Consider the following 72089-nt stretch of genomic DNA (forward strand, 5'->3'; position numbering starts at 1 on the left):
TATGGGCACCTTTGTGAGCCTCACAGGCAGCTCAATTACCTCAGCAGGTTGCAAGTTCCTGCTAAAATGAAGCTTTTATCATTATAAAATACTCCCCTAGCTGGGTGTCATGGCTCATGCCTGTAATCCCAGAAGCCTGGCAGGAGAATCTATCAAATTCAAAGCCAACTCAGCAATAGTGACATGCTGAACAACTCAGCGAGACCCTGTCTCTAAATAAAATACAAAATAGGGCTAGGGATGTGGCTCAGTGGTCCAGTGCCCCTGAGTTCAATCCCTGGTACCAAAACAAATAAAATAAAATACTCCCCTAACCCTAGAAAGTGTCTCTTATCTGACCCCCTACTATCTGTTCTGAATACACCCATCTGGTTTTCTGGTTTTTTGTGTTTTTGGTAGCAGGGATTGAATCCAGGTGCACTCAACCACTGAGCCACATCCCCAGCCCTTTCTATTTTGTATTTTGAGACAGGGTCTCACTAACTTACTTAGGGCCTCACTAAACACTGAGTCTGGCTTTGAACATTGTGATCCTCCTGCCTCATCCTTCCTAGCCACTGGGATTGCAGGTAGGCACCACCTACCTGCTTCTTTTTGCTTCCTACTTGCATGATGTCTTTTCTCATCCTTTTCCCTTCAATTTTTTTTTTTTTTTTTTTTTGTATTTAAACTGTGTTAAGTCTCAGATCACTCAGTTTTGTTCTGTATCCAGGTTGACCATATTTTCTTTAAAATGGAATGTTTAGTTCACATACACTTGATGTACATACTGATGCATCTGGGTTTAAATCAAACTTCTAAATGTTTCCTGTTTGCTCCCATTGGTTCTGCGTCCCTTTTACTCCTTACTTGCCTTCTTTTGGATTACTTTGCTATTTTATATTCCTCTATTATCTTGTTAGTTTTATATACTTTTAAGGAAATACCACAGAAACTGAAACATGCCCCCTTACTTTACTGCTATTTTAGTGTCTTCACCATTTTCTAGACAATTCAAGGGTCTCAGAATACTTTGATTCTGAATTCTATCTTGTCTTACAAAAATTTTGTTCAGCTTCTCAACCACTGACCTTGAATTAGCAAGTGACTTGAGGGGGCAAAAATGGTACCAAATGTAGGTCTCAACTCTGGAATATGGGCTCTTGCTTTCTGAACAGCCCTTCAGTGCCTTAATAGATATGTATATCCTGGCTTTTCCAATTTTCTCAGCAGAAGGGTTGGTGCAAGACAAGCTCTTCACTCTGCTCAAAATCGAGGTCTCTACAAGCCTTGTGTTTGAGTTACTTTTTAAAGAGTTCAAGGTCTGGAGTAGAACAGACATGGATTCAAATCTGTTATGTACTGTGTGACTTTGGTAAGCTATGTAAATCTTAGTGTTCTCATTTGGAAAACGGAAGTGACAATGGTACCTACCTTGGGACTTTTTAAATTGCAGGTATAGTGCTTAGCACAGAGCAGGACTAGAGCCAATGTTCAAATATCAGTAACAGTTTGAGCATTCGAGTTATTCATCTTTATTATTATGTAGCTGGAAAGGATGGCACAATAGCAGCCTCTCCCCTATACTTCCTCCTTGAGGTGGTAATTGGTAAAGACCCCACATGGATCACAACTTTCCCATTTGCTCATCCTGTGGCTTTAAGATCCTGGGGTACAATGGCTTGCCACCCCACATAGCAGTGTATGCAGGCACTGGTGTGCTTATTTTGGAAAGTATATCAGTTGGGGAAAGACAGAATTTAGCAGTAGGATCAGGAAGTAAGCTTTGACAATATTACTCATAAAACTGATCCCCTAGACTGGGGGCCTCCAGGGTGTACCCCCCAAGTATAGAGAACAGCTACAACCACTGGGGTTTGCTCTGGAAGAGGAGACAAAGCTTCTGTGTCCCATTCATTTCAGTGCTGAGGCCTCATGGTGCTTGGGCTTCCCATTTACTAAGCATCCTGGCCAGTAAAGAAGCCCGAGGACTCTGAAACAGGGAAACTGAGTAGTTATTCTGGGCTCTCTCTATAAGAAATACTTTTTGTCAAGTACTCCACAGTATGCCATCAAGAAGCATTACCATTGATTTCTCTTTGGTTTTAAATGTTTTAATGCTTTTTAAATGTCTGAACACTGAAACATCCCAAGTGTTTCAATGATTCATAAATTCATTAATGTGTGGCACATAAGATCCAATAAACATGCTTTCTACTCACTGTGCAGTCGGTTTCTTTGACTTTCCCAGGCTGCAGTTCAAGCATGTGATGCTGGCATTACCACCCACAAAAGGGAGCCAGTTGGCCACACCAGGCCTCCCTAACAACTTTGTAGTTGAGAAAACTACATGCCAGAGCCTGGACCAGTTTTGCAGGTCCAGTACCATCATTCCATATACAACAGACCTAAGGCTCAGACTTAGAACAAAAAGCTGATATATGAATCACCACACTGCAAGGCAAAACTGCCAGTGGGACTGAAAAACTGAGGCTGCAAACATGGACTTTTCTCTCACTAATTTGAAAAGCCGAATTTCAGTAAGTGATGATGGAAAAGAGCCAAAAAAACCAGATAGAATCCTGATGGGTTGTAGCATTGAATGTCACCAAACTACACTGCAGATGTCCAACTCTCCAGCCCATTGCAAAATCACTTTTACTTTACCCACCTCTCATTGCAGAAAGCCTAGTTCTTACTGGGATGTGTAAGTGAGAAGTCTTTATGTAAGGACTTGTAAATATGCAATTATTTACGTGTTCCAGAATCATGCATCCCAGTAGTCACCAGTCACCACTTGGCCTAAGATCAGCGGGCTTCTGTGCTGCTCTCTTGTCATCTGGAAATCATCTCTACGCTACCACAGCTACTCTGACACCATCTGGCCCCAGTATGGACAGAGCCCCTCCTTTAATCAGCTGACACTGGACTATAGTTTTTGATGAGGATTTATTGAGAGTGAGGTTAATATAAGAAAATTAAAAATGTATGAAAAGTAACTGAAAGTTAGAACCCCTGGCCACACTCCTTCACAGGGTATCTATGACTAGAAACTTCCTCCTTAACCCCCAGCCTGAGGTTGCAGTGCAGGGACCTGCTCATTTCTTCCAGAGGGGTGTCCCCCACAATGCTGGTCCCCCCCATGAGTTCCACAGCTCCAATTCCCCTCTCTCTAGTTCCCAACAGAAGAAACTGAACTCTGCATCTTCTCTCCCTACCCTGTCCCTGCCATCTGACCCATGGAGCATTATGTGAGCATTAACAGTTTACTTAACTCCCAGGTTAAAATTCAGACCCTCTTTCTGGATGCAAGGATTGCATCTGCTCTGAAAAGCCATCCCTAATCACAAACCCAAACAACATTCAAATGTACTCTTCTGCTGAACCCCTGCCAGTTCTAATTTTTTCCAATAACAACACACACACACACACACAAAGCAATGAAATCTTGAAAGCCAAATCTCACACGCAGGATATCTTTTCAAACTTTTGCTGATCGAAAAGGTAAGCACTCATTCAGTGTTGAGTTAAATACCAGGCACTCTTCTAGGACTGGGGATATAACAAATGGGCACAAATACTCCCCAAACTCAAAGGTCTTATATGTTGTGGTGGCCAAATAGAGAAACAAATGTAAACTACAACATCGTTAAATGCAAAGAAAACTGTTCTCCCAGGGAAAAGCTTCCCTAAGGGAACTGGCAATTGTGCTGATGTCCAATGAATGATTAGTATTAATGAGACAAAGAAGGGACAGACTATGTTCTGAGTAAAATGAACAGTCCTGGAAGGGGAGAATGCTGAATGGAAGACCAGTCTAACTAAAACAGAAATTAAGAGGGAGCTCAGATTTAAAGGCGGCAAGGGCCACCAGACCTTTCAGGATTTTGTAAATCATGTTAGTCTTATCTTTATTCTAAGAACAACAGCATGACAATGAATGATTCTGCACACATTTTGAAAATTTGACACTTGCAGGAAAGGTCATACGCTACTTTACATTCCCCTATAGCTTCAATACCAAGTATCACCTTACCAATTTGATAGTAACTTCTAAATACTACAGTACTTTGCTCCATCCCCTGACCCAAGTGTTTATTACCCACTTCTTAATTGGGTGTTTTTTGTTTGTTTTTTTTTTAACTGGAACTCAATTTTTTTTCACCAGACCGGAGACATCATTTATTATCTTTTCAATTTTTTTTTTCCTATTTGCCTTTAAATTATAAATCCTAAATATTACATACACAGCAATCTTTTACGAATTCTGCCATAAAGGTATTTTCTTACCCCAATATTATGTAAGTATTTTTTTATATTTTCTATTCGTATTTCCATGGTTTGATTTTCAGTCATGATGTTTTCTTTGACATATACAGATAGAAGCCAAATTTTACTTTTCAAAAGGTAAACCCCTTGAAATGTTACCTTTATCACTGTAAGTACACAACTTACAGAATAATTCATATTTTCTTAATCTTCCACTGTTCTGCTACCTAACCATACATTCCAATGCCAGTACTACAGTACTACCCTTCATAATTTTACAATGCATTTCATGTGACATAAAGTTCTCCGATCCACATTTGTTTGATTTTAACTGGCTATCCTATAAAAACCTTGCTGCTTTCTTATGAAATAGTACATTGGCTTTTACAGGGATTTTTAAATAAACTACCAAGGCTCCAGAATACCTAAGAATTAGGAAATATCCATCAGAAAGGAGAAGAGGCAAACGTGACAAAGACTTCAGCAGCCCTTCTAAACAACAACTGAAGTTTTACATAGATTTGTGCATGTAAATAGGTTAGTTACTAAAAGTTTGAACAAATATCCCATAAGACTGTTTACCATAATTCATAATTGACTTTTTATTTAAAAAATTACAGGGAGCAATTTCTGGCATTTTTTTTATAAAAGTACTGCCTGTATCAAACATTTTATATCACTGTTAATTCCACTGAAGAGCTGCCTTTTTTTTCTTTTTAAAGTACTAATTCCAACAGATGGGATACATGCCCTTAAAATAGAAAGTTTCCATCATTTATTCAAATGTCAAAATTAAGATTACTGACAAGTTTATTGCTTTATGGCTGGGCAAGATGCTACTAGCACATTTTAGGTAAATAATATTCTTTATTAAAAACTATGAGGTCATTCTGTTTAAAACTTTCAGGATAATTCACAGAAAATAGATATATTTATTCAAATTACACACTGAAGGGCTGGGTTACTAGCTATAGACATTTATAGGTGAAGCAGCTCTTTAAAGAAATATGCCCAAGTAAGTCTGTCTTGATACACTACACATAATTGAAATGAAAAAAAAAAAAAAATACCTGGAAGACCAATATTGTTATGCTATGTTTGTTAGGATCTTAAAAAAAAAAAAAAAAAAAAAATCACACATTTAGTAGTCCATTTGTGCTTAAAATATTCATATGCATGAGGAGCTTAAAGAAAAGAACACCTCTGTACATGATGATCAAAAGAAAGTTATAAATTTTTTTTGAAATTGCACTGTTATTTAAACCACTTTCCTAAAGTCAGACCCTCCTTTGCTGCAGGCACAGTTTTTCAGGTCTAATTTGCAACCTGGGGAGGCCCCTCTGGTATTAGTGACGTAAAGAAGGTGGTGATAAAAGACCACGCTGAGGCCATTAATCCAGGCCTTTGAATTGCACTGGCATCTTCACCTCCATCTTCTCCACTCTCATCTTCAAGCCCATCATCCATAAGGCGCTCCTTTTAAACGAAACAAGAAACATACTCCTGAGTGATCTGAACCACTAATATCAACTCACAAATGAAAGAGAGAGTTACGTTCTTTTTGAAAAACAAGATTATGTGCATTTAACCAAAAATGGTAAATACATGGTCATTAGAAATCTTTGGGAAGTCCCAAACTGATAAATTTGAACTTATATACACTTGAATTTGGAGATCAAGTTTATAGGGGGCAACCGCTACAACAAATTCTTATCAAGTGCATAATTTTTTTTAGGCTATTTTCAGGAAGAATGTTAGTCCTTCCTACTTATTTTCAATATATGACTAATTCAATATTGTATTCTAAGTTCTCCCCAATAAAACCACAATTTATATGTTTGCTTTTCTTCATGTGCCATTCCACAAATATTTACAGAACAGTCAAGACTCTTTCAGCATGTTGATCCCACACAGTGCTAAGCAAATATCTGTATTTAAAGTCTGCCAAAACCTCAATAACATACCATTTCTTCAAGTTCTAAGTTGTTTGCATTTTGCCCATCATTGTTAACATCAACATTGTTGGGAGCCTGTTGCTGACCTCCTTCTTGCCTAAAAGGAAACCATCCAGCTTGGTGTCTGTTCAATATAATACAGAAAAGAGAAAATAAGTTGAAACTGTTTTTATTTGTAACATTATAAAATATTAATGTCCTACAAAAGAAAAATGATTCAAACAAATAAAAAAAACAAATTCCTCACTTCAGGCCAGGAACTACCCTTCTCAAAGCAATGACAGCACAACAAAACTCAATTCAAATCTAAAAGTCTACCATGGGCTTAAATGGCTCTATGTGAAATACTAAGAGAGATCAGGAGTCACAAACCTTTTTTGGCATTTTTCAAAATGAAATATAACCAGATATTTGTTTGCTCCTTGTAGAGGAGAGACAAGGATAAGAGACAAGGAAAAGAGTCTACTTATCAAAACATCTGACCTGTATTTATAGGACCTCCTACTGGTAACTAAATTAAAAAGAACATGTTTATGCAGGAATACATCATACATTTCTTCAAGTTCTAAATAATTAAAAAGCCATGTCTCATTGAATTCACAATTTTTATAAAACACAATAAACAAAAACTGATTCTAAAATTCTGATATTCTTACTCAACATAGCCTATCCCTGCTTTTGGTATAAAAATACGCCAGATATCTGAAGCCCAATATTCATAACCCTTCGCTCAACATTCAACCCTTCTGACATACCCTGTGTCAGATTACACACTGAACCATTTTAGAAATTAGTTAGAAGAACCCACAAAAAATTCATGAACATCACTCACAAATAAACCAGTAGCATGGCTCCCATTACCATGATAAACCGACTAAAAGAAGAATAGAAGTAAACAATGCTAAGGAGAATTGCAGCTCGTGAGAATGTGTACATCCAGTCTAGCCAGTCACGATTGAAGTCTTCTTCGTTTAGCACTGGACCTCCCTGTGCATTCATTTGAACATTCTCATTCATGGGTCGATTTTCTTGGGCCACAAGGTTTGGGGCTGGTGGGGGTTCTTCTCCAGGAACATGTGCCAAATTAAGAGGCTGTGGTACAGCAGGCTGGGCTGGGTTAGCAGTTGACGTGGCCTGAGCTGAAACTGCAGCTTGACTAAAACATTCACCAGGGGAAAAAAAAAAAAAAGAATTCTTTAAATGAACAAAAGCTTTACCATACTATACTTTTCTTAAGACTTCCTAAGGAATTAGATATTCTTCATGAACCTAATGAACATCACAACTCCTGCCCCACATTTTTTAGGCAAGTACAAATTCCAGTAGAAAAGCAGAGCCAAGATTGATGGCATGTGCAGCTCAGGAAAGGATTTTCTCTCAGTCTGGTAGTCAAAGATGACAAGGGAGAGGTAGAAGAAATAAGAATAGCCACATTCACCACTCTTCTCTCTCTTTCACTAAATTACCTTATAAACTAATGATAAGTTATCTCTTCATTTAGATCTGCTGCCATTCAGTGAAACTCTCTTAAGTCTTCTCTTCTTGAATTTATAAAAATGTTTTACTGGAGAAAGCATCTGAGTACTGGTAAATGTAATCAGGGGATAGAGAGAGGAGTCAAGGCTAGGTTTACCTAATGCGAACTGGAGGTGAACCTTTTTTTTTCCTTTAGCCAGATAATTTAAAATAAAGTACCTGCTGAGATGTTTGTGAATTCCTTCTCATAATAATTTTGAACAACTGATTAAATACATAAGCAGATAAACCCCAAATCAACTTACTTAGTATAAAATAGAAAATAAAGCAAGTAACAGTGAATAACTGAAAAAATGAACTCGCATAGATTAACTTACTATTGCATATAATACTGATGAGCATACATCTGTTGCCACCACAGCATCTGCAACGGGCTGAAGGCGGGATACACTGGGATTCCAGGTGCAACAGCTTGCCCAGGAAACTGGTTATCTATGTTTCTGCAACAAAGAAGTGAAGAAATAGTCTTTTAATGCTTCAAAAGTTAAAAAAAAAAAAAAAAAAAAAAAAAAACTTCTCTCAATTTTTATTTCCAAATTCAAGCCAACCATTAACAAAAATGTTTTTAAATAATACTTGAGGGCTGGGGAAATAGCTCAGCTGGTAGAGTGCTTACCTCGCAAGCACAAGGCCCTGAGTTCGATCCCCAGTACCACAAAAAAATAATAATAATAATAATAATACTGGAAAGAAAAATACTTATTTTCAACATTCTTCAAATAAGGCCATGCAAATAAGGCCCAAGTACATAGACAAAGCAACTCATTCACAATATGTGTAGCAAACCTGAATATTTGTTATCTTCTCATTTCAGCATGTAAGGTCAAAAAATACTTTCACTTTAAAAACATTCTCCTTAAGAACCAAATCCCTAAACATAAACTTCATGACAAAATATTTTGAGGAATGGGGAAACCAGCCAAATATTTCCTATTAGTTTAAAATATTAAAAATATCAGCTAATTAGTTGCAAAATAAAAATGAACATTACAAAAATCTGTGAAATATTTTTAAAAAGCCAAGAGTAGCCTATTTGTTATGCATAGATATAAAGATGTGTGTATGTGTGTGTGTGTACATACATATCTCTATATATCTATATATATTGGGGTGTTCCTGGGGATTGAACCCAGGGGTGGGTGCTCAACCACTGAGCCACATACCCACCCACTCCTCTTTATTTTTTATTTTGAGACAGAGTCTAAGTTGCTTAGGGCTTCACTAAGTTGCTTAGGCTAACCTCAAACTTGCAGTCCACCTGCCTAAGCCTCCTGAGTCACTGGGATTATAGGTATGTACCACCACACCTGGCTATGTATATAGTTTTCAAGCTTAAAATTCTACAAACTCAGTAAGCTTGTGGAAGGCCACATTTAATTTAATTATGCCTCAGTTTCTCCATTTCTAAAATGGAGCTTAATAACAGAATCTTCCATAGAGGGTTGTTATCCTACATTCCACAAATGTTAGACAGTTTGTTTTTATTCCTCATATTCCCTAACTCACAGCATGACTCTAAAATGTGTAACATGAGATCTGTAGAAATTTGAATATATCTAGACAACTATGGGGATACACATATAAGTAAATGCAGAATTTGTGAATTTGCTCTCTTTTATATTACTTGAATTTTATCTTGGGCTGATATTAGTTTGGTCTCCCCAGAGTGAGATGAGTAACTAATGATAATTGTATCCTCTAAAAACCATTTATACATACAATTGTAATAGTTGATTATAAAGATCTAATTTAGAAGAGCTGGGGTTGAGGGCTAAAACTTACCAAGAGGCTGTACTTTAGGAAACCTGGTGCTAAATAAGACACAAATATTCATTTCCATATTCTTCAATGTTCCCTATGTATTACCGGAACTTTCCTTATCCTTGAAGGAGTAATGGGAGCCAATAGGAATCTTTCATCTCCTGATTACAGCTTTCCCCCTACTTCCTAAGCTTTCCTGAATACTCAATTAAGATGGAAAAGCAGAGAAGCCTCAGTTGCTCCCAGCAATTGACAAGTCCTGTATAAGAAGGGGAAAAAATAACCTCAACACAACTCTTCCCTTAAAATGATGTGAATTGTTGATCAAACCTAAAGAGAAAGCCAGGGAAAAGAAATATTATAAAAAATTTCTACAAAGATCTCAGCATTTATAACAGGGAGCTGATGCATCTCTGAAAACTACCTAAAGCCAGTATTGCCAGTAAGATGGTTCCAAAAGGAAAAACCACTCTCTCCTCCTGAAAATACAGTGCTACCAATCTCTACTATAAATAAGAAACACAACCTCAAACAAATCTGTTACTTGAACTTGAAAAACAGGAAGGTTAGCCTGTTCATTGTTTTTCACTCAAAAATTTTTCTATAGCTTCCCACCTCATCCTATTGCAGTCCAGAACATAAGGCAATTATTGAACATATGTTGCCAAAATAAATGAACTCCCATAGACAATTGATATGCTTCCTTCCTTTTACTCCAGTAAGTTAAAAACTACCAGCTGGGCATGGTGGGGCAGGCCTATAATCCCAGAAACTGAGGAGGTTGAGGTAAGAGGATCCCAAGTTCCAGGCCAGCCTCAGCAACTAAACAAGGCCCTAAGCTGCTTAGTGAGGTCCTGTCTCAAAATACAAAATAAAAAAGGCTAAGGATGTGGTTCAGTGACAAAGAACCTTTGGGTTCAAGCCCAGTACCAAAAAAAAAAAAAAAAAAAAAAAAAAAAAGCCAATGAACTATAGAACTGCTAAAATATCTTCAGGCTCAAGCCGGCATACTATAGTTTTCAACTGTGTTTATTAACCTTCAGACAAGCTGATATACACTTAGCACTTTCCATAAAACAAGAAATAAATGATTTTATATTAAATTACAAGTTATTCTTAAAATATGTAAAAAGAGAAATCAATGAAACATTATTTAAAAATGTAGTATATCTTCGAGGATGCATCATTAAACAACAGGAAAGAGAATAATCTGGTGCTAGAAAAGGTGATTACCAAGTTGGTGGTAGGGAAAGGGTAATTTAAATGTTTCACTTTTTTCCATATATTCAGATAAATTTCAAGTAGATTAAAATAATCTAGTAAAATAAAGTAATAAAGAGTTGAACCATAGTTAATCTAAAAGAAAACCAGAATTATTTACCAAAACTCTGGAGGAAGAAGGACTTTCCTAACTTAAAAGTATCAGGAACAAACGACACCCCAAAAAAAAACAAAACAATATATTTGACATAAAAATTTAGAGATAAAACTTTGCAATAGTATTTAGCATCATTTCTAAATACATAATTCAAAAACAATCAGAACAACAAATGCTAATTAAAACAAAGATAGTTTTTTGATTATTTGCAAAGATAAAAAAGACTAAACAAAAACATCTACTATTAGAATACGGTAGAAGTAAAATCCAACTCAGTGCTAGTGACAGTAAAAACTGGAATAAGACTTTTAAAAACAATTTTACAAAAGTAAGGACCTATAAAAATGTTCTCTTATATGCAATTGTCCAAGTAATTCTGTTTTTGAAAATTAGTTTACTCTAAAAGACAGAAGGGCCTGGAACAGCATTTTTCAAGCTCTGAAAGAAAATGGATGTCAACCAAGAATCTTATACCCAGAAAATCAGTTTACAGAAATATGAAATATGGAAAAAATTCACACCTCTGCCCTTTGAGTCTTTGTACATACTAACTCTCAGGACCCACTAATGAAACTACCCCCAGCCCTAATAAAGTTTTCTATGGTATTGTGATTAAGTTTTTGAAGTTCACATCTATCAAATCTGTTATAGAGAACAGTAAAGTATTTACAGAAGAAATGATATGTCCAGGTTTTGCTTTAACTCTGACCCAAGAACAAAAAAAAATGATGTACCTTGCAGAAATAGAGCAAGAAATTATGAAATTCATCTGAAAGAATAAAAAACCCAGAATAGCTAAAGCAATCCTCAGTAGAAAGAGCGAAGCAGGGGGTATCGCAATACCAGATCTTCAACTCTACTACAAAGCAATAGTAACAAAAACAGCATGGTATTGGTACCAAAATAGACAGGTAGATCAATGGTAAAGAATAGAGGACATGGACACAAACCCAAATAAATACAATTTTCTCATACTAGACAAAGGGGCCAAAAATATGCAATGGAGAAAAGATAGCCTCTTCAACAAATGGTGCTGGGAAAACTGGAAAACCATATGCAACAGAATGAAATTAAACCCTTATCTCTCACCCTGCACAAAACTGAACTCAAAATGGATCAAGGACCTCGGAATCAGACCAGAGACCCTGCATCTTATAGAAGAAAAAGTAGGTCCAAACCTTCAACTTGTTGGCTTAGGATCAGACTTCCTTAACAGGACTCCCATAGCACAAGAAATAAAAGCAAGAATAAACAACTGGGATAGATTCAAACTAAAAAGCTTTCTCTCAGCAAAGGAAACTCTCAGTAATGTGAAGAGAGAGCCTACAGAGTGGGAGAATATCTTTGCCAATCATACTTCAGATAGAGCGCTAATTTCCACAATCTATAAAGAACTCAAAAAACTCTACACCAAGAATACAAATAATCCAATCAACAAATGGGCTAAGGAAATGAACAGACACTTCACAGAAGAAGATGTACAAGCAATCAACAGATATATGAAAAAATGTTCAACATCTCTAGTAATAAGAGAAATACAAATCAAAACTACCCTAAGATTTCATCTCACCCCAATTAGAATGGCAATTATCAAGAACACAAGAAACAATAGGTGTTGGCGAGGATGTGGTGAAAAAGGAACACTCATACATTGCTGGTGGGGTTGCAAATTAGTGCAGCCACTCTGGAAAGCAGTGTGGAGACTCCTCAGAAAGCTCGGAATGGAACCACCATTTGACCCAGCTATCCCACTCCTTGGCCTATTACCAAAGGACTTAAAATCAGCATACTACAGAGATACAGCCACATCAATGTTCACTGCTGCTCAATTCACCATAGCCAGATTGTGGAACCAACCTAGATGCCCTTCAGTTGATGAATGGATAAAGAAACTGTGGCATATATATACAATGGAATATTACTCCGCAATGAAGAATGATAAAATTATGGCATTTGTAGGCAAATGGATGAAACTGGAGAATATCATGCTAAGTGAGATAAGCCAATCTCAAAAAACTAAAGAACGAATGATCTCGCTGATAAGCGGATGAGGACATATATTGGGGGGTGGGAGGGGTTAGCATTAGGTTTAGGGTTAGGTTTAGGGTTAGGGATAAGGAGGGTGGTAAGAATGGAGGTAAGAAGGACTATATAGAGGGAAAAGAGGGGTGGGAGGGGTGGGGGGGAAGGGAAAAAATAATGAATCAAACATCATTGCCCTATGCAAATTTATGATTACACAAATGGTATGCCTTGACTCCATGTACAAATAGAGAAACAACATGTATCCCATTTGTTTACAATAAAAAAAAAGAGGGCTGAATATTTAGGAATTTGGAATTAAGTGTCCAAGTAATTGCTTGTCATGAGAGGTGTTATTCTTGAGAAGATATGGAAGCACTCCAGAAGGGGAAAGGAGCCATGAGAAGTTGCTAGATAAGGTAAAGGGGAAAATCTAAGAAGGCAATGCCCAAATATCTCCAGAAGCCAGAGCAAAAATTCTTCATTTATTAAAAATATGGTTACACCATATCGATGATAAAGGATAATTTTGTGTTAAGAAACTGGATAGGATAGCCAACTCCTTCATGCTCTCATCCTCCGAGTCACCTTTATTTTGTGGGTCCAGGAAAATCTAATACCTTTAAATGTGAACCAAGAAAATAATACTACTTACAGTTCCAAGAAGAAACCTGGGGATAAGAAACAATTTTTTGAATAGATCATTTTAAAAAACTTTATTGTAAAGCCCTTTCTAAAAAGCTACAAAATAGAGGGAAATTATAACAATCCATTTAAGAATTAAATGCAACTACAGATTAAAGAACATCAGAAACTATAAATTCAAAACCTCAGAATAAAAAAAGGATAAATGCCAGGCCAATGTGAGATGGAATTTCAACAGAAGAAAGTAAAGTAAAGTAAAAGATAAAGTCTTTTCAGGTGAGAAAACTAAATTATAGGATACACACAAGGGAGCATGGGCAAGGCCAAGAGTACAATAAGAACACAGCATAGAAGTCAAAAGAGCCGGTAGGGTTTCAAGATGGCAGCCTAGAGGGCGGCTGCATTTCACGTTGCTCCAGGACGCAGTATTCAAAAGAGGAGATAGTGAGAGACTTGGGACCAACTCAAAGCCACCGGGTGAGTCTCTCCCGTTGGGGAGGCGTCCCAGATGGGGCGGTAGCCCCAGAACGCAGGGAATTTGTTAAGTGGAGTTGCTCGGCAAGACGCCCCTCCCCCCACTGAAGCGGTGAACATGGACAACTGGGATCATCGTAGAGGAGGCTGCTCAGCACAGCGCTTGGACTGGGAGCAACCACTGGGGCTCCGGGCAGCTGCCTGAGGAGGAGCTGCATGGTGAGATGTTTAGACTCAGAGTAACCGCTTCTGAACACTGGGGGGTTGCCCGGAGGAAGAGGAGAAGCGCGGTGGGTCGCTTGGTCTAGGAGTGACTGCATCAGAGCCACAGGCAGTTGCCAGAGGAGGAGGCGAGTGGTGAGTTGACTGCACTCAAAGCAACAGCTCCTGAACAACAGTGGCCTGCCTGGAGGAGGAGCGTGGTGGGTCATTTGGTCTCAGAGCCACCGCCCCTGAACACCCGGGGGGGCTACCCCGAGGAGGAGGAGGAGGAACAGGGCGGGTCACTTGAACTTGGACTGACTGCCTAGGGCTACGGGCGGTTGGCAGGAGAAGGAGACGCGAAGTGAATTGCTTGGGCTCCTAGTGACTGCGTCGGAAACCAGGCGGCTGTCCGGAGGAGGTGGTGTGTGGCGGGTCTCTGGGTATCGGAGCTATTGTACAGGGCTCCAGGTGGCGGCTCGGAGGAGGGGCCGCATAGCCAGGTGATTAGGTGCAGAGTAGGGTACCAGGAGCTAGGTGGCTTCTTGCTGGAAGAGCCGCACAAAGACACGCCTAGGGGCGAAGCGAAGTTTCCAGAACTGCGGGCAGATTATCTGGGAGAGGCAGCCTAAGGAGACTCGCCTGCGGAGGGTGAGGCTCCCAGGCCCAGGAGGTAGGTCCGGGCCCCTGGGAACGTTGCAGAGGAAGACAGCCCAGCCCAGGCAGTAGTTGTAGATTGAGGGGAACCTCTAGGAGGGGAACTGACCAGCGAGACGTTCCCACCGAGAGAGTCTTCCCTACCAGGAGAGGTTTTCCCACAGGGACGGTTAAACCAGAGACACAGGCACAAATAGGCCTTGCCTCAGCCCGCAGCCTAGTTCCCCGTTGGATGACCATTGGTCAACAAGTGGAGACACCTCTGCCCACTATCAGGGAATATACGCCACCTGAGGGTCACCACCCTAGAAAGGCAGCTTCTTCGTGGAGCTCCGCATTATCAACTTCCTCCAAGACTTCAGGCTACTGAAGGATAAGAGGGGATATACTAGCAATCTTCAGGGACATTATAAGTCGATAGAGGAAATCTGCAATATCTTAATGACCCACTGATTCCTGAAAAATATGAGAAAACAAGGGAAGAAAATGCCCCAAACAAATGTAGATGTTACATCAATAGAATCCAACGACAGCATGGCAGAAGAAATGACAGAAAGGGAGTTCAGAATGTACATAATTAAAATGATTAGGGAAGCAAACGATGAGATGAAAGAGCAAATGCAGGCATTGAATGATGAGATGAAAGAGCAAATGCAGGCATTGAATGATAGCACCAATCGACAGTTAACAGAGCAAATTCAGGAAGCAAAAGATCATTTCAATAAAGAGTTAGAGATATTGAAAAAAACCAAACAGAAATCCTCGAAATGAAGAAAACAATAAACCAAATTAAGAACTCCACAGAAAGCATAACCAATAGGATAGAACACCTGGAAGACAGAACTTCAGATATTGAACACAAAATATTTAACCTCGAAAACAAAGTTGAACAAACAGAGAAGATGGTAAGAAATCATGAACAGAATATGCAAGAACTATGGGATATCATGAAAAGGCCAAATCTGAGAATTATTGGGATTGAGGAAGGCTTAGAGAAACAAACCAAAGGAATGAACAATCTATTCAATGAAATAATATCAGAAAATTTCCCAAATCTGAAGAATGAAATGGAAAATCAAGTTCAAGAGGCTTATAGGACTCCAAATACACAAAATTACAACAGACCCACACCAAGGCACATTATAATGAAAATACCTAACATACAAAATAAAGAGAGAATTTTAAAGGCTGTGAGAGAAAAGAACCAAATTACATTCAGGGGGAAACCAATACGGATATCAGCAGATTTTTCAATCCAGACCCTAAAAGCTAGAAGGGCCTGGAACAACATTTTTCAAGCTCTGAAAGAAAATGGATGCCAACCAAGAATCTTATACCCAGCAAAGCTTACCTTCAAACTTGACGATGAAATAAAATCTTTCCATGATAAACAAAAGCTAAAAGAATTTACAAAAAGAAAGCCAGCATTACAGAACATTCTCGGCAAAATATTTCATGAGGAAGAAATAAAAAAAAAAGAAGCAAATCAGCAAAGGGAGGAATTATCCTAAAGGAACTGTCAAATAAAGGAGGAACCAAGATGTGTCAAAAAATAAATAAATAAATAAATAAAATTTTAAATATGAACCAAATGACCGGGAATACAAATCATATCTCAATAATAACCCTGAATGTTAATGGCCTGAATTCATCAATCAAAAGACGTAGACTGGCAGATTGGATTAAAAAGAAAAATCCAACAATATGTTGCCTGCAAGAGACTCACCCATAGAAAGAGATACCCATAGACTAAAGGTGAAAGGATGGGGAAAAACATACCATGCACATGGACTCAGCAAAAAAGCTGGAGTATCCATCCTCATTTCAGATAATGTGGACTTCAAGCCAAAGTTAGTCAGAAGGGATAAAGAAGGACATTTCATACTGCTTAAGGGAAGCATAAATCAGCAAGATATAACAATCATAAACATCTATGCCCCAAACAGTGGCTCATCCATGTATGTCAAACAAATCCTTCTCAATTTTAGAAACCAAATAGACCATAACACAATAACACTAGGTGATTTTAACACGCCTCTCTCACAACTGGACAGATCTTCCAAACAAAAATTGAACAAAGAAACCATACAGCTCAATAACACAATCAATAATTTAGACTTAACAGACATTTATATAATATACCATCCAACCAAGAGCGAATACACTTTCTTCTCAGCAGCACATGGATCCTTCTCTAAAATAGACCATATATTATGCCACAAAGCTAATGTCAGCAAATACAAGAAGATAGAGACACTACCTTATATTCTATCAGATCATAATGGATTGAAGTTAGAAATAAATGAAAGAGTAAAAAACAGAAACTACTCCAACACCTGGAGATTAAACAATATGCTATTATATGATGAATGAATAACAAAAGATATTAGGAAGGAAATTAAAAAATTCTTAGAGGTAAACGAGAACAAAGAAACATCATATCAAAATTTCTGGGACACTATGAAAGCAGTACTTAGAGGAAGATTTATTTCATGGAGCACATTCAATAAAACAAGTAAAACTCAAAAAATAAACAACCTAACACTACAGCTCAAAGCCCTAGAAAAAGAACAGACCAATACCAAAAGTAGTAGAAGACAGGAAATAGTTAAACTCAGAGCTGAAATCAACGAAATTGAAACAAAAGAAACAATACAAAAAATTGACAAAATAAATAGTTGGTTCTTTGAAAAAATAAACAAAATTGATAAACCTTTAGCCACACTAACAAAGAGAAGACGAGAGAAAACCTAAATCACTAAAATTCGGAATGAACAAGGAAACATTACAACAGACACGACTGAAATACAAAACATAATTAGAAGCTATTTTGAAAATCTATACTCCAACAAAATAGAAAATTTCGAAGACATCAACAGGTTTCTAGAGACATATGAATTGCCTAAACTCAACGAGGAGGACATACACAATTTAAATAGACCAATTTCAAGTAATGAAATAGATGAAGTCATCAAAAGCCTACCAACAAAGAAAAGTCCAGGACCAGATGGGTTCTTAGCCGAGTTCTACAAAACCTTTAAAGAAGAGCTCATTCCAATACTTCTCAAAGTATTCCATAAAATAGAAGAGGAGGGAACCCTCCCAAACTCATTCTGTGAAGCCAATATCACCCTGATACCTAAACCAGACAGAGACACATCGAGGAAAGAAAATTTCAGACCAATATCCTTAATGAACATCGACGCAAAAATTCTCAACAAAATTTTAGCAAATCACATACAAAAACATATTAAAAAGATAGTGCACCATGATCAAGTGGGTTTCATCCCAGGGATGCAAGGTTGGTTCAACATTCGGAAATCAATAAATGTAATTCACCATATCGATAGACTTAAAGTCAAGAATCACATGATTATTTCAATAGATGCAGAAAAAGCATTTGATAAAATACAGCATCCCTTCATGCTCAAAACACTAGAAAAAATAGGGATAGTGGGAACATTCCTTAACATTGTAAAGGCCATCTACGCTAAGCCTATGGCTAATATTATTCTAAATGGTAAAAAACTGAAAGCATTCCCTCTAAAAACTGGAACAAGGCAGGGATGCCCTCTTTCACCACTTCTATTCAATATCGTCCTTGAAACTCTAGCCAGAGCAATTAGACAGTCCAAAGAAATTAAAGGGATACGAATAGGAAAAGAAGAACTCAAACTATCCCAATTGGCTGATGATATGATTGTATACTTAGAGGAACCAGGAAATTCCACCAGAAAACTGTTAGATCTCATAAGTGAATTCAGTAAAGTAGCAGGATATAAGATCAATGCACATAAATCTAAAGCATTTCTATACATAAGCGATGAATCTTCAGAAAGAGAAATTAGGAAAACTACCCCATTCACAATAGCTTTGAAAAAAATAAAATACTTGGGAATCAATCTCACAAAAGAGGTGAAAGACCTCTACAATGAGAACTACAGAACACTAAAGAAAGAAATTAAAGAAAACCTTAGAAGATGGAAAGACCTCCCATGTTCTTGGATAGGAAGAATTAATATTGTCAAAATGGCCATACTACTAAAAGTGCTATACAGATTCAATGCAATTCCAATTAAAATCCCAATGATGTACCTTACAGAAATAGAGCAAGAAATTATGAAATTCATCTGGAAGAATAAAAAACCTAGAATAGCTAAAGCAATCCTAAGTAGCAAGAACGAAGCAGGGGGTATTGCAATACCAGATCTTCAACTCTACTACAAAGCAATAGTAACAAAAACCGCATAGTATTGGTACCAAAATAGACAGGTAGATCAATGGTAAAGAATAGAGGACATGGACACAAACAAACCCAAATAAATACAATTTTCTTATACTAGACAAAGGGTCCAAAAATATGCAACGGAGAAAAGATAGCCTCTTCAACAAATGGTGCTGGGAAAACTGGAAAACCATATGCAACAGAATGAAATTAAACCCCTGTCTCTCACCCTACACAAAACTCAACTCAAAATGGATCAAGGACCTCGGAATCAGACCAGAGACCCTGCATCTTATAGAAGAAAAAGTAGGTCCAAATCTTCAACTTGTTGGCTTAGGATCAGACTTCCTTATCAGGACTCCCATAGCACAAGAAATAAAAGCAAGAATCAACAACTGGGATAGATTCAAACTAAAAAGCTTTCTCTCAGCGAAGCAAACTATCAGCAATATGAAGAGAGAGCCTACAGAGTGGGAGAATATCTTTGCCACTCATACTTCAGATAGAGCGCTAATTTCCACAATCTATAAAGAACTCAAAAAATTCTACACGAAGAATACAAATAATCCAATCAACAAATGGGCTAAGGAAATGAACAGACACTTCACAGAAGAAGATGTACAGCAATCAACAGATATATGAAAAAATGTTCAACATCCTAGTAATAAGGGAAATGCAAATCAAAACTACCCTAAGATTTCATCTCACCCCAATTAGAATGGCGATTATCAAGAACACAAGCAACAATAGGTGTTGGCAAGGATGTGGTGAAAAAGGAACACTCATACATTGCTGGTGGGGCTGCAAATTAGTGCAGCCACTCTGGAAAGCAGTGTGGAGACTCCTCAGAAAGCTCGGAATGGAACCACCATCTGACCCAGCTATCCCACTCCTTGGCCTATACCCAAAGGACTTAAAATCAGCATACTACAGAGATACAGCCACATCAATGTTCATTGCTGCTCAATTCACCATAGCCAGATTGTGGAACCAACCTAGATGCCCATCAGTTGATGAATGGATAAAGAAACTGTGGCATATATATACAATGGAATTACTCCGCAATGAAGAATGATAAAATTATGGCATTTGCAGGCAAACGGATGAAATTGGAGAATATCATGCTAAGTGAGATAAGCCAATCTCAAAAAACTAAAGGACGAATGATCTCGCTGATAAGCGGATGAGGACATATATTGGGGGGTGGGAAGGGTTAGCATTAGGTTTAGGGTTAGGTTTAGGGTTAGGGATAAGGAGTGTGGTAAGAATGAAGGAAAGAAGGACTGTATAGAGGGAAAAGAGGGGTGGCAGGGGTGGGGGGAAGGGAAAAAAAATAATGAATCAAACATCATTGCCCTATGTAAACGTATGATTACACAAATGGTATGCCTTGACTCCATGTACAAATAGAGAAACAACATGTATCCCATGGACGAAATTGGAGAATATCATGCTAAGTGAGATAAGCCAATCTCAAAAAACCAAAGGAAGAATGATCTCGCTGATAAGTGGATGATGATACATAATGGGGTGTGGGAGGGGTTAGTTTTAGGGTTAGAGTGAGGGTTAGGGAGGGGGGCAAGAATGGGGGAAGGAAGGACTGTATAGAGGGAAAAGAGGGATGGGAGGGGTGGGGGGAAGGGGAAAAAAAATAACAGAATGAATCAACCAACATCACCCTATGTAAACGTATGATTACACAAATGGTATGCCTTTACTCTATGTACAAACAGTGAAAGAACATGTATCCCATTTGTTCACAATAAAAAATAAAAAAAAAAAAAAATAATAATAATAAAAAAATAATAATAATAAAAAAAATCATATCTCAATAATAACCCTGAATGTTAATGGCCTGAATTCATCAATCAAAAGACGCAGACTGGCAGATTGGATTAAAAAGAAAGATCCAACAATATGTTGCCTGCAAGAGACTCATCCATAGAAAGAGATACCCATAGACTAAAGGTGAAAGGATGGGGAAAAACATACCATGCACATGGACTCAGCAAAAAAGCTGGAGTATCCATCCTCATTTCAGATAATGTGGACTTCAAGCCAAAGTTAGTCAGAAGGGATAAAGAAGGACATTTCATACTGCTTAAGGGAAGCATAAATCAGCAAGATATAACAATCATAAACATCTATGCCCCAAACAGTGGCTCATCCATGTATGTCAAACAAATCCTTCTCAATTTAAGAAACCAAATAGACCGTAACACAATAATACTAGGTGATTTTAACACGCCTCTCTCACCACTGGACAGATCTTCCAAACAAAAATTGAACAAAGAAACCATACAGTCCAACACCTGGAGATTAAACAATATGCTATTATATGATGAATGGATAACAGAAGATATTAGGAAGGAAATTAAAAAATTCTTAGAGGTAAATGAGAACAAAGAAACATATCAAAATCTGTGGGACACTATGAAAGCAGTACTTAGAGGAAAATTTATTTCATGGAGCGCATTTAATAAAAGAGGTAAAACTCAACAAATAAGCAACCTAACACTACAGCTCCTAGCCCTAGAAAAAGAAGAACAAACCAAGACCAAAAGTAGTAGAAGACAGGAAATAGTTAAACTCAGAGCTGAAATCAACGAAATTGAAACAAAAGAAACAATACAAAAAATTGACAAAATAAATAGTTGGTTCTTTGAAAAAATAAACAAAATTGATAAACCCTTAGCGACACTAACAAAGAGAAAGAGGGAGAAAACTCAAATTACTAAAATTCGGAATGAACAAGGAAACATTACAACACACACGACTGAAATACAAAATATAATTACAAGCTATTTTGAAAATCTATACTCCAACAAAATAGAAAATTTCGAAGACATCAACAGGTTTCTAGAGACATATGAATTGCCTAAACTGAATGAGGAAGACATACACAATTTAAATAGACCAATTTCAAGTAATGAAATAGATAAAGTCATCAAAAGCCTACCAACAAAGAAAAGTCCGGGACCAGATGGGTTTTCAGCCGAGTTCTACAAAACCTTTAAAGAAGAGCTCATTCCAATACTTCTCAAAGTATTCCATAAAATAGAAGAGGAGGGAACCCTCCCAAACTCGTTTTATGAAGCCAATATCACCCTGATACCTAAACCAGACAGAGACACATCGAGGAAAGAAAATTTCAGACCAATATCCTTAATGAACATCGACGCAAAAATTCTCAACAAAATTTTAGCAAATCACATACAAAAACATATTAAAAAGATAGTGCACCATGATCAAGTGGGTTTCATCCCAGGGATGCAAGGTTGGTTCAATATCAGGAAATCAATAAATGTAATTCACCATATCAACAGACTTAAAGTCAAGAATCACATGATTATTTCAATAGATGCAGAAAAAGCATTTGATAAAATACAGCACCCCTTTATGCTCAAAACACTAGAAAAAATAGGGAGAGTGGGAACATTCCTTAACATTGTAAAGGCCATCTATGCTAAGCCCATGGCCAATATCATTCTAAATGGTGAAAAACTGAAAGCATTCCCCCTAAAAACTGGAACAAGGCAGGGATGCCCTCTTTCACCACTTCTATTCAACATCGTCCTTGAAACTCTAGCCAGAGCAATTAGACAAACCAAAGAAATTAAAGGGATACGAATAGGAAAAGAAGAACTCAAACTATCCCTGTTCGCTGACGACATGATTATATATTTAGAGGAACCTGGAAATTCCACCAGAAAACTTTTAGATCTCATAAGTGAATGCAGTAAAGTAGCAGGATATAAGATCAATGCACATAAATCTAAGGCATTTTTATACATAAGTGATGAATCTTCAGAAAGAGAAATTAGGAAAACTACCCCATTCACAATAGCATCGAAAAAAATAAAATACTTGAGAATCAATCTCACAAAAGAGGTGAAAGACCTCTACAATGAGAACTACAGAACACTGAAGAAAGAAATTAAAGAAAACCTCAGAAGATGGAAAGATCTCCCATGTTCTTGGATAGGAAGAATTAATATTGTCAAAATGGCCATACTACCAAAAGTGCTATACAGATTCAATGCAATTCCAATTAAAATCCCAATGATGTACCTTACAGAAATAGAGCAAGAAATTATGAAATTCATCTGGAAGAATAAAAAACCCAGAATATCTAAAGCAATCCTCGGTAAAAGAGTGAAGCAGGGGGTATCGCAATACCCGATCTTCAACTCTACTACAAAGCAATAGTAACAAAAACGGCATGGTATTGGTACCAAAATAGAAAGGTGGATCAATGGTACAGAATAGAGGACATGGACACAAACCCAAATAAATACAATTTTCTCATACTAGACAAAGGGGCCAAAAATATGCAATGGAGAAAAGATAGCCTCTTCAACAAATGGTGCTGAGAGAATTGGAAATCCATATGCAACAGAATGAAACTAAACCCATATCTCTCATAATGCATGAAACTAAACTCAAAATGGATAAAGGACCTCGGAATCAGACCAGAGACCTTGCATCTTATAGAAGAAAAAGTAGGTCCAGAGCTTCAACTTGTTGGCTTAGGATCAGACTTCCTCAACAGGACTCCCATAGCACAAGAAATAAAAGCAAGAATCAACAACTGGGATAGATTCAAACTAAAAAGCTTTCTCTTAGCAAAGGAAACTATCAGCAATGCAAAGAAAGAGCCTACAGAGTGGGAGAAAATCTTTGCCAATCATACTTCAGACAGAGCACTAATCTCCAGAATCTATAAAGAACTCAAAAAACTCTACACCAAGAATGCAATAATCCAATCGACAAATGGGCTAAGGATATGAACAGACACTTCACAGAAGAAGACCTACAAACAATCAACAAACATATGGAAAAATGTTCAACATCTCTAGTAATAAGAGAAATGCAAATCAAAACCACCCTAAGATTCCATCTCACCCCAATTAGAATGGCGATTATCAAGAACACAAGCAACAACAGGTGTTGACGAGGATGTGGGGAGAAAGGTACACTCATACATTGCTGGTGGGGCTGCAAATTAGTGCAGCCACTCTGGAAAGCAGTGTGGAGACTCCTTAGAAAACTTGGAATGGAACCACCATTTGACCCAGCTATCCCACTCCTTGGCCTATACCCAAAGGACTTAAAATCAGCATATTACAGAGATACAGCCACATCAATGTTCATAGCTGCTCAGTTCACAATAGCCAGATTGTGGAACCAACCTAGATGTCCTTCAATTGATGAATGGATAAAGAAACTGTGGTATATATATACAATGGAATATTACTCAGCCATAAAGAATGATAAAATTATGGCATTTGCAGGCAAATGGATGAAATTGGAAAATATCATGCTAAGTGAGATAAGCCAATCTCAAAAAACCAAAGGAAGAATGATATCGCTAATAAGTGGATGATGACACATAATGGAGGGTGGGAGGGGTTAGTGTTAGGGTTAGAGTTAGGGTTAGGGAGGGGGGCAAGAATGGAGGAAGGAAGGACTGTATAGAGGGAAAAGAGGGGTGGGAGGGGTGGGCGGAAGGGAAAAAATAACTAAATGAATCAAACAGCATTACTCTATGTAAATTTATGATTACACAAATGGTATGCCTTTACGCCATGTACAAACAGAGAAACATGTATCCCATTTGTTTACAATAAAATAATAAAAAATAAATAAATTAAATAAATAAATATCAGTTTTTCATACTGAATTTTTAAAAAAATTTGAGAATAAAAAAATTGTTAATTATAAAAGATAAAAATCTTGGCATTTGATTTCACCTCACATGAAAAACATGAGAACCATGGCACAAATTCCTTAAAAAATAAGATATTTTTATCCCTGAAAGCTACCCTTCAAATTTAAAACCTATAGAAAAAAAATTTGAATTTCAAAAATTCAGAAAATGTTAACTAAAAGACAATATCAGCAAAAAAAAAAAATACAACAAACTAATTGAACTTAGTATTTCAGAATTGAAATCATTGCACAAGGGTGATAAATTTTAAAATTCTATGTAAGCATTTTATGCTTAAAGAAAAATATCAAGCAAAAAATAAATAGAATATCTCATTTACAATCATCTTTAAGGGCCTCAAAAAGTCTTAAGAACACTTTCACTCAGGAAATCCCCCTCTCACCGTACATCCTAAAGTTATGAGCATACCTAAGAATGTTGATTTCAGTGATGTTTAGTAGGAAAAAGATAACCCAAACATTTCTGTTAGACAACTGCCTCAATTATTCATTGTTTGATAACAGAATCACACATGCAAACTTTCTGCCACACTGTGGCAAAAGTGACAAGTGCTGACGCACACTGGCTCACAAGAGTTGATGGTTAAAGTTCAGGAATTTTGTGAGTCAAACCTTGGTGTCTTGAAATTGGCCATGGTAAGAGTATTTACACCACAGAAATCAGGAAATCCAGGGCTTATTGTTTCCTGCAGAAATGACAGCTGTTAAGCATTTTCTAGCACAGCACTTTGTAATACCTGACCACCCCAATGCTAATGAGTAACTGTGTGACTTGCTTTTGAACAATCAGTGTTAATACATGTGACACATATAAGGCTTTGAATATGCTCAGGGGTTAGTTTGCCTTCTTGTGTTTGTCATTTACCATGAAAAGTACATGTTCTAGAGAATTACTGATTCAAAGAGAAGGAGTAACATGAAACAGAATTGAACTCAACCTACAGCCTAAAGCAAAGTTGTCCTGGTGACTTACAGACCTGGGAGCAAGAAAAGTAAAGTGTTTTCTTGTATGCCACTGAGATTTTGAAGTTATCAAACAGCAAAACCAATGAATATAATTTCCATCAATAGAAAAGTAAATAAATTAATACATCCAGAAAATGAAAAAACAAACTTTAAATGCTACAGATTTATATTTATCTGAAAATATGTTCAGGCTATGTTATTTTAAAAGAATTTATAAAACAGAATAGAAATCATATTTTCATTGAACAAGTAGACAGAGAAAAAAGTGTTTGGAAAAATATTTATAAAAATGTAAGTAGCAGCTATTTTTAAGTGGTGGCTTCAAGCAATTTTTACTTTAAAAAAATCAGACAACACAGAAGGACATATATATATATATGTTAGCTTTTCATCACTATGATCAAAATGCCTGACCAGAACAACTTAGAAGAGGAAAAGTTTATTCTAGCTCATGGTTTCAGAGGTTTAGTCCATGGTTGGCCAATTCCACAGCTCTGGACCTAAGGTAAGGCAGAACATGGCAGAAGGGCAAGGTAGAGGAAAGCTGCTCAATTCATGACAGTCAAGAAGCAGAAAGAGGCTGGAGATATAGCTCAGTTGACAGGGTGCTTGCCTCACAAGCACAAGGCTATGAGTTCAATCCCCAGCGCGCACACACACACACACACACACACACACACAAATAAATAAATAAATAATAAATAAATTAAAGAAAGAAAGAAAAAAGAAAAGAAAGAAAGATATTTTGGGCTGGCACTGTAGCTCAGTGGTAGAGCGCTTGCCTCGCATGTGAGAGGCACTGGGTTTGATCCTCAGCACCACATAAAAATATAAATAAAGATTAAAAAAAAAAAAAAGAAGCAGAAAGAGCCTGAGTGCAAGAAGCCAGGAGGAATATAATTCCCAAAAGCAAGTCCCCAATGACCTACTTCTACAGACACACACTACCTGCCAGTTATCACCCATTAATTAATTCAAATTATTAACCCATCAGAATTAATTCACCAATTAGGTTACAGCTTCCATAATATAATCATTTTACCTCCAAACATTCCTGCATTGTCTCACACATAAATTTTTGGGGATACCTCCTATTTAAACCCTAACAGTATGAGTAGGTTTTCAATTTTATTATAAAACAAGGCTATTACCATTTCAGAGAGAAAAACTGAATATATAAAGTTGATTATTCTATAAACCAGTCAGCAATTTTTAGAGTTAAGATAAATAAATGTGATAGCACAACAGAATGAGTCAAAAAAGTCAGATTTATAAATGTGACTTTGTAAATGGACAGTATGGTGATGTGCAGTCCTGCTATGCCCTTCTCATGTTTCCTCATGAGCTGAAGAGACGACTAATCCCCTACATTAGGATTTCTCAAAGTGAAGTTCTCAGAGTCTTGTTAGCTTGGCAGATTCTTGAGAACCATCCCAAAACTAGCAATTCAAAACCTCAGCAAGAAGGAACAGGAATCAGCAATTTTAACAAACTCACAGAAGATTGAGAATATTAACCTACAAGATGGAAAACACATGCCAACTAATTAATATAAACTGTACTGGAATTTGAAAATGGAGAGAGCTTTTATTTTGATAATGAATTATTCAAGGTCACCAAATTACCGCTTTAGCATATTTAAGGCTAGGACTGTATTATACAAAATTTAAAGATATAAAGTCTTCATTAGTAAAAAATGACAACTATACAGTCAAAACATGTTCACTGTTGAACTAAATAACATATTTCTTGAACTTTCTTATCAATTATTTTGTAAATCAAAGTATTCTCTCCAAAGTCCTATTCTCCAGCACCTAGCACTGGCATTCATTCATCTGAATGCTTTAGTGCACCAGGCACACAAAATGCCCAAATTGTTTGCTGAATGGTTGTCCAATACTCACCTACAAGGATGGATGAATTTATAAGTAGTTGCTAACACATCACTATGCACTTATTACTGTTTTAACCACTTGACATCCACTAATTCTTTTAATCCATATAGAAATCCCATAAGTACTATTATCCTCCAAGTAATGAATAAACTGAAGTACAGTAGGGAAAAGACTAGCTTATGTAGTGAATGAACATGTCCTGGATTCAAACCAAACTGCCTGGCTCCAGCATCTGTTCAAACACTAAACAATACTGCCCTGCTGACTAAAAATCCAATATTATTTATCTAGCAATAAACTCCCTAAGTGAAGCTCAAAGAGAGTCTCTAAGTGAACAGTTTTGTTGCTCACTATTTTTCCCCTCTCTTCTGGCAAAATAAACACTACTTCAGATTTTTCTAATCCATTTAACAATACCTTTATGACCATTTGCACTTCTTCTTCTAGGAAATGCCTGTTTATTTCCTTTGCTCATCTATTGATTGGGTTATTTGGGGTTTTTTGGTGGTAAGTTTTTTGAATTCTTTGTATGCCCTGGAGATTAATGCTCTATATAAGGTGCAGGTTGCAAAGATTTTCTCCCATTCTCCAGGATCTCTCTTCACGTTCTTGATTGTTTCCTTTGCTATGAGGAAGCTTTTAGTTTGATACCATCCCATTTATTGATTCTTGATTTTACTTCTTGAGCTTCAGAAGTCTTGTTGAGGAATATGTTTCATAGGCCAACATGATGGATAGTTGGGCCTACCTTTTCTTCTAGTAGGCACAATGTCTCTGGTATAATGCCTAGGTCCTTGATCTACTTCGAGTTTTATGCAGGGTGAGAGGGGTTAAATTTCATTCTACTACATATGGATTTCCAGTTTTCCCAGCACCATTTGTTGAAGAAGTTATCTTTTCTCTACTGTATGTTTATGGCACCTTTGTCTAGTATGTGATAACTGTATACATGTGGGTTGTCTCTGCATCTTCTATTCTGTTCCATTGGTCTTCATGTCTGTTTCTATGCCAATACCATGCCATTTTTGTTATTATAGCTCTGTAGTATAGTTTTAGGTCAATTATATAATTTAAGGTTTATTTAATGGTCAACCAATATATGAAAAAATGTCAACATCTCTAGCAGTTACGGAAATGTAAATTACAAGTACACTAAGATTCCATCTCACTCCAATTAGAATGGCAATTATCAAGAATACAAGTAACAATAAATGTTGTGAGGATGTGGGGAAAAAAGGTACATTCATAACATTACTGGTGGGACTACAAACTGGTGCAACCACTATGGAAAGCAATATAGAGATTCTTCAGAAAACTTGAAATGAAATCATCATTTGACCCATTATTCCACTTCTTGGTATATACCCAAAGGACTTAAAATCAGCATACTATAGTGACGCTGCCACATCAATGTTTACAGCAGCTCAATTCACAATAACAAAGCTAAGTACCCTTCAACAAATGAATGAATAAAGAAAATGTTGTATATATACACAATGGATTATTATTCAACCATAAAGAATGAAATTATGGCATTTGCCAGTAAATGGATGGAACTGGAGACTATCTTGCTAAGTGAAATAAGTCAATCCCAAAACACCAAAGGCCAAATGTTCTCTCTGATATGTAGATGCTAACACACAATGCAAGGGGGGAGGGTGGGGAAAAATAGAAGTTCACTAGATTAGACAAAGGGGAATAAAGGAAATGGAGGGGGATGGGAATAGGAATGACAACAGAATAAATTGGATATAACTTTCCTATGTTCATATATGAATACATGACCAATGAAACTCCACATCATGTACAACCACAGGAATGGAATCCTAACTAGGATAAGTTAGACTCCATAAATGTATAATGCACTCTACTGTCATGTATATACAAAAAGAACAAATTTAAAAATAAACTTCATTAAAAGCTAAAAAAATAGTAATACCTCTATTAGCTGAATCTTTTTCTGTCCTGTAGACTGATTTCCCCAACAACCTCGTTTAGAAACACTTCTAATCTTTCACAGAAATGTCTTATTCTGAAGGTCTGCTATCTTACAAGTTTTGTTTTGTTTATTATAAGATAAATAAGTATGAAAAAATTTAAAATCTTATCATCCAGAGATAACCACTATTAATGTCATAATATATTCTTCAAGGCTTATTTTTAACACTCCTTCCATTGCTATACTAAATAAAATCATCTGTATAGTTAAGAGGAACTGAACTGTCTTACTCTGCAAAAAAGAAAGGAAAGGAATCACTATCATAAGACAAAGTACTGTAAGCTACTGTTTCATAATGTAAATTCTAAGAACACTGCCTGTTACAAATAACTAAGTTTTGGTTTATAGTTATCATATTCTAAAAACAAAGGTATTTTCATAGTGCCTTATAAAAGTCTATAACCAGGCTCATCTAAATACTTACTTTGATAAGAAAGGCTTTATACTGAAGAAATATGAGACAAATGAGTTTTCTTATATTTTGCTACATATTCAGCTTTATTCTTCTATATCAATAAATGAATTAAGATAAAAGTTCTAAGTAAAAGGTACCTGAATGTTCATGCTATCCTATTCAGCATAGCAGTCCTTGTTCCATCAGCTCCTTTACCATTCTGGGTTCCTAGCCATTTCTCGCTTACCAACATAAACCTGGACCAGTGCCATATACTACAGCCCCATGGTTTCATGTGCAATGCAGAACAGTCATCACTACTTGTAATTTACATTTCCTTTACTTCAAAAAATAAATGAAAGTATCCTAATAAGGTATCTGCTTTTGACACAACTGAGGTTCAAACTATATTTTCTAAGATCCTATTCTCTGATATGTCCGAAAGATGTGCTTTTACCCCGTGGCTGTTGGCTGCATTTCCTATGGAACTGCCAAACTCAAGAGGCCTGATGTAATTGTTAAACATGAGGTAGCCATAGTAAGCCCCTTGAGAAAAAACTCCCTATAGAATGCTCAATACAGTAATTCAAAATAACATGCAAGGATCATATATCCTTATAAGCCAGGGTGGTTTTTACTCTACCCCAGTAGTTCCTAAGCCTGGACGATCCAAGTAGGGCTTTTTAAAAACAGACTGCAGATCCTTACTCTCACAAGTACCCCGCCTTACCCAACTTCTCCCCAAAAGACTAAACTGAGTAACTCTATAATGAAACTGAGTCAGAAAAAGAAAAAAAGAAAAAAGAAAAAAAAAAACTTAGTTACCTGGGGCCTATCTACTCAAAATGTGGTCCAAGCAACCTAATTTCACTTACCCTTGCATTACATAGGGAAATTGTGCTGGGTCCGTTTGTGCTTGTGGAAGGGTACGCTGCCTCAATCCTTCTGAGGAAGATGCAGCAGCTAAAGACAAAGTTTCTTGACTGGATGATGGAGTTGTTGATCCTGAATGATCTGAACTCTATAAACAAAAATGGAATTATTTTTTCAAGAAAATTTAATTTATTACAATTATGAGATTACAGACATGCCAAAAATGTACTCATAAATTCCCTCTGCAAAATAAATTTTAGAAATGTTCCAATATATGTATCAATTTTAATAAGACTAAAAAGGTCAGAAAGTTAAAACTGCTTAACAAAACAATATATATAAATGCATTTATCAACTGCACAAAGCTAAGGAACAGAATAATAATAAACAAAAATTGTATATCACATTCTTGAATTAAACTAATGCATGCCAAGTTCCTTTCATGATGCTTAACACAAGGAAAGTGTTCAATAAATCTAACTAATCACTAGTCATTTAAACAGTTACTATGTGCCAGGTACTGCATAGCATGCTACTGGTAACACACTAGCTTAACATGATGAGGATAGAAATCAGAGATCTAGAACCTGATGCTAGCTCTGACATTAACAAAGAGTACAACCTTAAAGATTCACTTAACCTCTCAGTCTCTACTTTCTTACAGAAAATGAGATTGAACCAGATTTTCAATTCCCTTCAGTTCTAAAAGTCTATTTAGTTCACAGATGTCATTAACAAAGAGTTTTTTTTACAAAATAGGTAAGATACCAAACAGGGTTTTTAATTCTCATGCTCAAATGATGTCAGTAACTCACTGATTCAATAACCTTAACCAATATAATGCCTAAAATAGCACCCCAGTTTGCTGAAAGTAGTTTATTAAGTGTCTTGTGTAAATTTAAAACATAATTGCATTTTACATAAATTATAGTTTTGTCACTTTTGTAAAAGCTGGGTATAGTGTTGTTTTAACATCCTTTCAAGTTTGTTGAAACTGTATTTTACCTGTACTGCCTTCCAACTGACAGAAGTCTTGGTCCCAAGCCCATAGATCTCTTGCAAAACTAACAAAAGCTTTCTTTAAGAAGTTATTTCAGAGAGGGAGGGGAAGGAAAGGGAAAGAACTGGGGAATGAAGTTGACCAAATTATGCTATGTGCATGTATGAATATATCACAAAGCTTTTCAATTTTATATATAACTATAATGCACTAATCAGTGCCTTGTAAACAGAAGACCAACAGAGTAGAGGAAGGCAATGGGGGAGGAAAGAGGGGAGGAAAGAAGGAAGTACTGGGGATGAAAATGGAGAAAACTACCTTATATGCATTTACAAATGTCAAAATTAATTCCACTATTATGTATAACTATAATGCACTAAAAATTTTTTTAAAGATTTAAAAAAATGATGCTACTTCACACAAAATAGATACCAAATAAAGACTCCAATTCTTTGGGACATAAACTTGGAAAGCCTTTTTGGAAAGATTTGTCACTGAAGGAACATCATGATAAGATATTCATTATAAAGGAACATCATGATAAGATATTTATTAACATAGTTAATAGAAGAAAATCCTAGTCATTCATCAGAATGGCCTAATTTTGCCAGAACTAGTCATTTTTGGCCTTTTAGGTAATTCTTTCATGATTAGATTTTTTTAACACATTTTTAAATCCCTCTGAAAGTTCTGAGCCATGAAAAATTTAAGGCAATTCAACTTAACATTCCTTTGATATTTTTTAGATTTTCATAACCCCCTGAAACAAAATAAATATACATACTAATGACATGAAATCATAGCTAAGGAACTACCAGATAAGTCAATTAAATCAGAGGGTTCTTTCCTAACAAAAAACGGAAGCAATACAACTTCATCCAAGACTACATACAAAACTCCAAGCCAATGCCAATATCTGTCCCTTCATCATAATCAAGGTAGGAAGCATATAAAGATCCTTCGGTCTTCCAATAAAGTATACTTCAGTTTAATGTAAGCTAAATTCCCATGGTTGATACTAGAAAATACTTACCATGCTATATTATTAAAAATAGCAACTGGAGAACCTAGTTTCTTAAAGAAGCAGTTTACTAGTATGTATCAGAAGATACTTCAACTAGTTATCCTGCCACTCATCCCTTCCTTAAAAGTTTTGGCTAGAATCTTGATAAAAAGTAAAGCATACTTATCCAAATAAAAGTTCACTGCCTGCCTATGAAGTTTAAAGCAAGTTTCCACTAATCTCAATCCTCTTGCCCCAAATGTATCATATAAACATTAAAGGTAAATCAAAAATAATTTAACAGAAAGAGATCAGCGCCAATGTCTTTAAAATTTGTAGAGACTGTCTAAATTGAAAAGTTCAACTATTACAAAAATTTTCAAAACAATTTTAGGCAGATGGAAAAAAAAAGGAAGATAAATAAGCAAGTTTGAAATAAATAAGTACATTAAATACTTCTTCCCCTATAGTCTGAAAGTATGTCCAAATCCAGTGATTTAAAATAAAATAAAAATAAACTCAAAATCCTTGGCCACTTACTCTATTTTAAGAAGATTTAAGGTATTTATAAATGTAAACAATTTAATCTACCTTGAATAAACTACATTATTATTAGATACATTATATTAGATACATTTGTTGAAATTTCACTGGCTTGAAAGTCTAGATTATATGACCATATCATAATTCTGTTTTCTGAGTATTTCAGTAATTAATTAAATTCGTGGAGATTAATGACCTGCCATTCAGTAAATTATAACTCACAGTAAACAGGATTTAAGATAACACTGGGTATTATGATCGCTAAAAACAAATTTTACATGCCTTATTCCAATTGTTCAAAACACAATCTCAAAACCCACAGGCTCCAACTATTTTTGTTTTCCATTTAGATTTTGAGAGGCAAAGAAGGAGAATCAGAAAACTTCGATGTTTACTCCTCCTAAAACAACTCACAGAATTGCTGCTGGATGCCAATGCTTCCCGACTTTCTCTATTGGTGCTGGATTTTGGAGAACTGGGAGGAGTCCGAGAAGTACATACTAGATGAACCATATGATACTCATCTTGCTAAAATTAAAGAAGATTACATATTTAAAGGGGAGTACTAGAAAATATAATTTTATAAAGTCAGTAGCTAAGCTTAAATACTTAAAATTTACATTTCCTTTCTAGTCTAGCCAGTTATTAGTAATAAACTTGTAATTTGAAGGTAAGTTTGCCACCTTAATATTTAGGGGTCTTTTGAATTCAATATTTTCTCTCCATGCTTGAAAAATGGTCTAAGTACTCAGTAAGTGCTATACTAAAAAATTATTACTTTGCATTCCAAGCAGTCTTAAAGCAAACTATGCTGTAAAGTTGAATGAACACAATCTATTTTTTCAATATATAAAACAAGTAGCACCTTAATATCAGAACTGGTTGAGAGTCACAATGAAGCTTAAGCCCACCAACTTTGAATAGTGAAACTATTTCAAATGCTTGAGAGTTAGCACCCATAAAAGAAATTCAAATAACTTCATCATAGTATCATTTGTCTTAATTTTAGCTGTTATTGGTGTTTGCCCAATTTTTAAGTCAAAAACTTTTTATCTGGAACATTTATGCAAAGAAATAAAGCATATGTTTAAACCATGCTCTATAAATATACCATGTGTTTCCACAAACCAACAACTGAAAGAAAATATGCTTAAACAATGATTAAGTATGGCATTTTACCTTAGTTAGAACATGCATATTTTATTCAAAAAGTTAGTATAAGATGGAGGAAAAAAAGAACAAAGGAGGACAAAGAAGAATGATGCATCAGCAATTTTTTAAAAAGGAGGATAAAAAACAACAGAATGATAAAAAGAGGTAGGAAGAAAACAAAGATTTCTAGTGGTGAGAAAAGGAAGCAATGCTACTAGAAACTAAGAATTGATTATCAGCTGCCTCCCATGAACCTAGAATCATGCTTAATTCTGAGATGTATCCAAGAAAGGTAAGGTCAGCCCCTTCACAAAAGCCTCAAGACATTTGTTAAGAAACCAGACAAGTGCATTACAGCACAGTTAGAAAAACATAAAATATGTGAGTCTTTTGCATAAAACTGAGAAGCACAAACTCTAACCACTTTAGGAGTTCAGAGGAAGAAGTTAATGGGGTTAGAATGCTAAGATAAGGCATCAGAGACAGTGTAACATGAAATGTGCTTGAAGGTGCTTCTAATTTACAATGTCATCTCAGCTTCTGAATACAGAATATCGAAAAATATTCAAATATAAAATGTTTACCCTTAGAAACAGGTCCAAATTTTCATACTAATCACAACTCAGTGATTCAACTTTGGAGAATGTTTCTATAAAATATTTTATAACTAAACAAGTAAACCTAATGGCAAAATGTAACACCGTCTTCCACAAAACCAGTTCAATGGTCTATTCGAAATGTAAACATACTGCTCAAAATGCTTGATATAAAGGGCATAACAGTTCTTTCCCTAAGGCAGCTTTAATTTTAAATCTTCTTGTCTAAAACTATTTCTGGCAGCAAAAGTCTTTTAAAAGTATTCATGTGTAAGTTCAAGCTATCCTTGAGATAAAATAGTAAAGATACCTGTATTTCAAAGCAGATAACAGAAATACTTTTAAATAGAAAAAAAAAAAAAAAAGGCAGACAGAGGTTCTTTGGACTATTCAGCATAATGCTGTAATTGAGACATGTCAGTATACATTTGCTAAAACCCACAGAATGAATATACACTAACAAGAGTGGACTCTAATGTAAACTATGAACTTTGAGTGATAATGTGTCAATGTAGGTGCATTGATGATAACCAGTGTACCACTCTGGTGCAGGATGTCGACACTGAGATGGGCTCTGCATGTGAAGGGAAATCTCTGTACCTTCCATTCAATTTTGCTATAAACCTAAAACTCTCCCTCAAAAAAAGTCTACTATAAAAAGAGAAAAAGAATCTGCTGCAAAATTCCATTATTTTTGAGGGGGCAGATATTAAACCACTTTGTTATTTGAAACTACATAATGGAAATGCCTGTACCAAGTCACACTGGCAAAGCTGAAATGTCAACCAAGCAGAGGGAATATAGTGGCATAAGGTGAGAAACATCAGAATACATAAACATCACAATAAACATCAGAATAAAATGCAAACCTTCTAAACCAGAACAATATTAAGAGTTAAGTCAAAGAACAAAAGCAAATATAAACCTATTCAACTCTGCCATAATCAGAAAAAAAAGTAAAATTTCAAAGTATAAATCCTACAAATAAATATGAGCTTAAAGCTGCCATTAAAATAACTAGCATTCAAGGTAATTGTCAAAAAAACTATATTGAAATAAACGTATTTAAGTTATGAGCATTAGCAATCAAAGTTTGATGATGGGAACAACAGTTGGACTTTATTCTACTTTCTATCCTGAAATGAAACTCCCAAACCAAGCATTCTGTATTAAAATTGTCATGCAGTCAGGTTTAAAGAGGATTTGGAGGAAAGACCGTTATCAGTCTTTCACCACCTACTGAGCACTCTACTCCTATTCCATTTGTAAGTCATTAGTGTTTTCTTACAAAAGATGACAAACACCAACACAAATATATTATAATCCTTCTTCAAATTTAGCTATCAGATGAAAATATAAAACTTACCCAAACTAATCTGAATTTATCATATTGCTTACTTTCTAATTTATTTTACCTGTTAGGCTAACCCAACATGGTTGATTTTAAATAAAGAACTGGTTGGATAAAACTGGAGAAATTTATCGCCTCTCACAAACTCTGAATATATCTGATTTCAAAAAATGGAAGAAAAGCTTACTTTTCTGAGAATGTCTTTCAGCTGCAGATGATCAGGAAGTAGTCTGCCCGAATACACCAATCTCTGGTCCTTTGTCAACTAGGGGATAAAGAAAAGAATTCAACTTTATTAATTATACAAACTTAAAGTTGGGAAAGCATGACTAAATATAGGTGAAATAAAACTTCCTCTAGGGATAATTAAGCAAAAAACTGACATAAATTAATAATTTGTTTTTCTAAATTCTACTTAAGTGCTCAGCAAATAGCAGCATACCTATAATAAAATAATACAAATAATTACGATATTTTTTAAATGTGGCCAAAAAAGAGATAAATTGGTAATCTTTTCAACTATGATGCACACACGACTATCATTAAAAACTTTGAGAATGCATAAATGAGAAAAATGTTTGACCTTTATTATGGCCAACAATAAGCCAGGCATGATGGTGTGCACTTATAATCCCAGAGACTCTGGGGGATGAGGCAAGGGGATCATGAGTTCATGGACAGCCTGGACAACTCAGCAAGATACTGTCTCAAAAAATTAAAAGGGCTGGAAATGTGGCTTGGTGAGCAAGGTGCCCCTGGGTTCAATTCCCAGCACATACACAAAAGAATTTAAGTAGTCAACAACAGGATAAATTTTCAAGGTCACCAGAGTTATTTGGCATTGTTTTGTCAGTTTTTAATCTAAAATACATACATAAGATTTATTTTCTTCTTTACAACATAATGCAGAACAATTTATTGGTTTTAATTCGAGTCATTTGAATTTAATTACAATTCGGGTATCTATTCTAATTTTTATTACCTCTGACATTGTGCTTCATATATTTTCAAAAATCCAAGACTTGAAAAAAATTAACAAAAGTACTTGAAGACTCAGTTGCCATCTCTATATGCAACCCAGGACACAAAAAATGTCCTGGTTAGCTGTCATATTTTATTCTTAATGATAAATCTGCTAATATTCACATGGCTTGCATATTTGAAATTAAAGCATTTGTGTTAGTCTCCATAAGACTTATCTGCAGGCAAGCGGTCCTTGAATTCTATTAAAAAAATATCAGCTATATCAACTGTTAAACCCAAAAATCAAAATCCAAGCTCCAATTATAACAATTTTTAAACAGACTATATGTTCAACATGACTACTACAAAAGAGTCATATATTAAAACTAGTTGTAATAGAAATTGTCCTACTGACTAAGAGCTGTGGTTCAGGCATGCTTATACCCCAAAGACAAAGGAAAAGGCACAGTTAGCCGAGATACTTAACTATTAGGTACAGTTTGTCCTGGAAGCATTTTTGAGTCATTTCTAAAATATACAAATACACACTCCCATATGTATGTAAACAACCAAATATGACATGAGATTTTTTTAGATAAAATCACAAGCCTCCAAATTTCTTATCAATACATATAAAGTTTGAGAGGGGGTACTGCAATGTTGTGAAATACGTATTTGGTCTTCATCTCATTTCCTTCCAATACAGCTCCTAAAATCCCTGAACTCTCCAGTGATAAGAGTATCTCTTGAATGCTAAGGAATGATTGGTGGCTGGGGCTCCCTAGAGAGCTCACATGATTAAAGGGTTAAAAATTTCAGTCTCACCCTCCAACTTCCAAAAGGAGGGGCCAAAGTTTGAATTAGCAAACCAATGACCAATGATTTAATCAATCATGCCTATGTAATGAAGCATCCATAAAACCCCAAAAGGACTAAGTTCGGAGAAATTTCTCATTGCAGAATACCTTAGTATTTGTAGATCCTAGAAGGTGGTGTTCAGAAAGGACACAAAAGCTCTCCAAAACCCCTTCTCCCATATCTCACCTTATGCATCTCTTCCATCTGGTCTTTCATCTGATCCTTTATAATATCCTTTAGAATATATGAGTAAATATAAGCCAAGTGTTTCCCTGAGTTTTATGAGCTGCTCTAGCAAACTAACCAACCCAAAAGGGAATCTAGAGAACCCTCATTTATAGCAGGTTGGTCAGAAACACAGGCCACTATATGTTCTTATACCGAGCATCTGAAGTCGGGCAGGGGTGGGATCTCGTGGGACTGAGCACATCTCCAGACGGTGTCAGAATTCAATTGAATTAAAGGACACCCAGTGGGTGTCTGCTGGAGAATTAGCTGCAATTATCTGCTTGCTAGTGGGGAGAAATTCTCACACATTTTGTCCACCAGAGGTCACAGAAGTATCTGTATTGAGTTCTGTGGATGGTTGAAGAAACTGAGTTTTCTTTTTTGTTTTCTTCTCCCATACCCTTACCATCAATGAAGTGTAAAGTGTAAATTACATAAACATAAGTTAAATGCTAAGTAAATAATGAATGATGTTAACCCCTGGCAAAAATGAATTATCTAATGCCTTATAAATTTCTACAATGTAATTATTGAAGGAGAGCCCAGTTACAGACCCAACCAACTTCATTTTTTCCCTTTCTAATTCCATTTACCTCTTTTAACTTGTTTTCTCTCTCACTTTTTTTATAAAAAAAATTTTTAGTTGTAAATAGACACAATACCTTTATTTTATTTATTTATTTATTTAAAATATATGTTTATATTTGTAGATGAACCTTTAATTTTATTTTTTTATTTTTTTTGTGGTGCTGAGGATCAAACCCAGTGCCTCATGTGTGCTAGGCAAGCACTCTACCACTGAGCTACAACTTCAGCCCCCTGATATCTTCTGCAGATATCTTAGATTCCAGGACCAGCAGTCTGATTGATAAGCATCTTTATGATGAGGAAATAAAATTATCCCTAAGCAATGGCAAGTCTCACAGAACAGATCATCCCATGATTAGAGTGCCCCACTAAGCAGGAACAATTACCTCATGACAGAAACACCCTAACCCTATGACAGAAGCATCCCATGACTGAAGCAAGGCTGCCCACCTAAGCAGGAACAGTCATCTCAGTTAGGAACTGAACTGTACCCCACTCAAGTGATGATGACCTTCCCAGAGCTTCACAGAACCAATCCTTAGATAATGATCAACCAGATCAAGATGGCCTGCCAGTTATGCAAATACCTAACCCATCTGAGTCCCCAACTTTGCTTTTTTTTCCTATAAAACCTCAAATTTCTGTCAGTCCCTGAAAGACAGATTGTTGATCACTGAATTCCTAATCTATCCCTGTGTGGTCACACTGATTAAAGCTCTGTTAGTGCCCTTCACCACTGCTATCTCCTCGATTGGCATACTGGGACAGGTGGCCAAGTCTGGTCTGTTGAGATCCCCAGAGCCAGGACCTGCACCCTAGAACTCTGGAAACATTATACTAGAACCTAAAGAAGTTTCTTTAATAAGTATTACAGCCATCAAATTATCACTTTTTCACTAGATCAAACATTTAATCAATAGATACTTCTGTTGTATCATTATTCTGCGTAAAGGACATCTTTTTATGAATGTTTGTACCTTACTATAAAAATTCTCAAACATACACAAAGTGGAGGAAATAAAATGAATCCCCAGGTACCATCTTCAAGAACTCTTAAAATAAAAAAAAATAAAAAAAAGAACTCTTAAAATACTCAGCTTCAATCATTGCCAACATTCTTTTATTCTTGTTTCATCTATTCTATTCCCTTTTCTCTTTCTCCCTCACCCAAAGAAAGTATTTTAACACAAACTCCATACATCATCTCTTTCTACCTGTAAAGATTTAGTGTGTATCTGTAACCAGTTTTCTTAAAGTATCCACAATGTTACTACATTCAACAAAAGAATAATTCCTTATTATGTAATACAATGCAGTTCAATTTTTCCCACCTACTCAAAAATGTTCTTTTAGAGATGGTTTGTCTCAGTCAGAATTCAAACAAGGTTCACTCACAGGATTGGACTGTTATATCTCTTTTACTCTTTTAACAGTTCCACTTCCTTCTAATTTTGCCATGTTATTTGCTGAAGGAATCATGGAATCTGTCTTATAGAATTTCCCAATCTGTTCTGGCTGACTGTATCCTCCTGGTACTATACACTAGCGGTTAGCTATAGAGGGTTGATTATATTCAGATCCTTCTTCTTTGACAAGAGTACTTTATAACAGTGCTATGTGCTTCCTGCATCACATCATTATCAGCATGTGTGGATTAGATGATCCACTTTTAGTAAAGTTGAGATAGATCAATGAGTTCAGATACCGTCAGCCTAATCTATCCCTTACAAAGTTCCCATGAACCTTACTAATTACCTACATTCACTTACCTAGATATATTATTTCATTATGGTAGAGAACTGTTATTTTTAATCCTATAAATCCTCCTGTATTTATTAGATACAATTCTTCTAAAAGAACTTAACCTCATCAAATATCTGGTTACCCAGTTCATATAATCAGCAAAGATGTACACACAATTCTTTCCTTTTATTACTTTTCAAGGTGACAATGCAAGCCACCTCTACAGTGACCAATGAACTTTCTTTTTAGTATCATTACGAGCTTGCAGAATTTTATGTTTTTCAATGTAAAGACATCTTTTCTCCCCCTTTTTTTTATCCTCACATTGTTCCATCTTTTGGCCAGCAGAAGACCCTTCAAGTTGGCTCCAGTGTCGTTTTGGCATGATCTGTATCTACTCTAACAGTTTCCCTTTTTTTCAGACACAAACACCCAGGTTCATTCTCTACACTTACAGACCTGGAATCAGTCACTACTCCAGGAGCCTTGATTCCTTTTAACAGGAACTGGTATCTGAAGACCAAAATCTGAGAGACAACAAGAGTTTATTTTACTTGTCATAACTTCTGAAATTCTTCAGTGAGTAAAGCTAGAAAAGTATTTTTTTAGAAAGAGAAACTTAAATCCTGAGTTCAGATTTTTATTTCCCATTTCAATTAAACATTTTTTACTTATGTTATCTTCTTCCTGAAAACCTTGATTACTAATAATCAACACCATGCCATTAGCAAATGTACTTATTTGTTTTCTCCTGCCATATAATTGTTCCTATAATATTGTATGAAATCTTAAAATTTCCTGTAGCATTTTTCTAGCCTTCGGATATATGCCACTAGAAATATGCAGTCAAAATACTGTGTTTCAAAGTAACTTGAAATAATTCTTCTCTCTACTGTCACCCTTCTCATATTGTTAAATTCTTATATTTCTTCTTGGGAATTATTTTCTATTTAATTTGGGGTTTGTTGAATTATATATGACATACATGGCAATAAAGTTAAAACTTTACAAGGTACAGAGAAATTTAGTTTCTGTCCTCTGTACCCCTTATAATTTTAATTACTTTTCATCATTTTTTTAACAATATAACAAACCTAAATATACATCCTTCTATTTCTCCTCCTTTCTTACCTAAAAGGTTGAACACTATACTTAACTTCCAAAAACCTTGTTTTCTCAATATACTCTGGATATTATACCATAAAAGTATAGAGATACTTTCCTATTCTTTTTGACAAACACATAATAACCCATTATATGGAAGTATTATAGTTTACTAACAAATATTTGAACATTTCCAGGTCCTTGGTATTAAAATAGTGTGTTTTTCCCTCATATTATTCTATGTGCTTATGCATTCCTCCCAAAGCATCCTAGAAAAAGATCAATAATGATTTATGAAAGTTATCTTGAGAATGGCAAGGTAAAAACATATGTGCAATGGATTCCCGAGAAAAGGAGGGGAGGATAGTAATAAACAGTAAATATATACAATTTAAAAGGTGTTTTACATTAAAGGAAAGGGAAGAAATAGAATAATAGCTATAAAGTGATCATCCAGACTACTACTGATTCTTCAATCAAGATAAAAAACTCAAAATTAAAGATTTTGAGTACTCCCGAGTTCAAAAACTATGGGTCCCAGTTTGAAAACACATATAATTAAATTTTAAGAGTTAACATGATCTTATTTGACCCAAAATATAGTTGACTAAACTAGTATTAACTAGTAGCCCAGAGAGAAAATGGTAATGCCTTATCCCAAAATTATTCTTAAAGCCTACCCCTATGAACAGAAAGGCTGGGCAATAGCAAAGTCCCTCATTCAGACAAGGGAAAGACCCAACAGCACCCAGCAAAAGAGCCCGACATTTGCAAAGACACCCCAGTCTTTCCCACTGGCACCTCTGGGAGAAGGATCAAAGCACAGAAAAAACATTATGGAGCATTTATACACTTCATCCAAATGACTGTTCTTTGCCCCTAACAGAGTCCCTTGCTAAATTTTCCATCCAATTCTAAAAGCTAGGTTTCTTCATATGAGTTACAAATTTGTCTCTCTATCTAAGTCCTCTCTCTCTCCCTCTCAGACCCAGACTCTCATATACAACTGCGGTAACACATGACACCTTCAGATGTCTTAATAGGCAACTCAAAGCCAAACTGTCTACAATGGATCTCAATTCCTAATTCCTTAAAACTTTTTTCCCATTTCCCATTTTTTCCCTATCCTAAAACAACTTGCCACCAGCAGAATACATGAGCATAATTCTCCATTCTTCTTTCTTTTATCTTGCCTCTCATACCTGACTGGCAGTAAGTCCTACAGATAATATCTACAAGTTCCTCACAGATCTGATTACATTTTTCCATCTCCATCGCCTAATCTAAATGATTATCACTTACCTGGGCTTCTGCAATAGCCTCTTAATTGGTTTCCTTGCTTCCATTCTGAAATCCGCAGTTGGTGTGATCTTTTAAAAACAAAATTCACTCCTTTCACTCTCTCATAGATCACCACTATACTGAATTTAATTCTAATTCCTTAACCATGGCCAGAAGGGGCATCCATCTCTCTCCAACCTCTGCTGATAGTATTCTTTCTCTCTCATTAGAGAGAGAGGCATTCACTTAGATCCTCAAGTTCTTCCCCAACTCAAGACACTCTTCCAAGCACTATTCTCTTCCAGCTCCTATGTAACTGGCTATTAATCATCTTTTAGACCTTAGTTTTAAAAAACCTCCTCAGCAAGGTCCTCCCTGACTTACAAACTTAATACAGTATTCCCTTTCACACACACTGCTTATTTCCTTCCGAACATAAATCACAATCTGTAATTGCATTCACATTTGTATCTCTAAATGGAACATGAATGTCAAGAACAAAAAGGTCCATATCCCTGTTAGTGAAAATAGTAAAAACCACTGAGTTGTGTACTTTAAGAGAGCAAATTTTATAGCATGTAAATTATAATTCAATAAGAAAAATACTGTTACTCTCAACTGAATATTCAAATGCCTTCAGAAAATCTGAAGTTTTAAAAGGAAAAGGAATTCTTCCATTTTACTGACTGAAAACAGTAAAATAAGTTTCTTATGTGCCTAAATTAGACAAGAAATGAGACTTGAAATTTTTTCTGTCACTAAAAATATTGCCTCTTCAGTTTAATTTAATGTAAATATCAGGTGAAACACTTGTCAGACATAACTAATGACAGTAACAACTGAATTTTCAACCAGTTATTTTGGAATTATAAGCTACAGCATTAAGGAAGGTACAGACTGAGATCTCAATCTAAATTAAATTCAACTTCAAATTATACTGTTATATTGTGTGCATGTGCAAATATATAACAACAAATCCCATTAATATGTACAATAAAAAAATGTGGAAAAAGTTTTCAATTCAACTTGCAAAACTGATATAATTTTATTTCTCCAGACTTGCTAATAACATTTTCCTCTATTGAAAATTTCCTTTTTATATTAGTTCAGATAAGTGATACTGGCTGCTATAACAAATTTCAAGATCTCAGTAGCTTAACATGATAAAGATCATTTTTCTCTGAATTTAAAAAAAATACAGGGTATCCTTATACGTAAGAAATCATAAAATTCAGGATTAGCAAATCAAAAAGTGCTAACTAAATTGTCAATTAAAAGATTCTACTGACTCCACAGAGTAACATAAGTAAAACTATTTCTGTTAACACCACCACCATTCTTCCTAGGACTCACTCCTATAACAAACAGCAGACCCTGTCAGATACACATTTTTGGGGGGGTGGGGAGTGGTACCAGGGATTGAACTCAGGGACACTCAACCACTTAGCCACATCCCCGGCCCTATTTTGTATTTATTTATAGTTAGGGTCTCAGTGAGTTGCTTAGTACCTCCCTGTGGCTGAGGCTGGCTTTGAACTCTCCATCCCCCTGCCTCAGCCTCCCAAGTCACTGAGATTACAAGTGTGCACCACCACAACCAGCCAGGTACACATCTATTATCACTTCCACTGTACTACCCTAGACAAAACTGGTCATATATGGTAGAGCAGAGACAGCAAACAACAAGATGAAGATCAAGATAGAAACATCCTAACAATACTCCTAGCCTAGAGACAGAACTGTTCCGTTCAAAATAAACAGCTGCTTAACTTTAATAAACAGTGGGTCAAAAAAGTTCTGCTACTCACTTAACAGACATTGCAAAATAACAAAGCAACAAAAGTTCACCTGATTGTATATTATTCAAAAGTAAGTCCAAATCTGAAGATTTTTCTTTTTTAAATGCTTATACATACACCATTATTGAAACTTGAAAGTTTAACTAGACATCAAACACAAATGAAAATGAATCCCACTATTATATATAATTGAAATATACCAATACAAAATATTTTTAAATAAAAAGGTAAAATATTATCCAACTCAAATACATGTAAAATATTCACAAGGATGTGAGAGCTGAGTTTACAAAACCAACAAGATTTTTATATTTCAAAAAATTCACAGTATTAGAGGATTAAATTTTTTATGTGAAGGACTAAATGTGTCTCATAATTATGTCTGGCTTAAAAATCAGATTTCTACTACATCTGACTTAAGCATAATCAAATTTCACCTACTAATTTTAAAATGTTAATTTTTAAAATTTAAAATATCTTGTGTGTCAGTTGCTCAATAAGAGTAATCTTCAACTGACAAGATAGTTTAAATAATTGATAGTTCAAATCCTTTAAAAGTAATAACTATTAACATTTCAGTAGTTACATATAGTTTAGTTACAAGTGTCAAATAGTTTTAAAGCACTGGGTACAAGGAAGTGCACAAAATTTCTGTAGAAAATGAATTGTGTGAATTTGTACTGGAATATATCTCCCTTCCATTTCCAATTAAATTCACCCAATCTAAAGTCCCAGGATATTCAGAAACACTGTAGCACAGTTACCCAAACAGCCTTGACCTATTAGTTCCCTGCAGCAATAACTGACACACAGACTTAAGAGTAATATTCTGGAATTGCAAAGGGACATTCCCTGCTTAGCAGTTTCCAATCACAGGCCATTTACATATCAGATGCATGTACAATAGAGACTACCCAAACATAGAAACTATGACAGGCCACAAGAAAGTATTTTGTAACCTTAGGATATTATATTCCCATATCTTCCCTATAAATTTATTAGCATAAACAGAAATAACTACACATTAGACTGATAAGTGTCAGCACAATAGAAAAGCTATATTATCCATTCATCACAGCTGTTAGACAACAAATCATTCAAACACACACATTTCTTTTTATAGTGGAATTGGTTCTTTTTAGTTTACAGGTATATAATTGACATGGCCAAGACCCTAAATGCCTTTCTTCATCTACTCTACAGTCATCATATCTAATGTGAATAGAATAAATAAGAGCCTAGGTTTTTCAGTCAAACCAATCTGGACCCAAATTCTAATTCTACTGAGAGTTCTATGATCTTGGGGAAAAAAAAAAAAATCACCAAACTTAAGTTTCCTCATCTACAAAATGAGCTAATAATAAACTTATGTTGTAAGGTGTCTATGAGAAATAAATGTGATAAAGCATATCAAGTAGAATTACACAATAACAACTACTTAACAAATGGAATTTTAAAAATCAGAGCAGATGAATAAAAGGATTATAGACAAATCAATAGTATATAAAGAGAAACAAAGTAAAAATTCTCAAAACATCTTTTCTAAAAAAGCATTAATGCATGATTAAACCAAACATTACCTTTGGAGTACTTTTATTTTTCCAAAAAGACATTAGAAGGCTATAAAGAACTTCAAGTAATGAAAGAAATTTTAGTCAGCAGTCATTAAAAATTTTCAACTTAGTCTATTTTTCATCAACCTTCACATTCAATTTGAAAGTACTTTTGTTCACAAATGGTTTTAAAAATTTGAACTATATTGCTAGGTAACATAAAACCCTCTTAAATTTATTAAAATTTTATAAGACAACAGTCTTACAAAACAAAAAGTATCTACATGTATGGATTATAACTCCTTGAAGTCAACAGTTCTGAGGCAATTATGCTGGCAGGTTTTTAAAATGACCCAAGTAAGGTAATAGAGAATTATAAAAATAACAGCTACAAATTTTAAATGATATAATACAAGCTACTTCCTCTGAAAATGAATTGAAGACTTCCTTCTGGATTGTAGGCAATTTGGTTATGGAATGTTGTTATATTCTCAGAATAGAATCTATATGACTAGTTCCATTCTTGCTTCTTTAATTCTAACAGAATCTCAGAGTAAAAGAACAACTTGAAACAGCACAGACTGGATTGGCTCATCAGACAAGTTAGAAGACCTAAATATTCAAAGTGACTGATTTAGTTTAACAACAAGAAGAGCAAAACAGAAGGAATGTACCCAGAAGGAGGCAAACAATCAAGAGGCACTCTGACCCCATTACTGGAAAATGGGAACCAGAGAATACAAGTCCCAGAAAGATTTGCCTTTAACACTGAATTCAGGGTGAGTCAGGTCCATCTTAGTTAGCATTTGCATATAAGAACAGATAGTAAGAAGAAATAAATTAAATTTAATTGGACTTAAGAGATTTATACTTTTTTAAGTTTTCTTAGTCCATTCTAACTGAATGAAATTAAGTTCAACCACTTAGGTATCTATATCTCTGAAAACTAAGTCTAAACTCAGATCGGGCTCCCAAACTCAAGTGAAAGTGGCCTTTCTTGACAGGTATCTTCATCATCTTGTAGTAATTACCTAAATTTCAGATTTCACACTACAGGCCAATTTTAAGACCTAAAAAATTAAAGTCATCAAGTAAAAAAAAATATCATATTAGAATTGGAGCCACACCTATCTACACATATTATCATCAACACAAACTGGTACACTTCCCAGTTCCTAAACTAAATCCTAATGGATTATCAATACCACTCAAAGTTTACTACACTGCAAAAGAGCTCAATTCCACATCTGAAGTTTTTAATGACTTGGAAATATTTTCATAAATATGGCAACTGTCTAAATTCTTAACTAGAAAGTACCTTCCCCTTCACAGCTCATTAAAGATCTATCATCTTTTTACTAAGGACTGTATTACTAAGTAATATAGTATAAAGTATCTAGTCATCAGCTCAACATTAACTAAGAAAGGATAGCTACAAAAAGAAAACTGTTAGATTCTGAGTTCTCTCCTCTCCTTAAAACTGTTATCAACGCTGTATGAAAATGTAAATGTCCCTGTGAACCTTTTCTTCAAATAGCTATACATTCCCCTAACCCCCACACCAGAACTGACCATTCCCTCTCTATGCTCCTACAGCACAGTATACCCCTCCTGTATAACACTAGTCACACAATAGTATAGTTATTTACTTACATGTCTATATCCCCCACTAGACCTGAGCTTCATAAGAGCAAAGGACAGTCATCATCATCTTTACATGGTTTAGATATTTGAATGCCAGGTCAAGAAAATCCTAGTTAAATAAATAAATAAAGCTCAAGAAAATGTGCTTTCTGAGGGGAGAGGTACATGTGTAGTGAGTTTACAGGATGGGGAGTTGAATTTTAAATATTCACATGGAGATTAGGTCAACTCAATAACTGACCATAAAGCTGAGATCTTAAGACTTCAAGATTACATTTATAGAGTTTAGCAAAAATTCCATAACAGCATGTAAACACGTGACCTACCCTTAAAGGAATCCTAAAAAGACAACTTCAAATCTTTATTCTTCCCCTCCAGCAGTCCCCATTTACTTTCCCAAAAGCCACTGCCACAGTAACCAAAGCCCTTCACCTACTCCTGACCCATCAGACCCAACTAGGGTAGTATCAACCAAAGTCATCAACTTTTCTCCTTATTACTGGGGGGAACTGCTCTGCTGCAAGGCCATGGAGCCCCTGCTTCCAAGTCCACCCACCTCAATCAGCAAATCTGTAAGGAAGAGGCTCAAGAAATGATCTCTTAAAAACCAAACAGCAGTGGCCCGTGCCTGTAATCCCAGCAGCTCAGGAGGCTGAGACAGGAGAATCAAGTACAAGGTCAGCCTCAGTAAAACAAAGTCAGCCTCAGCAAAACAAAGTCAGCCTCAGCAAAAAACAAGGCACTCAAGCAACTCAGTGAGAACCTGTCTCAAAATAAAATATAAAATAGGACTGGGGATGTGGCTTGGTGGTCAAGTGCCCCTGAGTTCAATCCTCAGTCCCCCCCCCCAAAAAAACAAAACAAACAAACAGCAGCCAAGAGTGGTGGCACATGCGGGTAGTCCCAGTTTCTTGGGGGCTGAGGCAGGAGGATCGCTTGAGCCCACAAACTGGAGAATAGCCGGGGGCAACATAGCAAGACCCTGTCTAAAAAAAAAAAAAAAAAAAAAAAAAAACACCAAAGAGCACTTGAAACAAACAGTCAAATTGTCATTGTGAATGGACATAAGAAACATACTTCTGTTATACTATTGCTTAACTTTGAAAATGTCCTGAATTTAAAATAACATTAAAAAGTGAATTTTGGGCTGCGGTTGTGGCTCAGTGGTAGAGCGTGTGCCTAGCATGTGTTAGGCACTGGGTTCAACTCTCAGCACCACATATAAACAAATGAATAAAAATAAAAGTCCATCAACATCTAAAAAAAAATTTTAAGTGAATTTTTAGAACTCCAAGGCCCATGTTGATGATTACCATAGCTGTAAGGTACCATGAACAGTTGACTGGCTCAACCACTGTGATACTTCAAATTAATCTCTAATAATCATAACATAAACCTGCCAAATCTAATAACCATACAAAGTTTTCAGTGACATTTTTAACAGTAAACACATGCACGCCTGTCCAACTGTCATTAACCTGGAAATGACATTATACTATTTGACAATCCACTTGGAGAAAACTTTCTGGAGGATAAAAAAAATGTTGGGTTTGGACTGGGGAGATAGCTCAGTTGGTAGAGTGCTCGCCTCGCAAGCACAAGGCCCTGAGTTCAATCCCCAGCACTGCAAAAGAAAAAAAAAAAAAAAAAAATGTTGGGTTTACCACAAGGCTGAGTCATGAATAGGATGCATATTATCTAGTAAAGCCTCAAAAAGTATCTGTGTCTACAAGAGGCAGGAGGGTTGAGAGAGAAGTTTTGCAACTGATCTCCTCAAGCAGCAATGGCAATGACAGTCCTCCACTAGTGATTAGCATACATGGGGGAAAACTGCCAAAAACAGGTTTCTTCCAGGCAGATAAGGTAAATAGGTTTCACATTCCCCTAATACTTTTTTAAAAGGACAAGTTACAAAACAGTAATAACTCTTGGTCTATCAGACTGCAGACCAAGTCCCTTTTGCTTTATTAGTACAACATGAAGCTCTCACATAAGTACATAAATGATCAAAAATGTACATGGGCTATGATATTAAGTGATATTTGGGCTGTTAGGAACAGTACTATGGAAGTCTGACTTTCAATTCTGACTACTCTGAAAAGCTACTTTCATTTCAAAAATGTGTAAAACTAATCATATGCAATAGAAATTTTCTTTGTAAAGCAGAAATTTTTTAACAAATAGTTATCATGAAAAACTTTCAAACAAAAGCTCAAATAAACCATAGTTTCAGCTAGTTTGTTCCAAATACTTAGGTACTTCGGGGGGGATTTTGCCCTCTACTAAAAATATTTGTATCACAAAATACTGACAAACACAAAAATGCCAACTGTTTTTCTAAACCTCCTGTTTTCACAATAACCGTCCTAATTCTGTGATTATTCTAGAAATCTAAAAGCCTAACCAAACTTAATACTGCAACACTGAAACAGTCTTAATTCATAAATATCTTAAGATAGACCAAGTGTCCTCCTAACTTAAGACTATAAAACAAACCCAGAAGGCATAGATGCCTTCTAGTAAACCCATGCTTAAATTTGTCTGATGCAAAAGGCTTAAATCTGCCTGATGCAAAATTAGTTCCCATCATAAAATCCACACCTTTCCATTATTTAAACAAAAGTGTAAGTAAATGAACACTTTTCAAGAATGAAAAATTTATACAATGGAGAATATGAAAACCTCATTCTACATGAGACTATCCTTCTTTCATTAACTATTTCAAGACTTAACTACCAATCGGGTCCTTTCAAATCTGACTTTAGGAACAAATGGACCTACACTGTACATATGTATTTCTTTGCAATATCCAAAACCTATTCAGAATGGAAAACAAAGTCACACTGATCTTGGGGAAACAGGTGATATAAACTCCCTATGAAAGGAATAAAAAGACATACCAAATGGATGGGAGGTGGAGGTGGGGATGGAAGGATTATTCTAAATTAAAGAGATTTCTGTGTCCTCTTCAGGAGAAAAATAAGAAAGGGGGGGGTGGAAGAAAGGAACTTGTAACTCTCTGTTCCTTGAAACACAGCCTTAAAAGTATAATTTTTACAGGAATCATATACCTATTTCCAAGGAAAAAAATTATCTTCACAATTAGCAAATTTCTGGGTGAGGTGCTTACAATAAAATGGAATTTTAATGTAGACAGCCATAAAATCTCAAATAAGGGTTTTATGCTTCTTTATCTTTAATAAAACAAAAACAGAAAGAATGCATATCATCCTCCTAGGCTGATGACTTTAAAGAAAATGGTCCCTTTCCATATCTGCCAATTCTGTCTCTTGATATTTCTGCACACTCTTACTAATTAACTGAACTTCATCAGGAAGATATTAATGATGGTTGAACACTCAGGAGACATCCACAGCCTAAGACCTAAAACTACCTCGAGCTCTACCAAAAGAGACCTATTCAAGAGGAGAGGGCAAAGAAAGTACATGGCAAAAACACAGCAAGTCAGAGCAGTTGTGCCCGGCTTTTGCACACTTACTGGTTTGCTAGGGTACACGTTAGATAGATGCGTTTTTAGTTTCCCCACGGTCCAGTTCAAGAAGCAGCTAATAGTCTGGTCACTGTATTTCTGATTCGGTGCTTTAATGATGAGGGTCACAGGAATCTCCATCCCACTTTGGTCCATGGTGCCCCCAAAGTCGGACGGTCAGGAGGAGCAGCAATGAGCCCTAATGGGCCGAAGTGTTTACCGCTGGCGCGGCTAAATGGGGACGGAAGTGAGTTCTTAGTATTCTGTGTTCCAGTCAGTCACAAGTGCATCTGGCGATACGAAGGCCATTGCCAGTACCAAGGATGGACAGAGACGGTGGCGGCGGTGGTGGCGGCGGCAGCGGCGGCGGCGGGGTCTGGGTGCCCAGCCGTGGGTGCAGCTCTCCCCGCCAGGTCCGGGCTCCGCCTGGCTCCGGACTGTGGAGGGAGGCGGGGGGGTGGGGGAGAGAGAAAGCGATGAGAGCGGGATAGGAAGGGTGGGGGCGCGACCGCCAGGGTCACCGCCCCGCCCCTACAGCGACCCCCAAGCTGAAACGCAACAAGGCCCCTACGCGATCGCGCCGCTGCACGGGCTGTGGAAGTAGCTGGGCAGCGCAGGGCGGCCAGCCGGGGAAGGGGTACCTGAGACAAGGCAACAGGGCCCGCCACCGCCGCCCTCCGCGCCCAGGTGGGCGGCCAGCAGCACAGTCGGGGCGGGCGTTCTCGGCGGCGGCCGCTCCCTTCCTGCTGCTCCGCGGTGGCCGGCACGGCCCACCCCGGGTCTCGCGAGGCGGAGCGGGTAGCAGTCAGAGAAGTTGGCCGAGAGGCGCGGCCCGGCTCTCCAACTGACCCCTCGGGCAGAGGCGGCGGCAGATGGCAGGAGGGCGGGACGACGGCCGCAACGCCGGCCCCGAGCGCGCAGATTTTGTTGTTGTTGTTGTGAACGGGGTCCGGCTCCTCTTTAAGCCGGAAGGTGCAGAGCGGAAGTGCGTCACGCGCGGAACGCCCCTGCGCGTGGCCGGGTCAGCCCCGCCGCCTCCCGTGGTGTTTGCACTGCTGATGACTGGGCGCCCTGGACCGGGCTGCGCATCGCCCTAGCGGAGGCCGGAGTGCGGTGGCTGTTGGTGCAGCCCTGGCACCCCAGCAGCACTGAGGCCTAACTACCAGTTTAGCTGACGCTAGCATATCTTCTTGACCACACCCTGGAGATGCAGGAAGTGCTTCCTCATCCCATGGCTTGTCTTTGCAAAAGTTAATGCCCTCCCTGATGCTGAATCAAACTGCTCAAAATTTTTTGAGTGTCGACTACCTGCAAAGCACAGTGCCAGAAACTATGGTAGAGAGGAGACCATGCGGTACATCGTATAAGGAGTACAGGCTTTGGGTTACACCTGAAATAAATCTCTACTTTGTGGGAACGTAGCTAACCTTCCTGAGCCTCCGTTTAGGTAACAGTCCTGCCTACCCGACTGCATGCGGATAAAGGAAATTAACTATCCATGTGAACCTAGGTATAATTACAGAGTATGGCAGTCTCTCAAACGTCAATTCATCTCGGTTCCTCTTAATCTTAACAAAAGTTGACAAGTGCTTATTGAGCACCTACTACTGTGTGTTCAGTACAGTGGGGCGTGAAGGTTGACAGTATTATTTTTCTGCTTTATAGGTTTGACATAGCAACAGATTGAGTCCACCACCTACTGCTGGTTTATGCTGCATTGTCTGCATGGGTTTAGGTGTCGGTAAATTAAAGTTTGTTTAATGTACATTTTCACTGCTTCAGACTTCAACTTACAGGAGAATGCAGACTGATAATACGGGGAACTTTGGGAACTTTTTCCCTCTCAGCACAGGAAGGACTTCAGACCACCACTGGATTAGTGACCAAATGGAAGAATTTCCACTCAGTAGCTAATGCAGCAGGATCCCTTCCATCCTCCTCCCCCAATTCACACCACCTTTTCTTTATGATAGGTTATTTTACATCTTAGCTGTACCCTCCCAAGTGCTCCTCTGAAAAAAGTGAAGTCCCCTTTGTTGCCCATCATGGAATGACCACAGCTTTCTGTGACTCAGGTTTTCTGTGGCAGACTCTGCTCTTTGTTTACCCTGTCACCCTAACAGAATCTTAACATTCTAGGTTAATTAAGACAAACAAACAAAAAAAAAACTTTTTCACACTTCCTTGCAGCTAGGAGCAACCACTTGACATCTGACACAGGTCAAGCAAAGGAGATGAAATGTGAAGTTGCTACTGGGGTTCCCAGGACACTTTTAGATGGACAAGCCCTGTAGACCAGAACTCATCCATACCGTGCATCTGTATTCTGAAGGCAAATTATGCTGGGGGTGCAGCAACCTTAGTTCATGCATGAAGTAACAAACAGAAGAACTAAATGTCTTCATGCCAAGGATGGCAGAGGCTAGGTCTTTAGTGGCATCGTTGTGTCATCATACAAATCCTTGACTGTCTTCTCTAAAACTTGTTTTATGTCAATTTTCTATTTAAGCCAGGAAACCTCAAACACCACCATCCATCCATCCCTACAGCTCCCATCACTTATGCTTGTGACTTGGACTTCCAGGAATCCTTTGAAAGTGATGTGATCATCTCACTTGGCACTAGAAAATGTACATTATTAATGAAATGTATGTTAGCAATTATTAAAAAAAGAATTCTTTGCTCCATTAATAACAAAGAATACAGTGGTATAAATAAATGAATAAAAAACAAGACAGAAAATGCATTTCACAGTGTCGGGCACTGTTTAAAGTGGAGTCCATCAAAGGTTCACTAGTTTGAACGAAAACTTTATAAGAATGCCAGGCTCCATGATGCACACCTGTAATCCCAGCATCTCAGGAGACTGAAGCAGGAGGATCACAAGTTCAAGGCCAGCCTCCGCAACTAAATAAGGCCCTAAGCAACTGAGTGAGGCTCTGTCTCAAAATTTTAAAAAAGGGCTGGGGATGTAGCTCAGTGGTAAAACACTTCTGGGTTCAATCTCCAATACAAAAAAAAAAGAAAGAAAAGAAAAAATATAATAAAAATGCAAGAATTTGAAATATATGGGTATATAGTATCAGACAAAAATGATTTTAACTTTACAGTCACTTGATTAGGTACCTAAAAAAGGTTTCTGATGCTGTTGAACTAGGCCCCAATAAAGAAAGTACATAAATATTCCATTTTTGTCAAAATATGTATAGATGTGCATATAACAATATATGAAAGGATGGTCCCCAGAATATTGATAGTGTTTGACTTGGAATGTGGGATAGAAATTATTGCTATTGAGGGGATACAAGGTAGTAACAGTTGGTAAGAGGCTCTGTAAACTAATTAGTATGCTAGGCATGGTGGCACACAGCTGTAATACCAACAACTTGGGAGGATGAAGCAGGAGGATAGAAAATTTGAAGCCAGCTTCAGCAACTTAGCGAGGAGAGTCAGGCTCAAAATAAAATATATAAAAGACTGGGGGTGTAACTCAGTGGCAAAGAACCCCTGGGTTCAGTCCCTAGTACCAGACCAAAAAAAAAAAAATCACTATACATTTTGCAGATTGGAAATGTGAAAGAACAATTGCACATCTCAATGACCATTTATTACTAAAGACAGCCCCTGAGGAAGAATACAATGGTGATAGTTATTACAAGATTTGTGATAGTTAATAAATGTACCTAAACAGTGTTAACTATGAATTCTTGGAAAGTATTTTATTAATTCAGGGTAGTTCTGCCCATTTGGGTAGCTCTCTTTGTAACAAGGTGAAAGAGAAATTTAAAGAAGATTATTTGTAAATAATAAATAACTGCACAAATATCGTGGAGAATTTACTTCTAATTCTTTTAATCATCAAGGTAGGAAAGAAAAAAAAGCAAGTACTAATTCATTCTATGAGATTCCAGATTCTCCTAAAAATTCAAAGAAAATCAAATGCTTGTTACTGAGCTTTTCTTACTAAAATTTGGAGTAACTTCCAGGAAGCAAAAATACTCTTACGATGTTGGTATATTTGAGTTTCTTCATTTGTTTATTTGATTGCTCTCTTGGGATAAAAGACTTTAATCAAGTGATGATCTTGCAGTTGCAGATTTCAGAGGTGATGTTGTCCATCTGGCTTCTGATTTCCTTCCATTTCCACTTTCTCCATTCTTGTCATTTCTTAAGATGCTGTACCACAAAGCATCTAATCAAATCTCAATCAAGTGTATTGTTTTAAAAAAATGAAAACTGACAGTGGAATCCTATGAAGACTAGTTCATTTCAACACTGTACTTTAAAAATCTTAATTGGTCACAGATGTTTGATTTAAACCATCTTGTAGAAAATGGAAGATCCGCATGCAGTGGCTTATGTCTGGAGTTTCAGCTACTCATGAGACTAAGATCAGAGAATCACTTGAGCCCAGAAACTTAAGACTTGCCTGAGCAACATAGAAAGACCACATCTCCTAAAAATATGGGTGGGGGAGGAAGGAGGGAAGATACTGTACATGCATTAAATGCCAAATATGTGTTTTGAGTGATATGTCATTTAACGAATTCTCAGAATAGCCCTGAGAGGTAGTCAGGACACTGAAGCTCAGAAAGGTAAGTGTCTTACCCAAAGTCACACAACTACTAAATTTCAATTAGAGTTTTGATTCTACTATAATACATAGGCTTTCCATTACATTGAGCTTTCTCATTTAAAAATATTCATGAATAATAAGAAACATTCAAGACGAAAAGACTTTCAGGAACAATGTCTTAGAGGTCATCTAGATCAGTCTTCTAAATACTACCAGAATCTCTCTTCCCATATCTCTGAAGGACCATGAATCAACCTTGGCTGAAACCCTTCCAGGGAGAGGGAACTCCCTAGTTTTCACTGCAGCATGACCAGTTGTTAAACAGCCATAGTTATTATGAGTTGAAATCTGCATTCCAATCATTTGCCATTAGGTCTACTCTTCCCCTTTTGACCAAGCCGAAATATGTCTGCCTTTATTCCCTTCAAATAAACATTGTTTTGCATGCCTTTTTCATACAAAACAGCCCTATATCCTTCAACCAGCCTTGACAATAGTTTCCAGATCTCTCAGAATAATGACTCACCTTTGGACACTCTAGTTTATAATAACTCATAAATTTTGATCACGTAGTATTTCAGACATGTTGTGATTTCCCTAGAATAACCTCCATGATGATACATCTACACTTTAATTTCTATGTTAATAAAAACATGAATAAGCTGGTTTGGCAGTTGGATTTACTGCTTTTCAGGAACTGTATTTCTAGTCAGTATTTGGAATGACCATTTGATTAAGACAGAAGCCTCTAATTTCTATTGTGATTTCAACCTAGTGATTTATAAAACTTGGAGAATATTGTAGCAAAATAGCCTCTCACTGATGCTCCTTTAGGTAACCAGAGAAGTGGCTGGAGGTGTGTATATATGTGTATGTGAGAGAGCACACAAATCCCTTCTATTTTTCACCCTTTGAGAATTTTGACTTAAAATGATGTATTGGTTGCAAAATAATTTACCTCAAAAAATTGTGGGTCAGAAATTTCAGGAGCAACCTAATAGCAATTCTAGTTTGAATCTCTGGTGGCAATGCAATCAAGATTATGGCTGATACTGGGTCATCTTCAAGACTTGATTGGCACTAGAAATCTACCCTCCAAGTAGCTCACTCATAATGCTGACAAATTAGTGCTGATTTTTGATGTGATGTCTCAGTTCCTCCCCATGTGACCTCTTTATGGGACTGCTCGAGGGTCCTTACAACATAGCAGCTGGATTCACCCAGAACAAAAGATCCAAGAGACCATCATAGAAGCTGCAATGCCTTTTAATAACATAATCTCATAAATCACATATGTCACCTATACTAGGCTCTTGGGGGTCACATAAACCACTGTTCAATGTAGGAAGAGAATATATATGAGTAACAGAAATTAAGGGCCACTGGTCCCATATTGGAGGCAAGCTACCATAACATAGCTTATCAAAGCATGGCAGGTGATACTAGATAACCTTTTCCCTCTGTATATGACTATCCTTGTCCTGATCCCAATGCCAATATTGCAACTGTTTGACAATTGCTTGCCCTTCCACTGGCATTCAGCCTCTCTTCTCCCAAAGATTTTTCATCAATTTCCTAACCCCAAATTTGGAATTATTGGTTGTATTTTCCAAATGTTTGCTATCTTTGTTGCTAAAAAGCAAACGTAGTTTAGTAGAATTTGGAGATCTTACATTTCCTGCCCTACACTGAAATAAAATTAAGAATATGTCACTAAACTGAAACAAATCCGGAGAAGAGTTACTGCCCTAATCCAGGGAGTTCCTAATCTGTCTTCAGAGAGAGACATCCAGACTATGTATGCCCCTGAATTGTCTATAAGACTGTGTATGTATGGCCAAGTGCAGCAAACGCTTGCTTTAATTGGCACATAATCATAACCATAAGAAAACACCACTGCATGCCATAAATTCCTAGAATCTCACCAATCTAAAGGTAAATAATCCAGAGGATTATTTATCAGCTCCTCAAAAAGGTTATTCGTAAAGCCCTTCAGAGGTCCCAAAGAAACTCAGTCCTCATTTCGATGTTTTTTCCAGTTAAAGGGATTGGGACTTCCACCTGAGACAATTATCAAGTTATTGCTTCAGTGCTCCAAAGACACCCTTATTTGCTTTGCTTTGTAAAGTCCTGTAAATACTTTTCCCTTTTCAGCTGGTGTGAAATTATGCTTTGTCAGTAGAGGGCAGTAGAGGGACACTGGAAGAAGAGGAGACCTGGATATTACCTGGATAGTATAGCATGTGCCCTTTAGGCAGGCCCCCTACAATGCACGTGGATTCAGTCCTAGCAGCATTCCTTGCTTCTGCAGAACTCAGTTCGACCAGAGCCCAGTGACCAGTAGTGTGCAGCACCACTCCATGAATAACTTAACTAGCAACCCTGTTGCACAAATTTGCAAGCAAATCCTATGAGAAGTTTCCTCTGAACCCCCCTCAAATGATGTTAAGGCAGAATATCATGAATACACCTCCATAAATGGCATCCTTTCACACTGTTTAGGTGACTTTGCACCCTAGCTGAATTTCTCTGACATCCAACGAGCCACGCTCACTGGACTTCTCCAGTGACTGTCTATCTTAATCCTAAAGGTTGTGATTGATCCCTGCTTCTATTATTCTTATATTCTTTAGAATATTGTTTGTTCCTTTGTAGTCGTTCCCTTATTACTCTAATTCCTGGTTATAAGTAATGATTCTCTATATTTAACCTTGCATGTTTAAAACATTGTGTGGTTTCTGTCTCTTGATTGGACCTGGACTGATACAGAATTGGTATCAAGGGCGGTCCCAGGAAATGAACACACAAAGATAGAATCTGAAAATTGTTTGGTTTCAACTGAGCTTCCTTCACCAACCCCAACCAATGACAATTGAGATGCTAGAAACTGATGGCTTACAGATGTGTTTTCTTCTGATTATGATTATGTGCCAACTAAAGCAAGTGTTTGCTGCACTAGGTCATTATGGCAATTAATATGACTATAAGGACAGTGGCATGGCATAGATTCTTGTGAGTGATCTTGAGCATTTATAAAAAAAGAAAAATGCCAAACTCACATCTTTTAACTCTCAGCTCAAGTCACAGTCTAAGACTAGAAGGTTTCCATGACAACTCTAAAAGAGTCTTTGAGTACTTAAAGACATCAGAGTGTTATTATTGAAAATCAAGCATAAAAACTTAGTTTGTGTGTTGTTTTTGTTTGTTTGTGTTGAGATGGGTTCTCACTATGTTGCCCAGGCTGGTTTCAAACTCCTGGACTCAAGTGATCCTCCTGCCTCAACCTCACAAATGATGGGACTATAAGCACTCTCCATGTGTGAGCTGCAAATTTTTATTTTAAATATTGCTGAATTACAGAAACAATTGAATTCACAATCTTATCAAAGTTTTCATGTGACAGGGTATTAAATAGTAAAGAACAGGATGCTGAAAATTAAATTAGTGGTATCTACTTGGACACCAATGAAATTAACAATCTTGAAACTCTACATTACCTTAAGCATTCCCTACTGATGAAAGTAGTTTGCCCCCTGGAAATTTAGCCTTCTTTTCTTTGAAAACTTAGTGATAATATCACTCAGCAAATTCTTTTTTAAAATTTTCTCTATACCAGGGGATTGAACCCAGTAACACTTAACCACTGAGCCATTTCCCCAGCCAGTTTTTATTTTTTTAAGACAGGGTCTCGCTAAGTTGCTGAGACTGGTTTTGAACTTGCAATCCTTCTGCCTCAGCCTCCCAAGTCTCTGGGATTGTAGGTGTGCACCACGGCACCTAGCTTCAGAGCAAATTCTTTAAACGGGGATGTTCCTTATTCTCAAGACCCATCATAATTACCTGCTATTGCCACTGTACTGATACTAGGATTAAATCTCAGTGTACTCCACAAGGACAGGTATACACTACAACCCAGGAAGAACTAGTTCATGCACCAAAACAAAATCACAAGACTTAAAAAATATATATCAGAAATCTGGGGAACATGCATGGAAGTCTATTCTAAGAGTATGGGAAAAGATGGGTGATATATAACACTATATTGGGCTTATGGGTACACTTGCTAGAGATTACAGGTTTAATGTGTTTGCTCATGCAGCTGAGAACAGCTCACACAATTTATTGATTGGTTGACTGAAATTTGGACTCAGTGGTAGCCCACATCTGAGATGCCAGAGCTTTACTGGCATGATGTGGAGAAAGGAATCCAAGGGCTTAAGGAGATAGGAATGTTAAACTATATCACATGTTAACTAAACAGACACCCATCCCCTCCACCATTCCATGAAAAGGCCCAGAAGATACTCCCTCTCCAAGGCACTGAAGAGGACATCAGTGAGGGGAGCACGCACATCCTTATAAAATTCAGTGCTTGCTTTCCTTTATAGACCAGATATGTCTGTAAGGAATGCTGCCATTATGATAGACCTCCTAATTATGTCTAGAGTTGGGAGATAGCACCCCAAAAAGATGGGGATCTGTTTCATAGGAGTTAGAACAAGCTTTGCATTAGAGACCATGATATGCAGAGAGGCATGTGGATTCCAATTTACAATAGTTGTGCCAGTCACTATTATAGAGAACTTAGGGAATAGTAAAATATACTTGCCTTCAAGGAGTTGCAGTATGGTAGGAGATATTGAGACAAGGACACAGTGACTATAAAATAGAGTGAAGGAGGTGCCACAGGTCTTTCTGGATGCCCAGCTACCTTGTGTCTCAGCCAAATACAGAAGAAAGTGAGGAAAATGATGTACACTGATACCTCAAAGTGGGCTGGGGCCATTTGCAAAAGGTAAATGGTAATTTGATATGATTCTTCCCTCCTATAGTCTTTTCCAATTTTTTGTCACATTTCCCCCAGATTAAATCCTCATTAACACCCCCTCCACTGCTTTTCCCGAGGTCCAGTTGAGTCTCAGTTCAGCCAGTAGGGAAAGAGACCGAGCTCTGTTACGCGATCCAGGGCAGAGTCCAGGTTCCTAGGCATATGTGCCTACCTCACCCCTACTGAAGCCTGCTTCTCACTGTGCCATTGTTGAGGACAACTTCATCTTTTTCATCACACTCTCCACTGGTTCCTCTCATCTCACTTCCAGTAGCCATGGCAATTTCTTTATAACGGCAGTGACTTCTTCATTAATTGTGTTAAAATTCTAAAGCCAGGTCGAGACTCAGCAGAATAATTGATTAGTTGGACTGACAGGGATGAGAAAGGGAGAAAGTATTTCAAAGACATATACCAGAAACCTACTTCATCCATTCATTCCAAGTATTCAACAATCTACATACACAGATTTTTGTATTTGTTTATTATCTTGAAATTTTTTTTTTCCAAAAATGCCTGACAATTTTTAAATAGTTACAAAACTGGTCAAGAAAAAGGGCCAAAGTGCTTGGAGAAAAATCTTAGCTGAGTTCACATATTTCCCCCTTCCTTGCTTCTTTCTCTGTGTGTTGCTCTTCATGATTCCCTAGGGTTTATAAACTAGGTTGAGTCTCTTAAAAAGCAAGCTAGTTTTGACTGAGAAAACTTGCTACATTCCAGGCTTTACAGAGTAATAGGACAACTTTCTCTCCCGAGCATAGTTTTTAGAACAATCATTCTTAAAGAACGCAGGAGTTATCTCCCTGAAGGGATTTAGGTTTCACAACTTTGATATTGCCCAGTGCAAAAGAATGTTCAATTCTGTTGCAAGAAAATGTGTAACGAAGATCACTCCACAATGAAGACAAAGCAACTTAACATTGGTGGAATGCCTATTACAAACGCGGAGTTTGTTAGGTGTTGTTATATGATGATCTCTTTGAATCCCTTCAGGATAAACTCCGAGGGCCACTTTCAAACTTCTGCCTCCTCCTTAGATGCCTTCTGTGTGCTTTCATGTAAAATCAAATATTGCATTGACTTTATGATAATTACTTCTTTAATAAAGCCTTCAATAAGTGTGTCTCACTACACTACGAGCTCCCTTAGGTTAGATATTGTGCCTTAATTATTTTTACACCATTTTTGCCTCCAGTCAATCCTTTTTTGGATAATAACAATAAATATTATTGATTAAATGACAATACTTATTTTACAGAGAGGAAAATGAGTGGTGGAGAAATAATTTGCTCAGGGTCACCCTGTTAGTAATTGATAGAGCTATTGACAAAATGTCTTACAATTTCATGGTCTTTTCCTATGCATTTCTATATATCACTTCCAGCTGCAGTTTTATAGGGACTTTGTGTAACTGTTTCATGTCCTCTATCTTGTGGGTGATACTAGAGTGTCTGGGAGAGTCTGGGTCATACTGAGGAGACTTACCAAAAAGAGCTAAGCAATGAGACCACAGAATTGCCACAGGGACAAAGTTCAGAAGCAATGGGGAGACGTCACTCTTCAGACATCTGCTAGGAAATTTACGCAGCTGAAAGCAGCATCCAGGATTAACTATAAACTTGCTTGTTATTCACCCAGCAAAATAAACAGTCGTAGTTTCAGTATTGTGCCTAATTCTTATCTCTTACGCACTTTCTCATTTAGTGATTGGTCATAACACAGGCCATTTTCCTGACAGTTCTTTCTCTGACAAACTCAGAATTTTAATCTAGTCATTGTTATTACATGTGACTACAATCTCCTATAAATGTGATATGCTCATAATCTTTTCTTTTGTACCTGTTAAAGTCATTCTTTGGTTAACATAACCAACTTTCATTCACTTTTACCCCAAATTGCAGCTCAGAGTAGTATTATTTCAGGATAGGGAGATTTTGAGGTTTCCTCCTGATAAACAACTAATATTTGTGAAGATCCCAAGGAAGATAGAACAACTAAGCTTAAAGAAAGAAAGCCTTTAAATTTACATTGGTCTTTTCTCAGATTTCTGTGAAATACAATTTTTTTTGATCCTCACCATTTATATGTTAGTTCTCCAGTTTTTTTTTAATTCCTTTAGAAACCTTCCTTATGGAGATATGATCTCATTTTGACTGATCAACAGAAATCATTTTTAGATTATTTCAGGGAATTGTTATGTCAGCTATGATTTTCTTTTATTTAAAAACATTTTTAAACGTATAGACATTTTGGTCTAATTGTATAATCTCATTGACCTAGAGCAACAACTATTCTTATTTCTTCATGTCTTCCAATTCCCATTATACATGTGTATATATGTAATCAATTCATGCATATAAAGAGTTTTATAAAGTTGTAAAAATAGTATACATACACAATTTTAGAAATTCCTTTTCTAAAATGAGTTTTTGAATTATTTTTATTTCTATCATAGTTCTGTGTAGTCATATTTGTTAGAACAAGAGTTTCAAGATATAATCAATATGCCATTTTTTTTACTTTCTCAAGTATTAGATTTGTGGGTTTGTGGGTTTTCATGATTAAAAATAATGTTACTATAAACATCTTGGTATGTTTAACCCTTATTCTTGAAATATATTACCAGGAAAAATTTGTTAGTCAAAGCATCTGAACATTTTGTCACTTATTATACATTAGTCATTGTATTTTTTAATTAATTGAAATTGAGCTTGAAATAACCATAAGAATTTGGTATTATTTATTTTAACTTGCTTTAGTCAAATTATTAATATAAAACATGTGATCATCCAAAACTTTGAAATTTGCTGAAAATACGTCATTTTGTTCATTTGATTTCAAGAAACAGTAAGCTAACTATCAAAAAGACATGACTAGATCCAGGAATTCCTTTTCCCCAACTTGCTCTATCTTCAAATGATATATTGATATTGTTCCTTGAAGTGCTTCTCCATGGTAGGAAAAATAAGCATGATGACCTCAAACCTACATCTTTAAGACATGGCTTCCATATATCAGATTTCATTGAAGGATTCTGACTGTCCTTGTTTGTCAAGCCAAGCACAGAAATCAAACTGTCTTTTACTATAGGAATATGACTAACTTCCCTTTTTAAAATTTTTTTCTTTCTGAATGTTGTGGATTGAACCCAGGGCTTCATGCATGCTAGGCAAGCACTCTACCACTAAGTCACATCTCCAGCCTGCGAACTTCCTTTTTAATTGATATATATATATGGGTTGAGAAAGGGAAATGAATTCTAACTCTGTAAGACATAAATATGTACACATCCACATACATTATATATCTGTGTATACACAGAAACATACATATATACATCATATATCTATAGGCATATATTTTGGAAACCCACATCAGTAAAAGATCTGCACTTTGACTCTAGGGCACCTTTCCTCTTAAAACCACATCAAATTCCAGCATTGCTTCAATCTGACTCCAAGAAGTGAACAACCTAAGGAAAAAAGCAAGAAACAGGAAAAATGCTTTTTGAACTGCATTCTACTCCTTTTCTAATAAGACCCATAGGGTGCCTTTAGGTTTGACCCTCTTGCATTAGACTATTTCTTGTAGAGGAAGCTTCCCATACAGGTCAATATAAGCCAAGAGTACCTACTATTGGGCTAAATATCAAAGGCAGGCACAGTAAACTAAAATTCCTGTTTAGGAATAAAGGTACAGTTGTAACAATGCCAATGTGACACTCAATATAACTTGAAATTTTTTTACTATTGATTGCAATGGATCATAGTTCTTTCACAGTCATTCTCCAAAATGGACACTTGACATAGTGCTTGCAGGGTGTTAACAAATACATTTCTGGGAAACAATCTGATAATGATTATCAAATTCTCAAAAGAGGACTACAGTCAAGAAGGGACTAGATGTATCCTAGAGGATTAGAATGTTCTATTTCATGGGTGGTGGTTACATTGTTTTATACTATTTGTTAAAATGTATACATAAAATTATATGTACTTTATATTTGTTATAGCTTATCATTTTTAAGCTATTCTAAAGGTACACACTATCCTTAAAAGGTATGTGCTAGACAAAGTGGCACGTATCTATAATCCCAACTATATGAGTGGCTGAGTCAGGAGGAGCACAAATTTAGGGCCAGACTTAGTCACTTAGTAAGACCCCATCTCAAAATAAATAAACAAATAGGGTTAAGGATATAACTAAGTGGTAGAGTACCCCTGGATTCAATGCCAGTACTGAAAAAGAAAGAAAAGGGGGAGGGGCGGTGAGGAAGGATTTGACAGTAAAGATTTTGTGAAATTAAGTATAGCATATTCATATAAGGAAATACTGTATGTATTTTTAAATTATGTATAGTTGAATAGATATTGATGTAGAGGTTGTTCATAACATAAGGAGGAAAAAATCAATGCAAAAACTATATTTGTCAGCTTTGTGTTACTACAATAAAGTACCTAAGATAATCAACTTGAAAAGAGAAAAGATTTGCTTTGGCCTGCAGTTTTGGAGTTTTCACTGCATAACCGATTAGCTCCATTCCTTTGGACCTGTGGCAGTGCAATATATTATATTGGAAGTATGTAGTAGAGGAAGACCATTTACCTCATTCTGGATGTAAGGGAGAGAGAGAGGGAGAGAAAGAGAAAGAGAGAGAGATAGATAGACCCAACAGTACTCTTCAGAAATGCTCATAATGACCTAAAGTCTCGCACTAGGCTCCATCTCTTAAAAGTTTCCTAGCACCATCCAATAGCACCAAACTGAGGAACACATTTTTAACATATGGGCTTTGGGGAACCAATAATTGAAACTATAGCATTCATTTAGGTAAATTTCTTTCTACTTGAAAAATTATTTGTGTATAAGGAAAATTTCTGGAAATATATGAACCAAAATATTAAGAATAAAATTGTAGTAAGCATTTGACTTCTTCTTCTTTTTTTTTTTTTTTTGATACCAGATATTGAACCCAGGAACACTTTACCACTGAGCCACATCCCCAGCCCTTTTTTGTATTTTATTTAGAGACAGGGTCTTACTGAGTTGCTTAGAACCTTGCTAAGTACTGAGGCTGTCTTTGAACTTGCAATCTTCCTGCTTCAGCCTCCTGAGCCACGGGGATTACAGGTGTGCACCACCACACCTTGTCTTTACTTCTTTCTGTTGATCTATATATTGTCTAACTTTAAAAATTAACTTGTTTTACTGTTTTGATAAGGGAAATATGTCTATTCAAAAAAAAATGGAGTATGAGGGTGCTTTACCATTGAGCCACATCCTCAGGCCTTTATAATTTTTTTTTCTTTTCATTTTTTTAATTTTGAGTCAGGGTCTCACTAAGTTGCTTAAGGCCTCGCTAAATTGCCAAGGTTGACTTTGAACTCACAATCCTCCTGCCTCAGTCTCCCAAGCCACTGGAATTACAGGCATGAGCCACCATACCAGGCTCAAAAGAATTTTAACACTCATCTATTCCTTCACCCAGCATCAAGTCTTGCCATTAATACTCAACATTATTTTATTTTTTTAATAAAATATACACTTTACAATTATTTCTTCTCACAATTCTGTATTTTGAAATGTTAATATATTTTAATTGTTGAAAATTTCAGTGATGTCAGACATTTTCAAATTTTAAGTTTTAATTTCAAGTTTCATGTATCAATATTTATATATAATTTTTGTCATAAATTGAAATTAGTACTTAAAAAAAGAAATCTTCATGTTTTATAAAAACTATATTTTTTAATTTTTTTAATTTACTTATTTATTTTTATGTGGTGCTGAGGATCGAATTCAGTGCCTCAAACATGTGAGGCAAGTGCTCTACCACTGAGCTACAACCCCAGTCCCAAAACTATATTTTTTAAAAAATAAATTAGGATTGAAAGATGTTTTTCCTTTATGCTATTTTAAAAGGTTGCTTATTCACACATTCTTTTATCTTTTAGACTATGGCCTAACTTGTGATATTCAAGTCATGAATCTCATATTTACTACTGAATTATTAAATTTCTATTTAGAGATACTCGGTGTCATATTTTCAAGAGGAAATGGACACAGAAAACAGGAAACAGTACACCATGAAATACACTATTGCTGTGGTTAACCACACTAGCCACTGGGTGTCTCCACTTCTTCACATCATTCACTATCTCTGATGGAAGTTTCCAAGAAAAACAAGACATGAAGAGCAAAGCTTTATTTACAGAATGCTTAATTAGGAACGGATGCAGCTTTTACATGCCGGACATTTTATTTAGAAACAGTTCTGCACATGTATGCAATATTTTCTTGCATTCTTCAAAAATTGGGCATTTGATTTGACAAGGAGAGGAGGCGAAATCTTTGTTTATTCCTTACCATCCCATCATTTCCTATGACAATTTTTAAATCAGGATTTTTTTTCATTTGTACATGTTGGTTATTTTCATAGCTACCATTTTCAGAGGATTATGATAAAATAACTCAAGAAAAAAAAAAAGTCACTGTGAGACAGGGACATATTATGCTCTCCCTTTGGGAAAAGTGGAAAACTGCATTGCTGATAGCAAGTAATGTCATTGTGTCTGGTAAGAGAAGAAAAAGGAATTCCCCACAAAGATGTAGAACTGGACCCTGAGGTGGGGACATTGAAAGCTAACTCCCTCGGATCACAGATCTAAACCTTGGAACCAACCATAATTTAGAAACTTGGTTTCAATTTGCATTTCTGGAAGCCATTAAATTTGCAATTTATTAGGATGGATTTTTCTCCATCCTGCCTTTTTAAATTTTATTTCCCTACTCCAAACCCCTCACTTTCTTCTGTGTTCTTGGTTTCTTTTGTAATCTCCCATGCCTATTTACTAGGTTGAGTAGATAATTTTTGAATGAAAGTCATTTTTTTTAATAAAATTCTACTTTAGCCCAGAATCATTCCATCAGAGAAAAGGAATTCTAGAAATTTAACATAAATGGTTCAGAGTTTGACAGGCACCTAAATATGAATACAATGGAAAACTTGAGTTAATATTCACTTAATATAATGTTGGCTATAGAACTGGTTTACTTATCTGTTCAGAGAAACTAATAAATGGTGGAATCAGATGAAAGGAATTTGAATTCAAACAGCGGTGAAATTAGAGAACATATTTTTGATTCTACAAACTATAAATAGAGTAACTAAACACAGAATTTGGTGTAGATGACAGAACTCTAAGTAAGAAACTGGAATTTAAATGTCAAGTTCACCCTTTTGGGAAAGATAGAGTCACAAGTTTGAGAAAACATCATTTTAAATACATTCAAATAGATGAAGAGGAAGAAGTAATACAGAATTTTGGATACCAGGTTTGTGCATAATTTAATATTCTATAATTTGCAAAGTCCTCTGGACAAGGGAAGAGGATTTTAAAAATCTGACATGCTGATTAGAGAGAGAGAGAGAGACTCTCAGCTACCATTTTATGAAGAAAAGATAAATCAAACATAATCCTGTTATATAGCCTTGGGATAGATCAGATTCCTTTCCTATCACAATGTCAATAGTACTAGTAACAAGGATATTTCCAGAGTGTGAGAGCCAAATGGCTACAGCCACATTCACCTCAGAGCTTCATTATCTTCAAAAGCTTCTGTAATCAGACTTGTGTTTTTTGGAATGAGGTTTTGTGCAGTGGCTACATCCCAAAAGCATAGGACATCAGCTTGTACTTGGGTTACTTAAGTCTTGAATGGGCCTAAAAGTATAATGTTCTTCATCCATAAATAGAATTATGTCAATAAATTTTTAAATAAAATATGTATTTAAGGTTGCTCAGTGGCAGAGTGCTTGCCTAGCATTTGTGAAACCCTGAATTCAACCCTCAGTACCACAAAAAAAAAAAAAAATTAAATGTTCCTAAAGGTCTAATGTATTTTTGCAAATATGCAGTTCTCTCCCATTAGAACTTGATTCCACCATTCTTTGTTTCTTTTTATTTTAATCACAAAGTGTTTCCAGAATACCAAAAAGCATCAAGAATAATACAATGAACTTCATTATGTGGCCAGGTCAAATCAATATTTTTCATATTTCCCAGAGCTCTTTACTTGGGGTATTTTAAAAACCTTTAAAATATTTCAGAATTAGATGAAATCTCTTATATCCTCTCTCCCAGACCCTGTCTCCAATATCCTTCCCTAGAAATACCGCTTCCATGAATTTGGTGTTTATCATCCCATGCATGTTTGATTTTTTGATAATACATGTATGTATTTCTACATAAAATATAAATATATGCACATGAATATTTTATTGCTGAGAGGTGGTTGTTGGGGATTGAACCCAGCATGTTTACATGCTAAGCACATGCTCTACCACTGAACTATATACCCAACCCACTCTTTCAGTTTTTTATAAAAATAGCACCATACTCTCGATTTGCTTTTTTAACTTACCATTTTAAAGATTTATCCATTTTATTACATTCATTTGCTATATTTATTTGTTTTTATTTAAGTCTGAATTTCAATTTTCCCTACTTTTGGTTCTTCACTGGACAGTTTAACCACATAAAAATTTATCATCTAGTGGAGAGAATGAAGGATTATAGACAATTATTTGAACAGCTCTGATTTTAATTCCATCTATTTTCAGGAAGAAACTGGTTAAGAAAAAAGGCATATTTTAGGACTGGAGTTGTGGCTTAGTGGTAGAGCACTTACCTGGCACGTGTGAGGCACTGAGTTCAATGCTCAGCACTACATATAAATAAATAAAATTTAAAAAATCCATTGACAACTAAAAAAAATTCTGAAAAAAAAGAAAAAAGGCATATTTTAGATTTTATTGTACAGTTTTCATTTTTTAGATTTTTTAATGGATTAATTTATTTATTTTGGTACTGGGGATTGAACACAGAGGCATTTTATCACTGAGCCACATCCCCACATCCCTAGTCAGTTTTTTTTATTATTATTTTTAGTCAGGGCCTCACCAAATTGCTTAGGGCCTTGTTTAGTTGCTGAGGCTGGCCTCAAACTTACTATCTTCCTGTCTCAACTTTCCGGGTCTCTGGGATTATAGATGTGAGCTGTTGCACCCAGCTATTGTACACTTTTTAAAGATGATCTGAGTTATTGAAATAATTTCTCCCAAAGGTTCTTCCACATGTCACGAAGACCAGCGAATGTATTACTAAGCTGTTAGGCTGTGAGAGAAGAGAGCCAGATCTTGTCCTAGGATTCTGTAGTCCTGTAGTCTAGTCCTGACTCTCCTACCCTTGGCAATTTATTTAATTTAATTGATCACTTTTTCTTGTCTCTAAAATTAATCAGTTGGACCAGATGCTCTTAGTGCTAATTTTCAATGATCTATGAAATGAATAAAATATATGAAGGTCAAAAGTTTATCTTTGGTCATATACTTTAGCAGAAATTAATTTTCTGTGTGAAATAAATTTTTATTATAATACTTTGATAAGGAAAGTACATAGTATATGAATACTCATTTTTTTAGAACAGAGCATATTTAAAGATTTAAATTGCTACACAGGCATATAGTTGTAACTTTGCCTTTATCACAAATTTTGTTCACATTCATAATCTATTTACTTCTGAGTCCTTAGTAGTAATCCTTGCGCTCATTGTAACATTGGTCTTGTGGGACAAAAGTATCCACTTCTAGGATCCACTTCATCAGACAGGTTCCTTGTCACATTTGTAGGGACTTTGTGTATAGGTGAATTATAAGGAGTACCATCATAGGTGTGTTGTGGTGGAATAACCTGTAGATTATTTGGCAGTTTTCCTTACTATTCCTGGACCCTTCCATTACGAGGATATGACTCTATTATTAAGGCTGCAGTCTACGGAATCCTCCCTCAATCCATTCTCAGAAAACAAAAATCAGTCACTTTAGGGGACTTATAAATCAGTCATTCAGTGGATAGCTCTTGTAGATATAAACTACTAGCAGTCTGGAAAATAGTTAAGCATAATTAAAAATAGAGTTTCCCTTATAACAATGAAAGCTTTATAGTAATACACCCTCCACATCTTCCCACCCAAGTCCCAACCGTTGTCTACAATTTCAAAAGAGACTATAGAGAATCCTTCCTAAACTCTCACTTACCTTGAAGTAAATTTTAAAGTATGATTAAGGGGTATGGATAACACAGGCACTAAAGCTGTAAAAATAAATCTTGGTGATTGTCTCAGCATCCATTATCTTTTCCACCAATATTATTTGAAAAAATATATAAATTTACATGGAAAAGTAGATTGTAAGGATGATTTGCATTTTAATAGCCTTTCCCCCTCTTTTCTCATGGAGAACAATCCTAATTTATTACTAGGGAAGCTGCCCTATATTGCCTTATTTAAGAAAGAGTGGGAAACCATCCCACCATGTAACCTTTCAGCACATTGCCTCTGGAGATTTCTATATTCATCTCTTGAAGATATGATAAAATTATGTTAAAAACTCAAATTTACAGATTTCCTTTGCTGTTCTATGTATCAGCCTTACCCCTATGGATTTAATAAATCATACTTAAAGAATTAGAGAACTTCCTTTCTTAAATTCATTCTCATTAGTTCTTCTAGGGCATTTATTCATTAAATAGAATGGATCACTAAACCATATCTTTTAATGGTGTAGGGCCAGTCAAACATCAAGGCTGTAAACAGGTAGGATTTGATGGCCGAGTACAGTCTCTTTTAACACTCAAATCTTTCGTACCTTTCATCCCCACTGGTCTTTCATTTCATTCCTATTCATTCTTACTAACTCTACTAATAATTCCACTTAGAATCTTTAATCCCATCTCCTTTCCTATTTCTCCTTCCTCACAGTTGGTTTCA

At 36.3% G+C, this 72089-nt stretch overlaps 1 protein-coding gene across 1 annotated transcript; it reads right to left on the reverse strand.

The window, feature by feature from the left end:
* Positions 1–3945: 3945 nt before the first annotated feature.
* Herpud2 (HERPUD family member 2) lies at positions 3946–52018 on the reverse strand. The gene is made up of 8 exons (XM_047562811.1): positions 51865–52018; positions 36792–36869; positions 33920–34033; positions 30962–31107; positions 8057–8179; positions 7036–7359; positions 6213–6327; positions 3946–5724 (listed from the first exon to the last, which is right to left on the reverse strand). Exons 1-8 carry the CDS (start codon positions 52009–52011, stop codon positions 5563–5565), a joined length of 1209 nt encoding a protein of 402 aa, XP_047418767.1. The 5' UTR covers positions 52012–52018; the 3' UTR covers positions 3946–5562.
* Positions 52019–72089: the final 20071 nt, after the last annotated feature.

This window comes from Sciurus carolinensis, chromosome 8, assembly GCF_902686445.1.
Source record: "Sciurus carolinensis chromosome 8, mSciCar1.2, whole genome shotgun sequence".
NCBI classification, from domain to species: domain Eukaryota; kingdom Metazoa; phylum Chordata; class Mammalia; order Rodentia; family Sciuridae; genus Sciurus; species Sciurus carolinensis.

Bases quoted from the DNA above. Each gene is read 5' to 3' on its own strand.
- Herpud2 (XM_047562811.1), bottom strand. From the start codon at position 52,011: ATGGACCAAAGTGGGATGGAGATTCCTGTGACCCTCATCATTAAAGCA. The intron at 36,870-51,864 runs GTAAGTGTGCAA...TTTATCCCCTAG, and splicing joins ACGTGTACCCTAGCAAACCA to TTGACAAAGGACCAGAGATT. The intron at 31,108-33,919 runs GTGAGTTGTTTT...TTTTGTTTATAG, and splicing joins TGGCATCCAGCAGCAATTCT to AGTTCAGATCATTCAGGATC.